General features: G+C 34.9%; 8 protein-coding genes across 17 annotated transcripts in view; 5 read left to right on the top strand and 3 right to left on the bottom strand.

Annotated features, from left to right (window-relative positions):
* Positions 1 to 14,522: 14,522 nt before the first annotated feature.
* On the top strand, positions 14,523 to 19,481 carry LOC111984328 (scarecrow-like protein 1). 7 transcript variants are annotated; one of them, XM_065778088.1, is made up of 4 exons: positions 14,523 to 14,676; positions 15,007 to 15,210; positions 17,313 to 17,341; positions 17,462 to 19,481. In XM_065778088.1, the coding sequence occupies exon 4, from the start codon at positions 17,531 to 17,533 to the stop codon at positions 19,271 to 19,273; it is 1,743 nt and encodes a 580-aa protein (XP_065634160.1). In that variant the 5' UTR covers positions 14,523 to 14,676; positions 15,007 to 15,210; positions 17,313 to 17,341; positions 17,462 to 17,530; the 3' UTR covers positions 19,274 to 19,481. The 7 variants fall into 7 exon arrangements, with proteins under 7 accessions (XP_065634160.1, XP_065634157.1, XP_065634158.1 ...); XM_065778085.1 differs by having other exon boundaries at positions 17,474 to 19,481; XM_065778086.1 differs by having other exon boundaries at positions 15,012 to 15,210; positions 17,474 to 19,481.
* Positions 19,482 to 23,807: 4,326 nt separating this feature from the next.
* On the bottom strand, positions 23,808 to 31,822 carry LOC111984327 (small RNA degrading nuclease 5). Of its 3 annotated transcripts, none has more exons than XM_024015953.2 (8): positions 31,730 to 31,821; positions 30,112 to 30,171; positions 29,053 to 29,108; positions 28,446 to 28,506; positions 28,062 to 28,329; positions 27,326 to 27,507; positions 26,939 to 27,234; positions 23,808 to 24,304 (listed from the first exon to the last, which is right to left on the bottom strand). In XM_024015953.2, exons 1-8 carry the CDS (start codon positions 31,751 to 31,753, stop codon positions 24,181 to 24,183), a joined length of 1,071 nt encoding a protein of 356 aa, XP_023871721.2. In that variant the 5' UTR covers positions 31,754 to 31,821; the 3' UTR covers positions 23,808 to 24,180. The 3 variants fall into 3 exon arrangements, with proteins under 3 accessions (XP_023871721.2, XP_065634162.1, XP_065634161.1); XM_065778090.1 differs by lacking the exon at positions 23,808 to 24,304 and adding an exon at positions 25,567 to 25,917 and having other exon boundaries at positions 31,730 to 31,822; XM_065778089.1 differs by lacking the exon at positions 23,808 to 24,304 and adding an exon at positions 25,567 to 25,973 and having other exon boundaries at positions 31,730 to 31,822.
* A 742-nt stretch (positions 31,823 to 32,564) lies between these two features.
* LOC136069494 (small RNA degrading nuclease 5-like) lies at positions 32,565 to 35,077 on the top strand (the record flags this gene model as incomplete). Its single annotated transcript, XM_065778116.1, has 5 exons — positions 32,565 to 32,639; positions 32,728 to 32,793; positions 33,488 to 33,621; positions 33,725 to 33,837; positions 34,926 to 35,077. Coding segments are annotated over 5 exons (540 nt in total), but the record flags the coding sequence as incomplete, so codon positions are not given.
* A 4,679-nt stretch (positions 35,078 to 39,756) lies between these two features.
* Positions 39,757 to 41,203, top strand: LOC112024266 (uncharacterized). The gene is made up of 4 exons (XM_024056906.2): positions 39,757 to 40,025; positions 40,113 to 40,242; positions 40,497 to 40,697; positions 40,873 to 41,203. Exons 1-4 carry the CDS (start codon positions 39,892 to 39,894, stop codon positions 41,110 to 41,112), a joined length of 705 nt encoding a protein of 234 aa, XP_023912674.2. The 5' UTR covers positions 39,757 to 39,891; the 3' UTR covers positions 41,113 to 41,203.
* An 875-nt stretch (positions 41,204 to 42,078) lies between these two features.
* On the top strand, positions 42,079 to 45,115 carry LOC111984321 (uncharacterized). The gene is made up of 5 exons (XM_024015942.2): positions 42,079 to 42,315; positions 42,477 to 42,606; positions 42,855 to 43,055; positions 43,257 to 43,424; positions 44,344 to 45,115. The coding sequence occupies exons 1-5, from the start codon at positions 42,182 to 42,184 to the stop codon at positions 44,794 to 44,796; spliced, it is 1,086 nt and encodes a 361-aa protein (XP_023871710.1). The 5' UTR covers positions 42,079 to 42,181; the 3' UTR covers positions 44,797 to 45,115.
* Positions 45,116 to 45,556: 441 nt separating this feature from the next.
* On the bottom strand, positions 45,557 to 50,114 carry LOC111984336 (mitogen-activated protein kinase kinase kinase 3). Its single transcript, XM_024015965.2, has 9 exons — positions 49,509 to 50,114; positions 48,018 to 48,287; positions 47,788 to 47,875; positions 47,560 to 47,622; positions 46,931 to 47,091; positions 46,687 to 46,762; positions 46,530 to 46,589; positions 46,312 to 46,419; positions 45,557 to 46,236 (listed from the first exon to the last, which is right to left on the bottom strand). The coding sequence occupies exons 1-9, from the start codon at positions 50,051 to 50,053 to the stop codon at positions 46,057 to 46,059; spliced, it is 1,551 nt and encodes a 516-aa protein (XP_023871733.2). The 5' UTR covers positions 50,054 to 50,114; the 3' UTR covers positions 45,557 to 46,056.
* A 10,825-nt stretch (positions 50,115 to 60,939) lies between these two features.
* Positions 60,940 to 62,933, top strand: LOC112004397 (thioredoxin M-type, chloroplastic). Its single transcript, XM_024036644.2, has 2 exons — positions 60,940 to 61,270; positions 62,317 to 62,933. Exons 1-2 carry the CDS (start codon positions 61,030 to 61,032, stop codon positions 62,634 to 62,636), a joined length of 561 nt encoding a protein of 186 aa, XP_023892412.1. The 5' UTR covers positions 60,940 to 61,029; the 3' UTR covers positions 62,637 to 62,933.
* Positions 62,934 to 63,777: 844 nt separating this feature from the next.
* The window catches only part of LOC112004384 (transcriptional corepressor SEUSS), a 9,109-nt gene continuing 2,322 nt past the window's right edge, over positions 63,778 to 70,564 (bottom strand). For both annotated transcript variants that reach the window (XM_024036624.2, XM_024036625.2), the window contains 6 exons: positions 70,442 to 70,564; positions 70,281 to 70,349; positions 68,696 to 68,793; positions 67,831 to 67,924; positions 66,438 to 66,507; positions 63,778 to 64,997 (listed from right to left, as the gene is read on the bottom strand). The exon at positions 70,442 to 70,564 is cut by the window's right edge and continues 92 nt beyond it. In XM_024036624.2, the coding sequence (XP_023892392.2) occupies positions 64,045 to 64,997; positions 66,438 to 66,507; positions 67,831 to 67,924; positions 68,696 to 68,793; positions 70,281 to 70,349; positions 70,442 to 70,564 (1,407 nt within the window). In that variant the 3' untranslated portion in view covers positions 63,778 to 64,044. The remainder of the gene's footprint in view (positions 64,998 to 66,437; positions 66,508 to 67,830; positions 67,925 to 68,695; positions 68,794 to 70,280; positions 70,350 to 70,441) is intronic.

A 70,564-nucleotide genomic window follows, 5' to 3' on the forward strand; every position in this document is an offset into this window, starting at 1 on the left:
CGACCCCCCACCCCACCTCTTATATTGTCAATGACCAAGAAAGCCCAAAAATTAAGTAATAGTTCTTTTTATGAACATACTATTTGTCAATTTTTTGAAGTGGTGCGTAAAATTATTTCTCATTGATCCATCGCTTATTTTTTCCACCACTCATTGTCCACCATTTCAGAATTTTGACAATAACTGTGACACAAAAATTTTCGTCCCTACAGTTTCTCATTAAAGAAAGTTCCCCCACCCCCACCTCCCCGGCTTCTTTTCTTCTTTTGTTAGGTGAAATTCAATACTTGCATACTACGAAGTATCGAAAGTTCTCTGTGGTCGCCTTAGTTATGTGAAGACAACCAAGGTTGACCCACAAACCTGATCTCTTTCCCTTTTCCCCTTTTTCTTCAGAGATAATAAGTTGATTGCCCAACAGATCTTAATGGCAAAGATTGTTTACAAGTATTGTAAACTCGAATAATTAATTTATAAATTCACAGCTTGTTAGCACAAAAAGGGGTCGAGAAGATTGACCATTTCACAGGTGTAGACCAGCTACCATTTCGATTAGTCTAGCCCAACATTAACTTCGTTTTTATGAGTACATAATCCATTTAATTTTATCCAAAATGGTTCATTTCACTGCCTATTTTTATCTAAATGGAATCCAATGCCAGAAGACATGGGTTGTCTTGTCTAGTATTATGGAGAACAACTATCTATGAACTAACAAGCTTAATTGGTTAAGTTGTATGAATCTTGGATTTTCTAAATATCATGAAGACAACTTAGCATAAGCTGCTATCTATAAACTAACAAGCTTAATTGATTTGAGAGATGTTAAACTAAGTGGGTTTTATGCGTGTTTGGAAATTATAAATTATACCTGTCAAAAATAGTATATATGTATACTCAAGGAAAAAAAAAACAAGGATTTCATCTCAAAGTGGCCAGAATATGAACAAAAAAAAAAAAATTACCTTTAAGAATGAGAGTTATATAAAAAATCAAGATCAATTTTTGTATTGGAAGCAATAGATTGATCCAAAAATTATAATTTTTAAAAAATTAATTCTACAAAAGATTAATTTTGCACTGTGGACATGTGATAGCAAATAATTAGCCTTCAATCATCCAACACGTGATCCTCTCTCCTATTTATACAAAACTTCTATTTGTCTCCCCTTTTTTTTTCTTTTGTTTTCTAAATCTCAAAGTTTAAGTATGTTGTGGTTTAAAAACAAAATTATTAATAAGATTGCTAAAATTAAATGTAATTTTAAAATTAATTCTAGAAGAGGGAAAGAAACTAGATGGGTTGGGGTGAGAGCCCTGACTCCAGCCAATGACATGGATAGCATTGAGAACCTTGAGATACTAGCGGTCCATAGACAAAGTGGCAACACTTCTTTAGCCTTCAATATACTAGTACCACTTGAGATTAAGTATTTATTAACTAAACTATCTATAAGCAAGGTGGAGATTGACCAGTCCACTTGCTTTCCCTTCGAGCTCATAGGTACTAGAGACTCAAAATAGATTTTTGCATCCCCTCCACTGAAAAAAAAAAAAAAAACCAACCCAACCCAACCCAACCCACCAACTCTTAAAAACCAACCCAACTTGGTGGGTTGGGTCGGGTTGGTTTTGGCAGATTAGCTACACACCCCTTCCCCCTAGTAAGTGGTTATGTTCCTGTGTATACAATATACTTTGTTTTTGTTGTTTTCAGTTTGGTCTCTTTTTCTTTTTTTTTTGGGTTAAAAAAATATTTTCAAAATGAGACCAATATTTTTCATATGAAAAATAGTTTGCTTTTTTAAATTTGGGTCCTTCAAATACACATTCCTCCCTGATCAATTTTTTAAATTTTGTTATTTTTACATGCATACTCATATTACAATCAAACTTTAAAATTGACATCCACACATACATATTTTAACAAAATTATATTTAAAATATGACAAAATTTATGTATAGTACCATAAGTATTATTCCTTAAGTTCTCCTATTAAAAATTTTGCTATATGGCCACTTAATTAAAAATAAACTTTCATATCATAAGATAAAAATCACATGGTAAAATCTTAAGAAGTGAACTTAAAAGAACATCACCTAAATATTGTATTCAAGTCTTACCCTTTAAAATATGCCTACTTAGCCTGTTCATAAAATCCAATTTCACATGAGACCAGCAATCATTTGCAAACAATGCATCGCAAGTTTGGCCTCAAAGTTAGCACGGACAATTGCAAATTAAATGTGGAAAGGGGCTTTTATGCATTGGACATGACTTCTTCTTTTTTCTTTTTTCTTTTTTTAACACATAAAGTTTTGTTCCCAAAAAAAAAAATTTGAAATTCTTTAAAATATTTGCTACTGTATAAAGAAGCGTGGGCCATATTCCACCTAGCGGATGTGGATTATATGGCTCAGTTTGACTTCCGCCTAATAAATACTTGATACGAGAGTCTCAATGTACGTTTGCACGACACAGACTTATTTAGCGAGCATTAGGCATGAATTATTTTTATTAATTTATTTTACTATTTAATTTATTTTATACTATTTATAAGTCTTAATATATTTTTTTTATTATTTATAAGTTTTACTATACTATTTCATCTAACTTTTTCTATTATATTTTTAGCAAAAAAAAATTTAATTTCAACAAAATAAGCGAATCCTAAACAGACACTTAATCTGCTCCAATCCACAAATTCGAAGTATCACCATGAGGCTTACAAATTGATATTGTAATGGATGTGATCAGTAACACGAGGCTTACAAAAATGCTAGAGATATTATAAAATTTACATCATGAGAATTACAAAGGTATATCACCAATCACAAAAATTCATTCAAAAATACATTTAATAGTTTGTTGAAATCCACCTATTATATTCATTGTCACATCAAATTATAAAAGTTGTGTAGTAAAATTTATAGTATTTTTAACATTTTACTATTTGAATTACTTGTGATTAGTAATACGTCTATTTCTAAGACCTATTATTTAAATTTTTCTTATCTTTATCTCTAACTTTACTTAATTCTTTGGGCCCTCTTAATAGTAAAAAAAAATGTAAACTAATTTTTTTTAATATCTTCCAAAAATATTTTTAAAAAATAATAATAATAAATTTTGCCCCCCAAATTTGGGGCCTTTTTGTAGTAGGGAGCTTAGGCAATGGCCTAAGTGGCCTAAGCTTAGGGTCAACCCTACTTCAAAATGTTTAATTAAGTTACAATTATGGTTTTTCATATATAATTTGTATAATATAGTCTAACTTAATAAATACCTAATATGGAACTTAACCATGTTTGCACAATACTCTTGGCTATCACTACGTTGTATTGCAATACTCTTGAGACATTACTAGGTTGGCTTTGATACCATTTATCAGTTTTTTGTGTAATTCTTATGCACGTGTCACCTACTCATTGGTGGGGCCATATATGTCATGAGCCATGCCAGGTCATAGGTCACAGGTGCGAGGGTGCACGTCTGTAGGAGGGTGGTGAAGTCCCATATTGACCTGTAACAGCACTTTAAGAAGTTTAGAAATCTTTCCCAACAGGCATTCCTTTCCCAAGTCTTACAAAATTAGCCTTTTTTTTATATAGAAACGGGAGGTCTTATTTAATTAATTAAACAAAAGGTTCATACAACAACATCATTACCCGACCTTCAGGCACATAGTCTATTACTCTCGAGGCCAGCCAAATCCCTTACTAAACAGTGGTATACAAAACTTGGACAGGTAGTATAAACAAACAAAAGATGTTATTGATGGGTTCCCCGTTTCGCTAGTGCGCATCCGTTCGCATCACAGTATATATGACGCGTTTGCACCTCCCATGCTTGCTCCATGAGGCTCCTGCAATCACATATTAAAGACATCACATCAGAGGGGGGTAAGTAGAATTTATATTAGATAACCAAGATAACACTGTAACCGAATCGATCTCAAGTTGAATAAACTTGAATCCCAACTCCCATACTAAGAAGAGACCCTGTCTAACGACTGCCAATTCAACCACATTATTTGTTGCTATACCCAAATTTAGAGAGAATCTTGATATCTAGAATCCAGAACTATCATGCAGTAGCCCACCTGCACCAACCATCCCTAGGTTACCTATGGAACTACCATCCGTATTAAGCGTAATGTAGGGTTCAGTTGGCACAGCCCATTTAATAAGATGCGGGGTCCTAACTTGAATTAGTCTATCAGAGCAGGCTAAGAAAAAGTATTATATTGCCACTTGCACCATTGTGTATACTAGGCTACGCTGGGATGAGATTGGTTCTTGAAAATTCGTTCATTTCAAGCTAACCATAGATTCCAACATAGGAATGGAAAATATATTTTCCAAGGGAGATGTTGATGCAAAATTACACTCTTTGCAGTCACATTGCTCCTCAGCCAAGCTTGTAGGGGCATGTGGAAAAGGAGAGAGGCAAGACCCTTGGGGATTGGCCCCAAACCTCTTTAGCCTAGGGGCAATCACATAAGATATGAATTTTTGTTTCCAAAGAGTTGCACCTGGGGTAGAGGTTGATAATGTGTGGGCGAGAAAAGGCTAAATACTGCCTCGTGGGAAGCCGCTTACGCATAGCTTTCCAAAAGAAAAATTGGATCTTCTTGGGGCATTGTAATTTCCAGATCCAATTCCACAACTGTTTATCCAGAGATACATGTTTTTGTTGGTATAAAAATTTTGAAGCGGAACTAACCGAGCAAGTCCCATTATTATGGGGCCAAACAAAGATATTAGATAGCCTAGCAACTCGTGCCACAGGGATACCTCGAATAAGTTGCTCAAGTTGTGGTGGGAGAGGAACATGGAGAAAGTGGAAGGTCCAATTATGATTAGCTCGTAATGAGCTAACTCGGTTGTTTTTGTCATTTTGCATGAGTGGTCCTTCAATGCGACTACGGAGGGTACCTCCAGGGAGCTAGTGATCATCCTAAACCCTGATAGTCTGTCCATCCCCTACTATACATTTCTTACCATATCGTAACCATTGAATTCCGTCAAACAGGGATTTCCAAATATGTGACTCTCGAAGGGTTTTGGCACTCTCAAACAGGCTCGTACGCAAGAAATATTTGGCTTTTAAGACTTGGGGCCAGAGCGTATTGGGGTTATGATACAGGCACAAGGCTTGGTTCATAAGGATTGCCCTATTTCTGTGTCGGATTGATTGGATCCCCAACCCTTCTACGTCCTTTGGTAAGGTTATTGTATCCCAGCTAATGGTATGACAACACTGATTCTAGTTTGTATCTCCCCATAAGAACTAGCAACCTAATTTGTTTATTTGTCCACTAAATTTCTAAGGAATCAACGTCGTTTGCATAGCATAGATAGGAATGGAAGCTGTCAATGATTTAACTAGAGTGGCTCGGCCAGCCATAGTAAGATATTTGGCTTGCCATCCTTCTATTTTCTTTTGAATTTTGTCAACTAAATACTAATAGGCATTGGGTGTTCGATGGGTGGTGAAAATAAGGGTCCATAAGTAAGGGCCTGCATGTTCCATGGTTGGGATGCTAAAAATTCCTATCACCTGATCTTTTGTTCGCCGAGGGGTGTTAGGAGAAAACTATATTTGGGATTTATGAGTACTCATGATTTGGCCCGAACAATGATAGAATTGTTGTATAATTCTACTTAGGTTCTAGTAGGCCATGACCTTGGCTTTAGTGAACAGAAAGATATCATCTGCGAAAAATAAATGTGAGATTCAAACCTGTCCCCTGAACCCTATAGGGTGGATAAGTTTGTCCCAAATGGCTTCTTCTGACATAAGGGAGAGGCGCTTCAAGCACATAATAAATAGATATGGGGATAATGGATCATCCTGACACGCTGCCCTACTTGGAATCACTTCTAGAAGCGGGGCCCCATTCCATTGTATCTGATAACAGGTGGAAGATATCATGTTCATGATAAGCATGATAAGGTTTGGCGAGACTTGAAAAAATTCTAACGAATCCTTAATAAAAGGCCATTCTAAGAGATCGTAGGCTTTATCAAGGTCTAATTTTAATGCTACGTAACCTTGTCCACCTCTTTTGTGTGTTAGCGTCTTAATAATCTCCTAGACCAGGGTAATATTATCACTCGTCCGATGCCCCGGCACAAATGCTGCTTAACAGGGATTTATAACATTTGTGATGTGAGGTTTGAGACACTGCAAGATAATACGAGATACCACTTTATAAAGAGTGTTACATAAACCAATCAGTCAAAATTGAGTAATCAGGTCTGGGTGGGCTACTTTTGGGACAAGGACAAGATTGGTTATTCCTCGATTAAGAGGAATAGATGACTTTTCAAAAATCTATTGAATGACCTAAACCACACTTGGCCCAAGAATATGCCAATTCTTTTGGAAAAAGAGAGTGTGGTAACCGTCCGTCCTGGGGGCCTTCAGGGGGGTGGGGGGGGAGGACAGCCCTAGAAATCTCTGCTGATGGGGGGATACTTGATAGCGACTGATAATGATCTAAAAGGGGCTATTAGAGCTAACAAGCTATCCTAAACTAGCCTTTGTCCTCAGATGAGCCAAGGTGGCCATAAACAAGTTTTTTAATGCATCAATAATGTGAGTGGTTAAAGTTTACCCAGAGAGTATTAACCCTGTCCCATCTTTTAGAGTCACAATCTGAGAATGGCTATATTGCTATAAAGTTTTCAGATGAAAGTATTTCATATTGGCATCTCCATGATTAAGCCACATGATCCGAGATTTGAGTTGCCAATAGAGATATTCTTGGTGGAGGGTGGTGTTATACTCTTGGATGTGCTATTGCTCCAATGAGTATAGAAAAGCTAAGGGTTTTCTAGTTAACGCATTCTAGATACCTCAAAGTCTAGCTAAGAGACAAGTCATTTGGTGGAATAAATTGCCAAAATGGTGTTTATTCTAGTTAATGATTTTATTTGTTAAAAAAACTAGGCGGTGTTGGAACCTAGAGAGGGAGGATGAGAATGATGGCACATTCTTCAATGCCTTCCAACTGTCCTCCACTAATTAGTCTTTTTATTATCTTTTATTGTTTACATTACGTTACAAGTACACATGCTAATTATAACTTTTAAAAATGTTACGCATTAAATGACTTTTTATTAAATTTTCAAGAAACTTGTAACTCAACCGACACTTCCTAGTATTTTCAATGAAGATGTCTAGGATTCAAAGTTCAAAGACACTCTCTCTCTCTCCCAACTCTTGAATTACCACCAAAAAAAAAACCTTTTATTAGATTTTTCTTGAAAAATCCAACATTCAATTATATTGTCTTATTATACTTTGTTTGCAAAATATTAAGATAATCATAAATAAATAAATAAAACTATCTTATCTATAAATGTTTAAATTTTTTCAATCTTTTTTTCTTATTATTGAACCAACAATCTTGCCTCTCTCTCACCTTTCTCTTGATCGAGTGAGATTAGCAGGACCTGGGAGAATTTTGTCACTTTTCTCTACAGTACCTATTCAATCAAGCTCTCTCATATATTTCTCTAACGCAAGAGATTCAATACCCAATTCCCATATTGAAGAGCTAGAGAGCAACCCTTTTACCCTAGAGCCAAATCCCATTTGTTCTCTTTATATTTCTCCTCTCCAATTGTCAAATTCTTTGAGAGGAGACTAAAACCAATGCACACATAGTATCCTTGAGTGATCATTGTTTGTTGTTGGGTGCTGAGAACCACTGGAACAATCCAAAATATTCAAGAGGCCTTGGAGTGGCCAAGGAGTGATAGCTCAATTCGTAGAACTAGTGTCTATCAAGGAAAAAAGATGCGTGGAATTAGTTGCTAGCAAGAGCAAAGAGCTCAAATACATTGCCATTTACTAACTCGGAGGGTTTTTAAGTAAGGTGTATTGCAACCATTCTTTTTAGTGAAATTGGTCCTGATGCTATAGGCCACATAGAAGTTTTGTGCCCAGTTTTGGATTTTTTTTTTTTCATAAACAATTTGCAGTGTTTGGGTGATAGTGTTGTCGATTGGGATGTTCTATTACAATTGTCTATCCATGCATGTGTTAATTGATTAATTAGATTAACAATTCAACTTAATTTTGTAATTAGCTTAAATTGACGTAAGCTGTAAAATCGAGGTCTAAAGTGTGAACTCTCACTGTTTTTTTATTATAATTATTTGATTGTTTATTACTTATTTATTGAAAGTTTATTAAAATATAATTATACTTTTTTTTATAAAAAAATTAAGAATTTAAAATCTGTACATGATCTAATAAGTTAAAAAAGCTTAAAACATCACCTTGATGCCAAACTCACTTAGTTGTGCTCATCATGTAACCATCCAACATGACAAAAAGAAGTTGGCCAATGTATCTTTCAATCTTTCTTTCTACGCATAAAATGCCATCGTGTCTGTTAAATAGATATTTTTCCCCCTATTTTTCATCGCCAAATTCTCTTTTTACATAGTAATCATTTATGAATATGCACTCCGACACACTCAATTTGGATAAGATAAGGGAAGGATGATTAGGACTTAACATTAGAATATTGGAGTTTGTGTCATGATATCGATCTCCTGGTCCTGGAAAAATTTTCCTAAGCGTAATAATTCTTCTACTTCCCTAACTTTGATTTTTGACACCTGAGATTCATTTCCCACTTAGATTTGCAAAATGGGTTTAAGCAGTCTTCGTTTTCTACTGTTCTTGGTAAAACCATCACCCTTCTCATGGTTTTTCCAGATTTCTTGGTTATGAATTCTGCAGTCCCACAATCCCATATATTTTTAGATAAATCTCTTGAAAGTGACCATTAAAAGAATTAGAGGGGAAATTACATGAAAGGCCTAGATTTTACTTTATATTTTAGATTAAGTTTCGGGTCAATAATTTTGTCAATTAATATCTCAAACGTATGGAATCCTTCCATTTTGAAGTCTTTGTAGTTTGTCCCTATCCGCTTTCATTTCCATAATAGTAACGAATCAGAGAAAAATGAGAAACAATTAATTAAACATTAGGAAAAAAAAAAAAAAAAAAAAAAAAAAAAAAGATGTGAAACCAACAACTTTATTAAGAACTATCAAAAGAAAGTACATCATGTGAAAGAGCTTGTTCTAAGAAACAAGGACTCTCTTCCAACCAAACAGAAAAATCAACTATGCCCTTGGCATGTTTAGCTAAAAGATGAGCTAATCTATTGCCTTGACGACGAACATGAGAAAAGAAAACACTTCGGAACTCCCCACAAAACTCCAATAAACCTTGCACCACTGAAGCCACTGAAGATGGAGGAGAGGACAACCCCAGCAGTGAGCGAATAAGCACCAACGAATCACTCTCTAGAATGAACTCTTGAATCCCAACATCCCTAGCAAACTGCATCCCAGCCTCCAAAGCCTTTACTTCGGTCTCAATTTCCCCAAAAGGAGCCATGAGTTTGATGCTCAACTTTGTAACTACCTGCCCATACGCATCACGGACTATCACCCCGATCCCAGCAGCTCCAAAATTTGAAAAAGTGGCACCATCAACACTAACCTTATATGAGCTACCCAACGGAGGAGACCAAGTTTGTCCCTAGACAACTAAACTCGAGGAAGTGGAAGGGAGGTCTGAACCTGCATAAAATTCATCCAAATATTGCATGGCCCATTGCAACAGAATGGTACCAGATTTCCAAACACCACCAAGATGAACTTCATTCCTATTATGCCACAGCGCCATGCACACATCCCCACCTTAGTAGCAAGCTCAAATTTGGGCTGATCATCCATTAACAAACTCCACAAGAGCTCTTTAAATGAATTACATTGCTCAATCTCCACCGGGAAAACCCATTTAGAATTCTGCCACAAGTCACAAGCTCTTGGGCACGTCCAAAACAAATGTCCAGCCGTCTCTTCCCCTTGATTACAGCCCTCACACCAACTCTCATGCAGTATATTTCTCCTCATCAAATTCCTTTTTGTAGGCAAGATGTCACAGCGGGCCCTCCACACAATATGTCTAATCTTAGGCGGAACAAAGAGCTGCCAAATACGCTTCCAAAAAACATGATTAAGGCTGTCATCTGAGCATGTACCACCATACTTAGACTTGTATAGCTGGAGAGCACCATAATAAGCGCTGCAAACACTAAACATACCATTGGAAGTAAAAGCCCAAATCTGTCTATCAGTTGGCATCCGAGAGCTAAGAGGGATCCTACTAATTAGATCAGCTTCATGAGGCAGAAATAAAACCTTGAGCACGTCATTCTTCCATGTGGCCTCCTCCTTGTTTATTAATTCACACACCCCAAGTATCAGCACTCAAAAATAATTTCGAGGAGGACACTTTATAAGTAGTAGGGGAAGGCAACCACTTATCACCCCATACATGGACTTGCTCCCCATTCCCTATTCGCCACCGCATTCCATACCTCACCAACCTCTACGCCGCCATAATACTTCTCCAAGTGAAAGAGGGATTGTGACCAATGGTAGCATCAATAAAATCACAATTAGGAAAATACTTCACTTTGATAACTCGATACACCAAAGAGTCTTGTTTCATCTGAAGCCGCCAACCCTGTTTAGCCAAAAGGGCAAAATTAAACTCTTTTAATTGCCTAAACCCCATACCACCTTCCTCCTTAGACTTACATAATTTTTCCGAGCTCAACCAAGCCATCTTCTCTTCATCCCACTTCTATTCCCACCAGAAATTCCTAATCATTGTTGTAAGTTCATCACACAATGAGTCAGGAATTTTAAAACAGCACAAGGTATACATAGGAATAGCCTATGCCACTGCCCTGATTAAAACTTTCTTACCCGCTTTGGACTACATCTTCTCCTTCGAACCCGCCAACTTCTTACCCAATTTTTCTTTTATCTCACTAAAAGTATTACGCTTGCGCCTACCAACCAATGATGGTAAACCTAAATACTTCTCATGTTGTCTGATCACCTAAGCTCCAAACCTATTTTTTATCTCCTCCCTCATATTACCGGGGTATTACTACTAAAAAATAAGGAAGTCTTCGCCCAATTCAAATGCTATCCTGAAGCTTTCTCATAAACTTGTAAAATTCTTTGTAAAGCCAAACACTCCAGAATGGAAGCCTTGCAGAAAATCAAATTGTCATCAACAAAAAACATATGTGATAATTTAGGACCCCCTCTACACACCGCAATACCACCCAACTCACCACAAGCAACAGCGGATTTAATCAATGTGGAAAGACCTTCAGCACATAAAAGAAATAAATAGGGCGATAAAGGATCCCCTTGCCGGAGCCCTCTACTAGGTACTATGTGACCCCTAGGCTTCCCATTAATTCTGACAAAGTAAGTGACTGAAGTAACACACTTCATTACAAGCTCCCTCCATTTAACTACAAAACCCAATTTATCCATAATTTTCTCCAGACATACCCACTCCACTCTATCGTAGGCTTTGCTCATATCTAACTTCAGAGTCATTTCACCTGTTTTCCCCATTCTCTTTTGACTAATGTGGTGCATCGTTTCAAAAGCAACTAGAATATTATCAGTGATAAACCTCCCATGCACAAACACACTCTGAGTATCACTAATAATCTGCGGTAAGATCTTCTTCAACCTGTTTGCAATACTTTTGGATGCAATTTTATATACCACATTACATAAACTTATAGGCCTGTAATCAGTAATTCTCATAGGCTCTTTACATTTAGGAATAAGCACAATATGGGTATCATGAAAATTAGGAGGAGAGATTCCTACATTTAGGAAATCAATGACAGTTTTTGTCACCACATCACCTATGGTGGACCAAAAGTGCTAAAAAAATAATGGTGGCATCCCATCCGGGCCTTGCGCTTTAAGCGGGTACATCTGTTTCAAAGCCTGTCAAACTTCATTAGCCGTGAAATCTAATGTCAAAGCCGTGTTCATGTGTGAAGTTACTCTCGGGTTCACAGCCTGAAGAAGCTCATCAAAATCCGAAAGGTTACTAGAAGTGAAGAGAGCTTGAAAATAATCCACCACAATTTCTTCCACCTTGGAATCATCCTCTTGCCAAACCTCCCTAGAATCCAGCAAGCCTGAAATAAAATTTTTACTATGGCAAGCAGAGGCCTTAGCATGGAAAAACCTTGTGTTCCTATCACCTGACTGCATCCAATTTATTCTAGAGCGTTGCCTCCACATGGCATCTTCCTTCTCCAACCAAATATTCAGATCAATCCTAGTGCTTCTCAAATCCCGTATAATTGCTGGAGAAGATGGTTGAAGTTCCAACCATTCAAGACGCTTTTGCAAATCAGCAATAGTCCTCCCCACATGACTGAACTCAGCTCTATTCCACCTATCCAATCTAGTACGACAAGCTTCAAGACACTTGCCCAGCACATCCGAGGAAGCCACCCTTAAACCCTCACACCAAGCTTCTTGGACAATCTCCTCACACCTTGGCTCTTAACATTAGGAAATTGATTTAACATTGTTTATAAATTTGTAAGTTCCAATTAACTCAACTAGTAAAAATTTTTATGGTTAAATAAAATATTTGGGGTTTAATCCCCGCTTACACAAAAAACCGACTAATGTTTTGGTTTAATAATAAAGAGTTATCATCACAAGCAAACGTCATAAGTTAAAATTCTCTCTCAAAAAAGAAAAACCTTGTTTATAAATTTAATTTGGTATCCGCATTTCAATTTAACCTTGTTTATAAAATAATTTGGTAGTTAATAAGCAAAATGGATAGATAGAGAAAGTTTCACTTAGAGCAAGACATATTTTTAGGAAATTGACATTGGTTACCTACGTAAATTATAAAAAATAAAAAATAAAAAATAATTATTAAGGGCACGTTTGGTAAATTGTAACGATAATTACATAGGAATAGGAATAAATATTACAAGGAATACAAAATGTTGTAATGTGATATTTATTACTATTCATTTATTTGATGACAACATAATAATAACTTTGAAGACAATGAAATGAAAACATTTTAAATCAAACTTAAGATATATTTTAGGAAATATCTTACTTATATAATTATATTTCCTAAAAAAAAAAATTTAATTTGAAAGAAAGATTAGTTATTTTTTATGATTTTTTATTTTCATAATTGTTATATACATATGGAAAGTTTGTTTATTTAGAAATATATTAATTATAGAAATTAATATACCTTCTAAGGAATAGCTATTACATCTTTTTTTTATTAGCTATTACATCACTTTTAGAGATGAATAATTATTCCTCATTTTAAAGAATAGTTGTTCATAAAAAATTGTTATTCTTTATAATAAAAATATAACCAAACTATTGAATGGCTAAACCTAAGGAATAAGTTTATTACAGTCTACCAAACATACTCTAATAGTTTTTCGTTCTTCTCTGTCTTGCTACTACCCAAAATAATGAAAATAAATAAATGAGACAGACAAGGACTTCAAAATTGGAATGGTTTCTTAAGTTTGGGACTTACATAATTAAAAACCTTAAGACCTATTATGAAACATGATATAAATTTTTGACCTTTTATGTAATTTCCTCACGAATCACTGAAAATTCAAATTCAAGCCAATAATTAATGAGAAATTTTGATCCCACTAGACAGTTACTAAACCAAACCCATGTATTTTCTTCTCTTGGTAATTATAGACATCTTGACTTTCACATTCATTTTTTACTGTTCCTTTAGATCTCTCCCTTTGTGCTACAGCCACGAAAATTCTCAGTTTTCACTCATACACGCTTTTGAACATTAGATTCTACACGCTAAAGAAAAGTGGTATCTCTAGAAAGATCGGTTTTCTTAAGGTAAAAAGTCTAGCGATACCAGCTTTGTCATGCACTTCGACGCAACTTTCTCGTATTAAACCGAAATTAAATTGATTTTGTCTGTAGTTTTCACTCATACACGCTTTTGAACATTAGATTCTACACGCTAAAGAAAAGTGGTATCTCTAGAAAGATCGGTTTTCTTAAGGTAAAAAGTCTAGCGATACCAGCTTTGTCATGCACTTCGACGCAACTTTCTCGTATTAAACCGAAATTAAATTGATTTTGTCTGTATAATATCATGTATAACTGATGTAATACAATAAAAAAAAATGGAAAAACGAGTACAAGTGGTGACAATATTTGTATTCTGAAATAACTGTCTTTAAAGCTATTAGAAAAGATGACCTGCAAAACCTTTGACTTTGTCACGAGTGCTAGGATTCTTCAGTCCCCATTCATTTAGGCAATTATGTTCACCCAAATGTCACAAAGCACCACCTTAACTTTTGAAACATTACCGTACAATTGTCACTGATGTTACCAACAGTCCAATAACTTCATTCCCATGTCCCAAAACTACAGAAAAAAATGCAAATCACACCATTCACAAATCACCAACGAGTAGATCAACTTTTTTGATGAATTGGTCAACAAATTGGGCGGCTAGGATTGACTGATGAAAATGATAAAGCCCTCTATTACTGTTGCTTCTAGTAGCACACCATATGTGTATGACATGTTAACATTGTACTGTCAGACAACCTCAGTCAGACAGGTTGGTATAAACATGCAGACACACATACACACACAAAGGAAAAAGTAAAAGAACTGAGCAGAGATTAATAAAAAAACAAAAAGCAAAAAACAAGAACCTGTGTTGAAGCTAACATGGACCTTTGAAGGAAATCTAAGGTGAGTTTCTTAGTTTTTACTACTTTTACTTGTCATGCTTTCCCAAATTCCAGAAGATTGGATGTTCATACCATATAGCTTTATAAGTTTTGGGTCTTGTCTTGTTTATCTCTTCAGCTTCTAAATAGGGTAGTTCACATCCCTTCCAACAAATATATAATTTTTTTTTATAATAATTCTTTTGTGTCGTCTGGGGCTGTGTTGCTTTTTTTTATTTATTTGTTTATAGTATTCGTCAAGTTTGTTTTTTTGTTCTTGCTGCTTTGTTTGATTTTGTTAAAGGTGAGTTGCTTCTAAGCCTACCTAACCTCAATTTCTACAATTGTTTAGTGTAGATATGCCAATAAATATATATTTTGCCTCTTTGGTTTGTCCTTAAAACCATAACACATAGTCAACCAAAGCTTTTCTCTACCTTCAAAGCCAATTCTGGGTTTCATCTACATATGGGTGTAAACTTAATTCGCAGAATTTGACTTCTGATAAGATCTATCTTGCTTCCTCTTGACTCTTGAGGCCTTCCTCTTTCATCAGGTATATGCTTTTAGTTTCTTCTTCTTCAATTTTCCTTTTTTTTTAATCTTTTGTTCTTGAATTTCTTCAACAGGGATTGAATTCCCTTGTATTTGCATGAATTCTTTCCAGATAGTTTATCTATGCTGCTAGCTGTGGCTCTCTTTCTGACAGCATACTTTTTTATGTTGTAATCTAGAAATTGATTGACAAAACATAGGCAATATGCTGCTTTTTGTTGTTAATTGAATATTCATAGAACTTGGAATATTTCCTCTCTCCCTCATCAGAAATGTCAGCTGATGATGGATTTAGTTTATACTTATGTTCTGTTTTTGGTAAATAAATGAAATCTTATACTTGTGATCTTTGGTGGTTTGTATGTTGGAAAAAGTGATTTCTGAGAGGATCTTTTATCTTATAATAGTATTGCATCTAGGTACTCTCTGCTTCTAAATATAATATTCTTGAAATTGATCTACATATAATAAAAGGGAACCAAATCCTTGGCTGCAGTTTGTAGTCCCTCAATTGTCTTTTATACGACATCTTTTTTTTTTTCTTTTTTTCTTTTTTTAAATGTGTACTTTGTTACCTGAATCTGAATTTAACTATGGTAGATTGAAACTCAACAAGAATTACATTCTCATGCATATTTACAATGTTTGATTGACTGAATTTTTTTACAATCTTGTGACATAAATCCAAAAAATGCAAAAGAGAAAATGTTTTCCATACATATTGTTTGGATAGAGGGACTTCCAAAGGGTTGGAATGCAAGGAAACTGTGGATCCCAAAGGATGGAGGGAACCGTTCCATTCCTTCCTCAGTTTTGCGTTCAGCCTACTTTTGTGTGAGTGCTGCACTCCCCTCATTAATTGAGAGGAAATAACATTTTCACTCCAATTCAATAAAAGCATGAATAAAAAGTAAGTGATATAACATGTTTCTCTCCTTTCCATTCCTTCTTATTTTCTTTAACATCTAAACAAAGGAATGGGAGCATCTCTTCCCTTTCTGCTCCTTTTCCATTATAAACTCTCAAACACACTGGAGGAATGTTTCAATCTAGCCACACTAATTTAGAATTCTTAAGTTCCGTTATATGTTTTCTCGATTTGAAATGTCAGAAACACTTCATTGAAATTTAGTGGAGTTCCAAGCACCAACTAACTTTACATGAAATTCTTTTAGGCTGAAGTGAAGCATACAAGTATCTTAGTTCCTAATTCTTTAAAATCAGTTTCTTATGACCTCTGCTTTATGGCCTTTCCTGTAAAGAGACAAACTTCTGTAAAATATATCCATTTCTTGATTAAACTTCAAAACCAACATCGTAATGGGAAAACAATGAATAATAGTTTATGATATGTTGTTACCAATTTAGGAATTATTATTCCTTAAAGTCTTTACTTCTACACAAAATTTCAGCAAATAACAATTGAGAACTAAATAAATAAAGACCTCAAGAGTTCATTCCCCAACTCACTTTCTAAATTACATCATTTACTATCTAATTAAATTTACAAAAGCACAATGTGTGGGCTTCCTGATGATATTCCAAGTATTAAAACACTTTTCTTCTACTCATAAATGATGTCTTGTACAGCTAGGGACTGCATGTTGGAAATTTTTGAATTATCAGAACTTTTTTTTTTCTTTTGTGGGGGAGGAGGAGACAAACCTGGTTGGGTTTAAAAGGTTGTTCTCTTATACCAGATATTCTCCTTTTCTTTCATCAGGAACTAAAGAAGGGACCCTCATCTAAGACACACTTCTCTAGGTAGCCCTTTTCATTGATTGATCAATGATGTGAAAATTTCAATTTAGGTATTATTACTTGCACTTGAGTGTAACCAGTTATGCTTCAAAGGGCAATCTTAAGTTTACATTTCATGCAGCCAGCTGCTACATAGTGCCTTCAATTGCTAGTTCTTTACTATGGTGTTACCAAACTATCAAGCTCATAGACTCAATAGTCATGCTTCACATTGTTGATTGCACAATGTTCTCTTTCTCTCTCTCTCTTCCATGTTTCCATGTGTACACACTCATATTGACTGATTTGTACAGTTTCTGCTATCACTGCTAAACTATTCTTCTTTGCTCTGGCTGAATGCAGGCTTCCCAAAAGCATCAGAGTTTTAAACGGTGAGTAGCTAACCTTACCCAAATGCTTTATGTACTGTTTTTTTTACGAGAAAACAAAAAATTGCAAGTTTCAAAAGTTTAACAGTTTTATCAGAATTTCTCTCTCTAATTATGTGACAGTTCATGATACAGGGCTCGTTCTATGTAGAAGCAGCCTTCCTCTAAAACTCAGCAAGTTAGAAGAAAGCCATGTCTTTAGTTAGGTCTGCAGGGTTATCTGCGCCATCATATAGAAATTCCAAGCTCTATTCACTAAAGGGGAGTGATGACAGCCCCAGCTTGTCCACCCAAATATTAGGTTCTGATAAGCATAAGACTATATATGTGACTGATTCTTACTCCAGTGAAAGTTATGAGAAGTATTTCCTTGACTCCCCAACAGAAGAACTTATACAGCCATCTAGTTCTGGCATCTCTGGAAATTCAGTTCATCCAGATGGCATCTCCATGGGCACTCGAAACCCATTTGACATTTCTTTGATGTCCATGAGGCATCGTGATGCCTATCAATCCAATTTTGAATCGGATTACTTGGAATGCCAAAGCCCAGATCCAGTAGACTATGATGAAGATAAGATGAGACTGAAGCTTCAAGAATTGGAAAGAGCACTGCTTGAAGATAATGATGATGATGATGATGATGATGACGACGATGACATTTTTGGTACAGATCACAGCATGGAAATTGATGGTGAATGGGCTGACCGAGTTCACAACACATTGCTCCATGACTCTCCTAAGGAATCTTCATCTACAGATTCAAACCTCAGTAGCATCAGCAGCAACAAGGAAGTATCACAAGTATCTCCTCGTACTCCTAGACAAATGCTACTTGATTGTGCTGGTGCACTTGCAGACGGAAACGTCATGGAAGCATCAGCTATGATAAGTAACCTCCGAAACATGGTCTCAATCCAGGGGGATCCTCCTCAGAGGATTGCAGCCTACATGGTGGAAGGTCTTGCAGCTCGCATGGCTTCCTCTGGTAAATGTCTTTATAAAGCTCTAAAATGCAAAGAGCCCCCCTCTTCTGACCGGCTTGCAGCCATGCAGATCCTCTTCGAGGTGTGCCCTTGTTTTAAATTTGGATATATGGCAGCCAATGGTGCAATGATAGAGGCATTTAAAGATGAGAAAAGAATCCATATAGTAGATTTCGATATCAACCAAGGGAGTCAATATATAACACTGATACAAACAATTGCCAATAACCTAGGGAAGCCACCCCATGTGAGATTAACTGGGGTTGATGACCCTGAATCAGTTCAACGTTCCGTTGGAGGCCTAAAAATTATTGGACAAAGACTGGAGAAACTAGCAGAAGCACTTAAGGTACCATTTGAATTCCAAGCTGTGGCATCAAAAACTTCAATAATAACTCCATCAATGCTCAATTGTCGACCAGGAGAAGCACTTTTGGTGAACTTTGCCTTTCAACTTCACCACATGCCAGATGAGAGCGTGTCAACAGTAAACCAGCGAGACCAGCTCCTTCGGATGGTTAAGAGCCTAAATCCAAAACTTGTTACTGTTGTTGAACAAGATGTGAACACAAACACGGCTCCATTTTTGCCTAGATTCGTTGAAGCATACAATTACTATTCAGCTGTTTTTGAGTCTCTTGATGCAACTCTCCCAAGGAAGAGTCAAGATAGAATGAATGTTGAAAGGCAGTGCCTGGCACGGGACATTGTAAACATCGTTGCATGTGAAGGAGAGGAGAGGATAGAGCGGTATGAGGTAGCAGGCAAATGGAGGGCAAGGATGACAATGGCTGGTTTCACTTCATGTCCCATGGGACCAAAAGTGATTGATACAATCCAAAATCTAATTAGGGAGTATTGTGACAGGTACAAGGTGAAGAAGGAAATGGGTGCACTTCATTTTGGGTGGGAAGAGAAAAACTTGATTGTTGCTTCAGCATGGAGGTGATATGTATACATCATTTGAGTTACTAATAGCATGTTTGTTGCTTGTAGTATTTGTAATATTGTGTGAGATCAAGATTCAAGCTGATGTATTATCTTAGTTAGAAATAAGTATTTTGTTAATGTTATCAAGAAGTGAATTGTCCGAGGATGATTATGGGATTGCTGTTTATCTAACATTCATAAAGGAATTTCATCTTACGGCTTTGTAACTTTGTTTATCATCATTTTATTATTATCATTACTGTTTATTCCTTTTGAACCAAACTAAATGCTGACAAGCCTAATTATGGATCCGTGTTTGAACCATCTAGATAAGTCAAGACTATGATATTTAGGTAAATTTCCATATGGCTACATTTTGAAAGACCCTGAATCCATAGCAATGAATTGAAAAGAAAGATAAAGAAAAACAACATTTCAACTAACCACTCAAGTCCATAGAATTAATGGAATTCCTTGATGGACAAGACGGGAAAGACCTAAAGTAAACATAGTGCTTAATCACCATTAATATTTTCAAAAGTATGCTTGAACTTTGACTAGTCTAAGTATCCTCCCCATTTCTCAATTTCTTAATCGAGTTCAATTTAATGGCTGTGATTACAATTATTGTTTGTATCAGCGATGACAACTAGCCTTACAAATCAATGATTGCTGATTATTTTTTAGGGGAAAAAAAATCTTATTATGCTGCCAATTAAGATGAGCCTTATCCACTAGCCAAACATTCATCAGCAAGTACAATAGCACAATTTCTTTTATTCACGAAACTTCTAACCATAGTTAGTAATATAATAATATATGAGACAGAATATCGATAACTGTTGCGAAATTTGGTTGACGCAGCTACTTGTTTGAAGAAACCCTCCACTTCAATTGGTTTTTTTTTTTTTTTCACGAAAAGCAAAAATAAGATAATTAATCCAATTTTTTACCAACTATTGAGGTTCAAAATGTTACAAGATCCAAAGCAAATGGGCCCTCAAAACCAAGGAAGGCCCAATCCATGAGCCAAGGTTTGGCCCATTAAGAATAGGCAAGAGGGAGCCCAAGCCCATGATAGGGTAAGCCTTGGGCCTTAGAGAGGAAAGAAGAAAGCAAAGGAAGTTTGGCCCAACCCTATGTGAAAGGGGATCACTAGGGGAGACCAAGAGGAGAAAATGACTGGATCAAGATACCTTGGGACTACCAAAGCCAGGGGGATCCTCGGGAAGAGCTAAAGGAGGCCAACCAAGATGTGGATAGCACAAAGAGGCATGTCATTAGACACTGAGAACAAAGGGGTCATGTCCCATCAGCCACCCATAGCCGAGAAGAAGACTATGCAACAAATGTGGCTAGGGACCAATACCTAATAGGAAGAACCAAAACCTCGAGTAAGCAAGAAAGGGTGGACCATAAAAGAAGGTGGCTGGGGATCTTTCAACATAACAGGGAGATATCTACCTATTTGACTAAAAAGGACAAAGGGTGACGCAGCCAAAAAGGGCTCTGAAAAGTCTCTTTAGAAGTTTTGGAAGAAGGATTAGAAGTCTGCCCCATCAGGACCCCTCAAAAGAAGAAGGTCAGCTGGGAACTTTTGGAAGGGAAACCTCAAAAGAAGAATGCAATGAGAAAATAAGACAAGAACCAACCACCAATATTGCGGACACAATATTAGTTCTGGTACCCAAGGCAGCAAAAGGAGAGAATCAGTGGCATGCCAAAAACCCTAGAAATGTACTATAGAATGAGAATTAAGTCATTAACAAAAGGCATTCAGCAACTATTAATCAAAGCATAAAAAGAGCATTAGAGAGATTCACTAAGCTTTAGAAAAATAGAGAGAAAAGAAAGGCATTGTGAATGATCCTGCAGTAATTGCTTGAGGATACACTTGGATTTAAGAGGATTCAAACATCACAAGTACTGGAAGCCTAGAAAGAGCTATCCAAGTTTGTAACTTTTGAACTTACTTGAACCTCATGGCACATACCAGTAAGAAATAGGGTCCAATGTACCCAAAAACTTAACATAATGAACTATTGCTCTATTTTGTGAGTTCCCTGATGTTCCTACTCGCATTTTCATTTTTCTTGATAATTCCTTTATTGTTCCTCAGTCGCTTATTTTACAACATGTGTGTGTGTGTGTGTGTGTGTGTGTTGTAGGGCCTATGTTTTGTGCACAAATTAGTTCGTAATCAGCCCAATACAACTACAGTGAACCAAGCCCAGCCCACCAACCATCAAACATTTTTTCTTTGGAGACTTAGGATCCTTATCATCATTTGGGCCTAGTTACCGTCCAAAACAGGAACCCACACCAACATTACAAATGGTTGTCCTGAATTCAAGTTGATTTTATTTTTCTTCTTTTGCATAGAAAGACAATCAAACAATTCCTAATGATGGGACTTGCGGATTGGATCATCAAAATAATATACAAAAAGAAACCCCAAATATTCGATATTTTATAGAAAAAAGAAATTTAAAAAAAAAAAGACGCAAAATAAATAAATAAATGTAGGTACAGATATATTAGAAATTTGAATAAATATATGTTAAGTTATTTCTTATATTATATTACAATTTAATAGTACATTTATGTTATCTTAATATAATTTTATAAGAGATTATAAAATAAAATAAAATAAAACAACTAATTGAGCATTAATGTATTTAGTATACTTATTTGTTAAATTTTTAGTTATGTTTTCAGGAAAAATATATAACCAGTTACTGAAGGAAACATTTATTCCTCCATTCACTTATTTAGCAAGGAAAAAAAAGTATTTATTGTCTTATATCATTATAATTTAAAATTATTTTATTTTAAATCTAATTAACATTCGTACATATTATGATATTACCTAATCATTCAAATTAGAGAAATGTCTTCATAAATTAAAATTTAAGGTTTTAATAAAATTATGAAATGTTGATTTTAATATAAATAGAAAAATATGGAACTAAAAATATTAATTTTGATAATTTGATTGTCATTATAATAACACACCTAAACAAAATAAACAATTATAATGTCAATAAAGTTTTAAAACAATTTTTTGAAAATTTAATTGTCATACAAGTATAATACGACATGCGTTTAATACGTGTTTTATACTATAGAAAACATGTTTTTTTTTTTTTTTTCTTCTCAAAAAATAAAAAACAAGTTTTTTTTTTTAAGATAAAATAAAGAAAAATATGTACGGACGTGTAAGCCGAGAATTGGACTTGGACATCAAGTTGGCTGTTTTGAAAGTAAGCCCAGAATTGATGAAAATAAGAATTGGGGGCAACTCTGCCACGAGGAACATTCAGAGCCTACAAAGCTTGACTATTTTGCTTTGCTCTCACACTAGTGTGAATGGAGGGCTAGTTGTGAAACCTCCGGCTAAATCCTAAAGTTGTGGAAGAAATTAATGCTTTAAGTGGAATTTGAATCTTTGTGGGGCAATTTCTAGAAAACTCAATGCCATACCTCCTGATGAAGATGTTGGTAGTCCAAGTATTCTCAAATGGACAAAAAGGTTTATTCCTATTCAAATTTGCTCATGTGAAAACTAGAGATGCGTTTAATACCGATCACCCGCCGGAACCGACCAACCCGACCGGAACCGACCCGTCATGGTCGGACTGACACCTCCGACGGGTCGGTGACGGGTCCAAACCTTCAGAACCCGACCCCGGCGGGTCGAGTGGCGGGTTCCATCCTCAAAAACCCGATCTACCCGACCCGCCCGACAAAACCCCGAAAAGAAGGCCGAAATCCAGCGATGTTTGGGCTTCTCAGCTCCGATCCGGCCACGTTTGGCCTTCCTTTACTCTGATAAGCTCAAATCCTCACTCCGGTGAGCTTAAATCCGGCGAATCTAGCCCAGATCTACTCAAACTCCGGTAATCGGGTTCCATCCTCAAAAACCCGATCTACCCGACCCGCCCGACAAAACCCCGAAAAGAAGGCCGAAATCCAGCGATGTTTGGGCTTCTCAGCTCCGATCCGGCCACGTTTGGCCTTCCTTTACTCTGATAAGCTCAAATCCTCACTCCGGTGAGCTTAAATCCGGCGAATCTAGCCCAGATCTACTCAAACTCCGGTAAGCTCGACTCTAACTCGGCCAAATCCCTCTAGATATCTGCCAAATCTCGGCCATATTTCCATAGATACGAAGAAATATCGGCCAAATCTCGTTAGATCCGGCCAGATCTGACGAGATCCGGCCAGATTTCGGCCAAAACCGGCGAAATCGGAAAACCCGAAACCGACCGAGCAAACCCGAAACCCGATACGACCCGAACCGCTTGATCTGAAACTGCATCCGGGTCGGTTGCGGGTTGGAATCTTCTCCACCCGAGACGGTCGGGTCGGGTCCGGATCGGGCACAAACCCGACCCGGCCCGACCCGTGGACACCCCTAGGGCCAACGATGCTTCAACAAAGATTGTTGTTTCAAAGGGTGGTTAATGGAGGTAGATATTATCGACTCAAAACTTTCCACAAGAAGTGGAAGTCGATATGGGTAAAATGACAAATAAGAGTGACAATTTGAATTGGTGGATCGCGATAATGTCATGTCAAGATAAGGATATTCGATTACATAGGTGTTATCGTGTCAAGATAAGAATATTCAATTACATAGGTCAACACGAATACTTTGTCAAAGAATCTAGAATGAAAAGTCAGTAAAATACCTGCTCTTTGAAGGCAAAAATGAGATTGGACACACTTTTTTATCACTTTGCACTGTTGACACCGACAGAACATCAAATACTGGTCCTGTCACGACTAAATTTTACAATTTTTTCCAACAATTGTATGCATGCCCTATTTCTATCAAAATTTTGAAAGCCTCACTCCTAGGGTAAATGCTAGCTAAAATACAAGATCATGAGAACAAATTTAAGACGTGCATATATTTTATGTTCAATTCTTCACACCTACAAAACACAAAGCCACCTCAGCTTGGGCCTGGAGCTCTTCCAATACCTTTACCAGCTTCTCACGGCATAGACTGGTTTCACTCTTCTCTGCAAGCATTTTCCTCAATCTTCATCCATGGGAGAGAAAAGATGAACAAACGTCAGACAGAGAGTAATTGCAATTAGTAGAAGGAAAATTGAAATATATTTACCATGAAATACTATGCAACTATTCAAAATCTATATGATTTCATCAATATCTACCCCTGTATTATCTGTGCACTTCGAATGAGCACGCTCCCTCTCTCATTGAAAGTGAAAAAACTTTTCTTATCATTATGCTACTACTATGGGCTATATACATGTATGCCCTCCTTAAGTTTTTTGGTGGTTTCAATTTAGTCAATGTGTAACTGATTTTTGCCATCAAATATATATAATACAATTCCTGATGGCAGTAAAATTCAGGTCACAGAATTTTCCTAGATGACAATGCTTTTATAATGTGCACACACCATAGATGAAGCATTTATGGGAGGCGTGCATTACAATGCACATGGCATGGAAGCTCTCAATTTCAATATGCCATATTACTGCCATATCAACTGCATTGTCACAGTATTGTCGTATTAGCCTCCCATTATGCCAAGCCAATTGGTTAGTGACACACCATTAAAAAAAAGACCTAAAAAGAATTTCATAACCTCCATTACACTCCCATCAGGAATTCGATTTCTTTTTTTACACATGCACCCGGTGAGTCTTGAACCCAAGACCTTACCCTCCACCTTGGTCTTACAAGGGGAGGCACCATTTAAGCTAGAGCTCATTGGCCTGTCAGGATTGGAGCCATTGGATAGTACATTGCAATGGCTTTTTTTCCCCCTCATTAAAAAAGTACTAAAGAACAACTCAGCAACACAAGTACCAAAATTGAAACCATAACAAACTAGAAGGACCATGCTTAACCCTATTATTACTGAAGTAATAGATACTACGAGCTCAATGGAGGTGTAAGACCAGCCAATCTATGGGGTAGTGGCCACTTGAAGACAAATAGAAACGTCTTTCCTCAATATTTGAGATCTAATGACATCCTTCTTATACGGACCTAATTTTATGCCTAAAATTAAGTCAGTGCATGTTAAGGCCAATTTGATTTTCATAGTAAAAACAAATGCATTTTGATTTACCAAGGGTGTATGAATTTATCGGATTTCCCTGTAACAGTATATTTATAAGGGGAACTTATATTTAAACCTATCTTGGCTAGGCCCTAAAACAGTCACCCCTTGTAGTTCCAGTTTATGACTCGCCCCCATCCCCTCCCCCCCAAAAAAACAAAAACACCCTCTGAAGTTGAGGAAATAGGGGTAAATAGCTCACAGCATTAATGTAACTTAGGACACAAAAGTCACTCAACACGTTAAAAATTACATCATGCCAATCCAAGTCAAGTTTTACAAAATCAACTTTACATGATCTCCTTCCAAACTCTTTAAATTTAAATGAAGATAAAGTCTATTAAAAAAAGAAAGGGTGGAAGGGGGAACTTCATCTCTCAAATTGCTTGCCACTAAAACAGTAAATGAACTTTGGTGGTGAGGAAATCAATGAAATTCACAGACACTCTCCATTATATTCAATAACCCACCAAAGTTTGGCAGGTCAGAGAGAGAGAGAGGTGATTGGCAAAAGCTGCAACCCAGATCCAATTCCACCACACTAGCAGAACCTATCACTAGATTCATCACCTAAAATACTCAATCATTGTCCAGGTCATGGATTGTCGATAATCTGACAGATCAAAATAAGATTTAAAAATAAAAAAGAGATGCTGAAACTCATAGGTGGAGAAACACTGAAATAGAGCTCACAATAAGGTTAAAGAACACAACCATCTTTTATTCTGATTTCTCAACCACTTTTAGAAACAAAACGAAAGGTGGACAGAATTTAAGTTTGGCAAAGTTTGGTTTCTGGATGTGATGAATGGCATGCTCTGATTTCGAAAGTATTGAAATTTGTGCAGTATTGTGGTTGTGGGCTGAGTTGTTTAGAATGGTAGATTGGGAGGTGGCATTGGCAAACTTTCGCAAAGCTTGGCTTTTAGGGGATAGTTGCAGGAATCAGGATTCAGAATTTTTTTTGTTTTAATACATGTTTATTTACTAATAAAGGAGGTTGAGGAAGATGACATGAAGTTATAGCATAGAACTTGTCATGAGTGCCATAATTTGATAACATGTCTAATGATATTTTTGTAGTTAGATTTCATTATTGGCATAAACTATATTTCATTTTCTCAACTTCAGGACCTGCAAATGTAATTTTAACAATAAATAATGAAAAAACATCCAGCTGAGAATGAGCAAATTGTGCCACTACCACTAACAAATGTGTTCATTACTTAAGAAAAGAAGCAAAACAATACAAAAGTGATAGCATTTTGTTGTGTTTAAGTTGATAATCATTCTTCTAAGTTGGTAGCAGTGGCACCAAATTAAACATGATAGTTGTGTGTGTGTGAGTGTGTGTTTTTTTAAAGCAAGAGAAGAATACAAGGCTGACTTCCTCTAGTTAATGTATGGATTCCAAACATATCAAAAACCATCTGAATGTGGGTATAAGGAAATATTGGTCCAGATATGTTGTCAATTACTTGGCTATTGGCATTTAAATAAAAAGTTATATTTTTTTTGGAGTGCAAAAAAAGGAAACATGGCATAGTAAATGCATAAAACAGATCCAACAAGCATTACCTATGGACGATTGCCGTGTCACCATGGCCAGTGCAAATTATAAGCATAGTATTGGTGGGTAACGTGGCATAGAGGCTGCGGATTCTAGCATCCAAGCGGGTTAGGATTTCCTTTAGTTCAGGCTTGATGCTGCATTTGACACCTTTTCTGTTAGCAGACTTCTTATGACATGTAAGCAATGACATCATCTCTGCAAGTCTTCCATTTAATTTCTCTGCATCCTCTGCTTGTTTTCTAAAATAGGAATTAAGTTCTGAGAACTGAGTCCAGACAAAGTGCACCCGATCATTCTTCACCTGGAAGTAACAAGTAATGTAACAAGCTTGTTATGTAGATGGTTAACACATAAGGAGAAGGGGACATTTATAACCCATTATAAAGATCTACCTCCTTTCTGGCCTTTGCTAGAGCTTCTTCATCAGAAGACACAGGAAATGCATGGGATAACTCAGAGGTGTATCGCTTCACTATGGAAATATCATCAATAAAAGAAGAGGACTTGCCAGACTGACTCAAAATTGTAAGAAGCTTTTCCCGCATGTAAGATGGAGGTGAACCAAATTCAGGTCCTAATTCCAAAAGAAAAGAAAATAAGAGCAAGTACATGTGTAAACTATAACCTCTAAAGGGGTTACAAAAGAAAATTAAATATATTTTAACAGATAAATATTTTCCCTATGTTTCATAATAAGTTACTCAGAACACAGATTGTTACAGACAATATATGAGTATTATATAGCCACAATGACAATGACATCTACATTTATATCTCCACTAGTCTCCTCCATGACACTGGAAACTTCTACATAGTGGCTCCATTCCCTGCCTCAATTAATAGGGAACCTCATGTAGTTGAAATATGGCTATTCACAAGGACTATGTTTGATGTAATGAGCCCAATTTTGTTTTAAAGTAGCAAAAATCTTGCAAAGATGATAATTAATATCTTCCACCTGCTTTTCTTAATGAATGTGTGTGTGTGTGTGTGTGTGTGTAAAAGCTATTTTTTTCTTAAAGATCTTCCAAGTTGGAACTATCAAATAATCAAACTATTAATTCTCCAAATCTCCACTATTGCCCAAATTTCCATTTGCTAATGGTTCAATGGAAAAGAAGTACTTGCCATATCGAATCTTTAAAAGTGCTAGTTCCATAGTAGCTTTTGCATCTTCAATACTATCATGACCATTGCCCGACTGCTGTATCTCCTGAGAAAGAAATTTCCTGGCAAGAACTCTTAGAGCAGTTTTGTAAGATGCACCACGGGGGTGCTTGTACAATACTGCAGTATCTATCACCAAACCATGAGAGATCTTTAATGCTAACAAGTCATTTTCCAAGGAATGCCCAACAAGGATGGTCTCTTTGTAAACCAGCTTTAGAAAATCTTCCTGAACATGGAAGCAACTGTAAATAAATAAAAAAAGTAGTCTTAACATGCAATCGATCAGTGAAGCAACAGCATACAATCATGTTAATCAAGTAAGCATACACCCAAGTAACAAACCTGAATTTCCTTAAGAGTTGTAGTCACCCCATTTAGCAATTCACATGTGATTCCACTAAACCTGAATATCCACAATGAATTATTATCAATGGAAAATAGTCTAGTCAAATCACTTTTGACACACTGATAATATATATGCCTTTTTTTAAAATAGGAAATAAAAATTTTCTTGAATAAAATGAACATCGTGTTCGTGATGATGAACACTCAAGACATGAAAACTGATAACATACATGCAGAGAGAGAGAGGACATCCAATTGGCAGAGTCACAGCGTGTAGGACTCAACTTTTATTATATAGTATATGATATATAAAATAAGAAAACAGTCCTACTTAAAAAAATAAATAAATAAATAAATAAAAAGACAGTATTGATGATACATACTGGGAACATCAATATGTATCATGGGAAGTTGCTAAAACTCCAACAAAGTTGCTTAACATTACAGCTTGCTTTAATGATGAAAACACAAGATATCCAAAAAACCAAATATTTCTGTTGATTTCATTTCTTAAAAATCAGCTCAAAAATATCCAAATAAATGTCTACCAAAAGCTCAAACAAAAGTGTATAAATGTCTACTAGAAGCTCAAACGAAAGCGTACCTGGTGTTGTAGTCAATGATAGTGTTTGATGGTTTAACCAATTTATCTAGCACAACCTGGAAAAATTCAGTCATGGCTAATTAGACATCCAAGAAAAATAACGTTGATTCCCATCCAAATGTTTGACACCAAGTGATACTGCTTTTTAATTATAAAATTAAAAAGAAAACAAAAATTAGGTATTTAGTATTTACACTAAAATTTAATGAAGAATGGACAGTCAAACTTTTGGACGAGCTGTATCTCAATGTATTTGAAATTTGAATACAATACTTTGACACACTGTGAACCCCATGTTGCGATATAAGTCATTGATGATGTCAGTGATGATGATATATTTTTATTAGTAATAATATACTGGTATTGAAAGGGTTACAAGATACAAGCATGCTTTATGTTAAAGACAAGAATAAAATAATATAGAGAAGCGGAAGCAAGAAAAAGAGAAGAACACAAGGGATTACATGGTTTGGCCAATGGCCAACATCCACGGGATAAAACCGTGGCGGCTATATCTTTATTGTATTCTCAAGTGTTGATTACAATGAACTTTAGTAGGGTATATATAAGCCCTCCATGGGCTTACAATATATTGGGCCTCTTGGGCCATTTTACATTAACATAAATAACATAAACCCAATATCTTCAAAACTATATATCAATAACAAAATGCAGCTGCTATTTAGGGAGGATCATCAAGATACAAAGTACCTCAAAAAACCCAGCTTTTTCCATTTTTACAAACTTCAGTACAAAACAATGAAACATAAATATATTAGTATGGTGAGACTGAGAGAAGCCTAGTGTAAATTGAAAATGTGAAATATCAATGTCATACCACATTGGGCAATGGAACATGATAAGGATGCATTTCCTTCACACAAACTTACGCAAGCATATCACACAAGACAAATGAACATTTAGGCAACTAAATGCAATTTTTTAGTGTAACAAAAATGAGACTGAAATCAACAGAAAGATAGTCTACATTCAAAACACGTTTATGATAATCCAATTCCTTTTGCAAAATAGGGATAAAAACAAAATTAGATAGCATACCTCTCCTCTGATATCCACCAAGGTCACTCTTGTAAGCTCAAAACCCTCACTTGTGATACACTAAAAAAAAAAAAAAAAAAAAAAAAATCAGGAAAATGTAAGTGCACAAATGACCTATCTGCTACGGAAGAAAAGGCTGAACTGTGACTATCAAGTGCCAACAAGTCAAACGAAGAGAAGACACATTTAAAATAGCACAGTGACTCTTAACTAGAAAGTAGAAAAAAACAAATTATATTCAATTTTTAAGCAGGGCAGTAAAGAAAATGCTTTCAAAAGACAACATTCAGCATATAAACAACCTAAATTTGAATTTTGAAGTTCAAACATATGTTACTCTCTAGTAGGAAATTCCACAAAAGCAGACCAAATTGTGTTTTGCATGTCTTATGCAGTATAAATTTATAGAATGAATAAACCAGAAAAAAGTAAAGACATTAATGCACTGAGCCTATAAAATAAAAAAATAAAAAATCAATTAGGCATTCTGAGAAATTATGATGCTAGAAGGAAAGTTGCTCGAGTTTTACATAATATAAATAAATAAAAAAGACCCAAAAAAAAAAAAAGACAATTGCTCACATATATCATGCAAGAACCTAACTGCGAAAGGTAATTACAAATTCAAAGGTCACTAAATTAAAAGGGAGGAAAAAGCAAAGCAAGTTCAAGCACAAATAAATAATGATGGAAAGAAATTCATGCGTCAAGAGGTTACCTCAAGTTTTCCCCTTTTTTGTAAATTAGGTTTTCATGTAGATAATGTTGAGGTTACGTGGACTTCTTAATACAAATACAACAGGATTTTAATATTAAATAACAAAAAACCTGACTCAGCTTAATGACCTATAAAGTGAGCCACGTTTACTTACAGACAGATTGGAATTTGCCGTTAAAAGAAAAACCAAATGAGAAGATAGGAAGGAAACTAAATAGGTGCTACAGGGAAAAATGCCATAACATGAGTTTATCAAACGATCAAAGCGCTTTCTAATATATATCAATATAGGTCATTAAGGGTAAAAATTACCCTCAGGACACCTTAAAGAAAAAGAGTTTAACATCGATGAGCACAAATTAGAAATGTGAAGGTAGAAAGTAATCATCAATACCTCACTCAAAGCCAAAGAATCAGCAATGTAGCTGAAGGTTTTATAATATAAGACAGAGGACATCTTACTTCTCACTTCAAGTGGGACAAAATGGCAAAAAGAAATCGACAAAAGCATCAAATATACACATAATGGCCTCATGACGTCAACTTCTAAAATCTTGTTTTGCACTCAATAATGAATTGCCATCAAATTAAGCAATTATAGGTCATAATCCTCACTCAAAAAATTAACAATACTGACAAGATCACTTTTTCACCTGTTTGCTTTCATGCCAACAAGCAATGCTACTATTGACTCCCATAGGATACAATAAATGGAAACTCTACCAATCGAGGAGCCACTAACAAGTATTCTATGATATGAATAGAAGATTGTGCTAATTTTTCTGTCACTGAATTCTTTTAAGCTCAAATTTAACATTAGTTTACAATTATCTCAGTGCTAATTATTATATGATAAAGCATTTCCTCATTATTAACTCAAATTGACATCTATGGACTGACCATCTCACAATCAAGTGCCAACATATCATAGAAAGAACATCCTGAAGGAGCCGGAAGAGTAGAAAGAAAACCTGTGTTTAATCAAAGTAGAAGTTAAAGAACCATCTAACATATTTTGAAAAAAAAAAAAAAAAAAAATTTGACACATGACAAATGTTCATTTTCTTACTCTATCTAATTAAAAAACAAAATGAAATGTCTATTTGTCTAGGTTGTGGGTTTCGAGTTTGAGAATCTTAGAGTGCCTGCCAACTACCTTTCCGCCTTGTGCATTGGGATTGGGAAAGGGCTACTGACCCGTCATGGTGCAGCCTAGTGGTTGGAGGCTTGGGATGAACTGTAGACCCAAACGTACTAGGTTTGATCCCCACTAGGAGTTCCCTTGGATTACCTGATGTAGAGTTCTAGCGGGTGGGGTCGTGTATCTGTGGTTTATTCCCAAGGGTTGGAGGTTCCGTTTCATTAATAAATAAACTTGTACTCATTTTAATCACTCCCTCTATTTTTTAGTTATTGTTTCTACCAAAATAGTGGTTGTAATGTTTCACACGGCATGTTAATAGGAACAGACATAGTGTTTTCTAATTTGGGTTCTAGAGTTTCATACTTGATAGAGGGAGATCTTACCGCTTGACTGCAGTCCATATTTTTCTTGCTGAAAGGGACCCTTATGGTGAGAATATGTGGATTTGAGGAAACTACTTATAAAGCTATCTTCTCTTTAGAAGTAATATGTGGATTTGAGGAAACTACTTATTTTTCTTGCTATGTCTGACATGCCATGTCCAAGCTGGAAACATGACACTTTTGTCTGGTCCAAATATCATAAATCTAATTTGATGTGCCTTTACAGGGTAAGGCAGAAATTATTTTCAAGACGCCAGATGCTAACTCAACTTTAAATTTCCAAGTAGGTCTCTGCAAACAACCAAATTTATTGAAATCAATTTTTGCCAAGGAGCAAGAAAAATTTGATCAGTGTTTAATTTATGATACAGGATGTTCAAGGGCTTGTAACTTGGGTGCTTGCTGAAGGATTCTTGCCATCATGGGTTTTTATTAAGGTAAAGAAAAAAAATACAGCTAAGCCCAATTAGTTTGTTGATGATCCATAGCTAACCCAAATTTTTTGGAACTTTGACTTTGTTGTTGTTTTAAAGAAAAAAAATTTACATATCCATACAACACTATAATAGTAGCATATGCTCCTGTTGTTTACTACTAGTGAGCTCAAAACTATATGTGCTTTAACTAATTGCTTAGGTTAGAGATTGTCTTTATTCTCTAGCAAGATTTTCTCATATTTCTTGTGCTTGTGACCAAAATAATAGTGCACTTTTACTTCATATGAGGCCTATAGCTTGGCTTTTTTTTTGCTTGTGGTTGTCTCATTACCGTTGGTATTGGTGGAAAATATGAGAGAGTTCTACTAAAGAGCTAAATATCAAAAGAGGACACATGCTGAAGGTGGCTTTTCTTTTAAATAATAGATCATGTGGCACTTGCCTATGAAGCCCTCTTGAAAATTTTAATATCTTTTGCTTCATCACAAGCACATATTCTTGAAATTTGATTTTTCAGCTCTCTAAATATATGAATGCTTTGCATCTCATAGATTTTTTTTTTCCAACTTCTTTTGGTCGTGGTTTTTAAAATAACATACAAGTCAATAACTACAACCCTATTAATTGAGGTTGGCATCCTAACTAACATAGGGTAAAGCTGTAGTTACTGATACAACAATCTTATGAACTGCAGAACAAGCCTCTTATTCCAAAAGTGGTTATGCTTTATGTTCCGGGCCTGGATGCAGCTTTGTACTTATCACAATCTAAAATACTTCGTAGTTTTAAAGAATGCTGTGGCAATCCGAGGGCAGTGTTGGCTCTTAGGTTAGTAATGAATGTCTTTTCTTTTGCCCTTTCAAAATATTATTGTGTATCTTTCTCTTCTGTACAGTCCTTATGGTTTATGTTTTATTTTTTTTTTGGCTAGTTGTGTATCAGATGGAATGCAGACAATAGATGCACTCCTAACTTGCAAGCGGAAAAGAAAGAGAGATGAAATCGATTCAGTATCAAAAAAACTTAATCTGGCTTCTGAACAAGGTCTTTAGTCATTATTCTGTCTTGAAATCATCATTTTGCATAATGAAATTAGGTGTTAAATAATTTTGTACCTGAGGAATTTCTATTCAAACTAGTATGAGATGGTATTTCAGTAATTTGTATGAGCTATAAAGAAGGCATGAAAAGGGTTGCATGGTTATTGGCAGTGGTGCAATTGCTTGCTTTAGTACTTTTTGGATAAGTAATTGTTTGCTTTACTACTTGCTCCAGTTGGCTAGTGGTTTGTTTGAAAATTGCACTTCGTAGCTGGACAGTTTCGTTATTGCTAAATTAATAATGCAAGAGCAGGAAACATGCAAGTAGATAATTGAGCCTGCCCGGGTGGGGGGGTGTCTCTTGCATTAAAACCTTAATACCATGTATGTTTGGAGGGATTAAAACCTTAACACTATTTTTATTTGGAGGGATCGGAGGGGGTTGGAAAGGGTTTGGAGAGTAACGAGTAGGGAGAATAAATCCCTCCATTTGGTAAAAGGAAAAAATGGAAGGAAAAGGGGAGGGAGCAGGAGGCAAACGCCCTTGGCCCACCAAAATCCTTCCAAAATGGGCAGATTGGAGGAGGGAGAGATGGCCTCCTGAGAAAAGTGTGTGAATTTTCAATTTCATCCTCACTTTAGACTGGTAAAATTATGTCTTTTATTTGCTCATTCTTTTCTCTTTTCTTTCCATCTTTCCAAACAACAAGAGTGGGAGGTGGACTCCCCTCACTTCCCTTCTTCCCCTTCTGCCGCTCTTCATCTTTACTACTTTGCAATCNCTCACCCTCATCTAGAAAGAATAGTTTCTACACCTGCCAGGTCAAGCAAACTGCAAGTAGTATAGCAGTTTCTGGTTCAACCACCGGTTCCATTGTGTCAAAAGTGGTTTACTATGAAGACTATCATAGAGAATAATGACAGCTGGTCCTGAGACCAGTCAACAGTAACAGCCCATCCAGTCAGACCAACTGGTCCAAACTAGATTTTAAATGAAGTGCGCAGATGTGTGTTCATTACTTTGTCCAAAGAGAAATGTATTAACTTCTTCTCAACACAATCATTTGATGAAATGGCATTGTCATTATGCAGAACGATGTGATACAAGTACAGATGTTCCATCCTGTCTTGAACTCATGAAAGATTTACCTTTCCCTGTTACATATTACACACTTACAGAGAAAGAACTAGAAGACAATGGATATTGTCTCAATCAGCCAGGTGAAATAAATATACAACTCTGATTTATCTTTAGCTATGCTTATTTTGCTAGTGACGAAGTTTCATAATTTACAGCAAAAAAAAATAGTTTCAGCTTGATTTGCAACATATATCAGTTTTTTGAATAAAACCCATTAGTAAATAAATCATTTCAATTCAAAAAAAAAAAAAACAATCATAAAATAAAAGAACATAATCCTAAAGAAAGATTCAGCTAACAACTTAATAAACATGTACATTATCAATTAGAATTTGGTGTGGGCAATCTATCAGGATTTCTATATTACTATAATGACAAAAAAAATAAAAAATAAAATAAAATAACGTAGTGAAAAAGAAGTACCGCACTCGAATTAAGAAAGAAAGAAAAGGTGAAAAAGTAAGGGAGAGAATTGCAGTACTTGAGGTCCATAGATATCGAGGAAATCGGAGCGCTGGTTATTGGCGGTGGGATTATCTTCTTCGGAAGCTGAAGAAGCTTTGCACTTTTGGTTTTGAGAGAGCATAGTTGGGACTTTGTGTCTCTCTCTCCGAGTCAATAGAATTACACTTTTAGATACACAGAGGGAAACAGAGAGCTTCGAAGCTACGGCAACATAAACCCTTTTATAGGATGATGAATTGCATGGGCCAGCCCAATGCCGATTATATGATAATTTCGGGGTTAGGGTTTTTTGGGTCAAGCTTCTGCTTTGGGATTCTAACATTAATTTTCCGGGCTTAAGTTTTATTGGTGGAAATGTGAATATGGGTGAAATCCCAATAACAAATTTACATACATACATATATATATATATATACACACACACACAAACAAACCTTTGCACCTTTGTGTGTAATAATTTATATCAACACTTTTTATTTTTCCTTCTAAAAAAAAACACTTTTTATTTTTAATTTTCTCTTTTAGGAGTCTAGAGGATGAATAAAAGATTCACCATTAATTAATAAATATATAAAAAAATAAAAATTCATGTCTATTAAGTGTTAACAAATATAAATATATTTTAAAAAGATAATTACTATCTCTTAATAAATTTCAAGTTTATTATCTATCGAAGTATATTAAGTTTATAGCAATTTTCATTATTCTAAAGCTAGAGGTTACAATTAATTTCCATATATAAATAAAACTATGTTGTTTATATCCTATTTGGCATCTAATTTCAAACACACACAAAAAGAGAAAAAGCTATGAGAACAAATAACAAAAATCAATTTCAAGAACAATTAAAAAAAAATGATAAATTGATAACTATTGTGTGGGGTAAAAACTGATTAACTCTCTCGGATTGGGCCTTTATCTGAAACAATTAATTTGTAGAAGTGGACTTTAAAGCTAACAATTAGGTAATGGAAAGAGACTCAACAAGGAAAGACTTGAAGATTAAGATAAAGGACAAATGAACAATGGTTTACTGTTTATTAACTCCCCTTGGGCTAGCCAAGGAACACTCAACACTATGGCGTGATAGCAATACAAATACTCAAGTGTTTACAATAATCTCTCTTTCTTAGGTTTAATATTTTTCAAATCCCCTTGACATGTGGGGTATTTTCCTATTTATAGTTTCATTGCTACCATCTTAGCCGTCCATTTGTAGGATGAAAGATCCTCTTGATGAGATATTTGTCACATCTTCCCATTCCCCTCCTTTTGAGGCTGAGTTGAGTAGATAACAAGCTGTTGGAACACAGTTCAGAAGGTCATTTAGTCATAAAATGCAACATGGTTGGTTGGTGCAATGAATTTAATGTGGAGGAGATAGTGGCTTTGTTAGGAAACTTCCTCCAACTTTCATTCGGGCAAATTAAATATTCCTTCTATTAGACACTATCCTAAGCATGACTTGACAATCTTCAGTCATTTATCTAAGCTTTCGAGCTCTCCCTTCTCCTCGGCTCAGACTTCGGATTTGTACCTTCTTTAGATCGCTTGGTTTAGGCCCGGACCCTTTTTACTAATGTTCATATGGGCCATCTATGGGTCCAATCTAGGCCCACGATTCCTAGAGTTCACCCTAGCTCCCACAACTATGATAATGAGAGAAAAATCTAACTTTAAGAAAACACAAAATCCAAATAATTTGATACAAAAATAACGCATTCAATTTCGATGCTTTATCCATTCTTTTAGCTATATCAATACTTTTTTTTATGAAGTTAGTTATATCAATACCAAAACGTATAGATATAGTTAATCTACATTTTCTTCATTTTTTAAAAATATAAATTATTCTTATGACATAATTTAGTAAATAAACTAAAAAAAAATATGAAAAGAAATAATATAATTTTCAATCTTTTAAGTTCCAAAATATGGGGAAAGGAATGAGAATGAGAGCCATTACCCTAATCAATATTTCTAGTCTTTGAATGAGTTGGCAACATTTCGTTAGGTACTTAAAACCTTCAATGTCATAATTCTATTTAAGTTTGAGAAGTGTTACATTCACAATATTTTCACAACAAATTATAAGTGGTAAGTTATTATTGGTTCTAATTTGAATTCACAACTTAATTTACTTTTTTGTCCATCTATAATAACTAATAACAACCTATTACTTAAAATTTGTTATAAAAATATTGTGGACATAATGTTTTTTTTTTTTTTTTGGTGAAAACATGTTTAGGTGTTTATTAAGTAGAAAGCCTTTTTATTTTTGTGGTAAGAGGGGGCATATGCATATGCTTAAGCTAGTTGGTCGTTTTTAATTATGAGGTCTTTTGTTAACCAACTTCATTCTCAAGGAGAATTAAACGAAAATTTTAAAAGTTTAAACTTTAAATTATATTAAATGGGGCTGCCACGACCCCTTTGGCCTTTGTTCCTTAGTTACTCCATTCTATAACTGCTTTATAGCAATTTATTATATGTGCAAGGGCAATTATATGTCTAGGTAGCTTCTTTCTTCTTCTTTTTTTGTGTGTGTAGGGGGGTTGGGGGGCGATGGAACATTGGAATATGTCTAGGTAGCTTTTTTGAGAAGGATGTCTAGGTAGCTTGCTAAATGATAATTCTTAATAAATGTTTGTGATTAAGCCTTTTTGGATATACACTATTGTCATCTTTTTTAAGATCTTCTCCTTTCTCCTTATGTGTGTGTTAAAATATTTAGTATTCTTAAAAAAAAATTAAAAAAAAAAAAGAAAAAAAAAAAGAAAGAGTAACATTTGTGGTTAAGACCAAATTGGGTATTTTGTATATCAATAGTTTTGAAGCACATGCTAGCCAGTAAAAAGATTACAATTATGGATTTAAATAGAATTTATTTATAGTTATTTAATTATTGGACTGCCTAGAAATTATACGATTAATTGTTTCAAAATATTCAGATATCAATATTTTAGCCCTATTTTCGTTACTTTTCTCATAAATGCTATTTTTTATATTTTACTGTCAAAGATCACATACATAAAATAAAAATGTAGTATTTGTTATATTAAGTAGATAATATAATTTTTTATGCTATATTTTATGTCAAAATCTAAATACAGGATTTTTTTTATATATATAAATTAACTATAATAATAACGTAGATCATTTAGACTTTATACAAAAAAGAGCTTCAAATATCACAAGCGTAGTTTATGAAGATGAGTATATATTGTGTACAAAAAGAGGTCTAAAAAAACGAATGTATCCATATCTACACTTTTGATCTATGAAAGGGAAGACAAATTGAGTAATAATTGAGTAATAATTATGTCTCTATCTGGCTTCCATGATCTTCAAAATTTCTTTTTCTTTTTCTTTTTTCTGATCTCTAGTGAAGTTTTCAAACACATATACATATTAATTTACTTGTCACAGTAGCTTGTATTCATTCACTTTCATTTGGCACATCAAAGATGGAAACAATATTAAATCTATTGTGCGTTTCTCCACAAACATCATAGCTTGCAAATTTGAGATGAATAATGAACTCTTGGTCGGAAGAAAGCCTTGCAATGTTTTCTAAATTTTGTATTTCATCCTACCATTAGAGCAATAATGTGAGAATTTCATATATTTTCAAACGTATTCAAAACAAGAGATTTAAGAACTATTAAACTATATCTTCATAAGTTTAACAAACAAATAAATAGAATTTTATAAGTGTGCTTGTATTATACCTCAGTGGTTGCTAGCATCAAAGTTTTCAATGTGCAATTTAAGAAATTTTCTGCATTGTTTCCAAACATGATATAGCTAGCAATGATCCAGTTTCATCACATAAATCAACCTCAATTCGACACCTAAAATGAAAAACGTAATAAATAAGCATTCCAATAGTAAGAGTTATTTATGGAATATTTATCGACCAAAAGAAAGGTTATATCTTTGATTAGGTTCAGCGACACCTTTTGTTTCTCTCTGGCTTCTTCTTTTCCTTCTTTCTTTTCTTTCTCTATCAATTTGGTCATGGCTGATATTTTTTGTTTTTTTATCTCTGACCTGGATCTTATGTTTGTGTTCATCCATAAAGAGAAGTCTAACTATTGTGTTTGTATCCTTCAATAGAGTAAATGGCTGACCAAAAAGGTTAACAAAGGCAGAAGATCAAACAAAATGGAAGCAAAAGACAAAACAAACCCTTTCAGTCTGCTTACATATTAAGGGTAAAAGAGTCAAGAAGGTGTCGGTCAAAAAAAAAAAAAAAGGGTGTTGAAACAATAAACAAATAGGTAATAGAAATTGGTAATTGCTAGCACTAGCCCAAAGTCGAGGATAAACTGATTTTGTATTTTGCCCCTATTACTAGTACTAGTATTTATAAAAACAATCCCTTATCAAACAAAGCAAAACTATACCCATCGGCTAATCCCATATCCATCGTCTGAGGAATAGCGAGTCATGTCGCGGACGCTGGTGCAGCCGGTAGGGCAAAAGAGGCTTACCAACGTTGCAGTGGTCCGCCTCAAAAAGCACGGCACTCGCTTCGAGATCGCTTGCTACAAAAACAAGGTCCTCTCTTGGCGCTCTGGCGTGTACGTCTCTCTCTCTCTTTTCCCTCTCCCATTTTCAGTTTTGCAATCACATACTGTTTATTATTATAATTGTAATTTCTGGAACAGAGAGAAAGACTTGGATGAAGTGTTGCAATCACACACCGTTTATTCTAATGTCTCCAAAGGAATTCTTTCCAAGTCCAAAGAATTGCTTCAAGCTTTTGGAACTGATGACCAGACTCAAATTTGCTTGGAGGTCTGTTTTATCTTTTTATCTTTATTTGTTTGTTGTACATAGACTCAAAAAAAATTTTTTTTTTAATGTTCTAGGTTAGCCTCATTTTGTATTGAGATATATGTGCGTCTGGAACTGCTTATTTTGTTTTTACTGACTCACGTGGGACCTCAAATAGTAAAAAAAATGAGCAAAAGTTTGTGGAACTCACAAAGTAGAAAAAATAAGTAGTAACCCAAACGGGACTCGCTTATTGTGCTTGTTTGATTGGGCAGATTTTGGATAAAGGAGAGCTTCAAGTGGCTGGGAAGGAGAGGGAATCTCAGTTGTCCAATCAGTTTCGCGATATTGCCACCATTGTTATGCAGAAGACATTCAATACTGAAACTCAGCGTCCTTACACCATTGGCATGATTGAGCGGCTTATGCGCGATATTCATTTTGCTGTTGATCCTCATAGCAACTCTAAGAAGCAGGTATTATTTTGATCACTACATTGTTTTTTTGAAATGGGAAAATCTTGTTACACACTGAAAGCATGATTTTCAGTGAGTGTGTAATAACGAGTGGGTGATGATCATGGAATTTGTTATTTGTTACAGTGATTTTACTACTCTGAGGTGTTTTGAGCTAATGATGTATCTTATTCAGGCATTGGAAGTTATACATGAGCTTCAGAAGCACTTTCCAATAAAACGGTCACCAATGAGATTACGAATTGGTGTTCCGGAAAAGGATTTTGCCTCACTTCTGGAGAAGCTGAATGTCTGGAATGCTAGCATCACCTCAAAAGATGAGTCTGGAAGTCATCCATCTGTTGTAAGTTCGGGTCCTATGTTATCAATGTACAAATGTCTTTTACTGTTAACTATAATGGACATATATGGATAATTGTTCCCCATTGTTCAATGTGGTGTCTTTGGAGAGAAAAAAAATAGCAGGTGTTTTGAAGATAATGAGAGAGCCATGCCAGACTTCAAGTTATTTTTCTGTAGAACCTTATTGGATTGGTTGTTAGCTTTGCAAAACCAATCATTTTCATCTTTTCTTGATTTATGTAATTTTTGTACTTGATTTTTTGACCCCTGTACACTTCCTGTGTACTAGGGTGTCTCTTTTTTGATATCAATAAATCTTATTACCTATCAAAAAAAAAAAAAAAAAAAATCCATAATATGTAAATGATTAGATGATTATAGAAAAGGGAGAGGGAGAGACCTGGAGGTGGCGGAGCTTGATGTGTTCCCAGACCTTCTTGACGGCGTGGGTGCGAGAGGACTCGGTGGCGCCGTCGAGGAATTTTCCGAGTTGAGGAGAGAACTGAACCACCTTCTGACTGCCGATGTTGGAACGAGCTTTGGTAGCAGTGAGAGAGACAGATCGCCTGTGTGAGTGAGCGAGAGAGAGAGGGAGGCTGAGGTGAGGTGTGCGACTGAGAGAGGCTGAGGTGAGGCTGACTGAACTGAGAGCGGGTGAGTGAGAGAAGACAAGAGAGGGTGAGTGAGAGTGGAGAGTGGAGAGTGACTGTGAGAGAGGCGTTTAATTTGAAAATATCCTATTAAAACTCGACTTTCAGAGAGTCGAGGTCCAGGTGGCGCCACGTCAATGCCAGATGGCGTCTACGTGGAACTCGAGTTTTATGTGGATGCCACGTGGTATCACGCAAAAATCGAGCCTCAAAAAGTCGAGGTCTGAGCGCAAAATTCGAGTCTCAAAGACTCGAGGTGTTACTAATTTATATTGTTTCCAAACCGGGCCAACTAACTATATAGTTGGCTAATTATGGGTAATTACCCATTTCGTCCCAAATTTGAGGATAAACTGGTTTTGTATTTTGCCCCTATTACTAGTATTTATAAAAACAACCCCCTATCAAACAAAGCAAAAATATACCCATCGACTAAAAATCGCAACAATCAATAATCCCACTCCATATCCATCGTCTGAGGAATAGCGAGTCATGTCGCGGACGCTGGTGCAGCCGGTAGGGCAAAAGAGGCTTACCAACGTTGCAGTGGTCCGCCTCAAAAAGCACGGCACTCGCTTCGAGATCGCTTGCTACAAAAACAAGGTCCTCTCTTGGCGCTCTGGCGTGTACGTTTCTCTCTCTCTCTTTCTCCCTCTCCCATTTTCTTTTTTAACTGTTCAATTTTTTTTTTTTTTTTGTAATTTAAACCTAATAATAGAACCTGAAAATTTTCAGTTTTGCAATCACATACTGTTTATTATTATTATTATTGTAATTTTTGGAACAGAGAGAAAGACTTGGATGAAGTGTTGCAATCACACACCGTTTATTCTAATGTCTCCAAAGGAATTCTTTCCAAGTCCAAAGAATTGCTTCAAGCTTTTGGAACTGATGACCAGACTCAAATTTGCTTGGAGGTCTGTTTTATCTTTATTTGTTTGTTGTACATAGACTCAAATTTTTTTTTTTTTTTAATGTTCTAGGTTAGCCTCATTTTGTATTGAGATATATGTGCGCCTGGAACTGCTTATTTTGTTTTTACTGACTCACGTGGGACCGCAAATAGTAGAAAAAATGAGCAAAAGTTTGTGGAACTCACAAATAGCAGAAAAAATAAGTAGTAACCCAAACGGGACTCGCTTATTGTGGTTGTTTGATTGGGCAGATTTTGGATAAAGGAGAGCTTCAAGTGGCTGGGAAGGAGAGGGAATCTCAGTTGTCCAATCAGTTTCGCGATATTGCCACCATTGTTATGCAGAAGACATTCAATACCGAAACTCAGCGTCCTTACACCATTGGCATGATTGAGCGGCTTATGCGCGATATTCATTTTGCTGTTGATCCTCATAGCAATTCTAAGAAGCAGGTATTAATAAATAATAATAATAATAATATGCTTTATTTTGATCACTGCATTGTTTTATGAAATGGGAAAATCTTGTTACACACTGAAAGCACCATTTTCAGTGAGTGTGTAATAACGAGTGTGTGATGATCATGGAATTTGTTATTTGTTACAGTGATTTTTACTCTGAGGTGTTTTGAGCTAATGATGTATCTTATTCAGGCATTGGAAGTTATACATGAGCTTCAGAAGCACTTTCCAATAAAACGGTCACCAATGAGATTACGAATTGGTGTTCCGGAAAAGGATTTTGCCTCACTTCTGGAGAAGCTGAATGTCTGGAATGCTAGCATCACCTCAAAAGATGAGTCTGGAAGTCATCCATCTGTTGTAAGTTCGGGTCCTATGTTATCAATGTACAAATGTCTTTTACTGTTAACTATAATGGACATATATGGATAATTGTTCCCCATTGTTCAATGTGGTGTCTTTGGAGAGAAAAAAAATAGCAGGTGTTTTGAAGATAATGAGAGAGCCATGCCAGACTTCAAGTTATTTTTCTGTAGAACCTTATTGGATTGGTTGTTAGCTTTGCAAAACCAATCATTTTCATCTTTTCTTGATTTATGTAATTTTTGTACTTGATTTTTTGACCCCTGTACACTTCCTGTGTACTAGGGTGTCTCTTTTTTGATATCAATAAATCTTATTACCTATAAAAAAAAAAAAAAAAAAAAAATTTCTTATCCCAGATCAGTTTGCTTAGGTTAGCGTTAGTTCACTATTACTCTCAGGCTTGTGCTCCTAGTGTTCGATAGTTAGAGTTTTGTAGTTTTATGCACTATCACTCAATTTAGCTAATAAATTCTATTGGTGTTATTCCTCAGACCTAGAATCAAATACTACCTTAATAGGCCCAAGTGGTCTCCAATTAACCCACATAAAGCAGCATGTTACTTTGGGGGGGTTTTTAACTCCCCAAAAAAATTACAATTCAAGATGCATCTGAAGTCCTTTATACTCTGATGTAGAAAACGAAAAAAGCAGTTTATAATTGTTAAATTTTAATTTTCCTGTAAAAAGCATTTTGCATTGTAAGATGAAAATTTTGTTTCCTTTTCCTAAAGTACAATATAATATCAGTTGGTACACTTCCAGCATGCTAGTTAGCTTAGTGGTGTCTCATACACATATATGATCATTAATCTCTTTTTAGCAGTTTATGTTGTTTATTTGTTGGTAAGCTGATTTCTGAAACGAGGTATCTCTGTTTACTTATGTATTCTATGTTTGTTTAAATGTTGTGCAGATTTGTGAAGTGGATCCTGGTTTATATCGGGACTGTAGTGAATTTGTAAGCAGTTTGCAAGGAAGGTTTGAAGTCCTTGCATACTCTGTGCATGTGGAGGAGGACACCCATGTGGATCATTATGATGATTATGATGATGCACCATCAGGCCCATCACACCTACCCAAGGAATCTGCTGACTCTGTGTCCCAACTGGGCGAAAATTTACAAAAGCAGACTACTATCTCTGGCGGAAATGGGAATGCCAAGGTGGAGGGAAAGCAAAACAAGTGCAGCACATGCAATGCATCTTTCAGGGATGCCAACGGATTTAGGGATCACTTTAAGAGTGATTGGCACAAGCATAACGTAAAGCGCAAGACTAGGCAACTCCCTCCCCTTACTGAAGAAGAGTGCGTGGCTGACATAGAAGTGGAGGACCTAAAGTCAGATTTAAAGGATTATTCATTTTAGGATGGGCCTTATGCTTTGAGAGCTTGTGCAGGTTGACCAAAGTTCACAAATAGATTACATGATCCTATGTAGTACTTTTAGGCCAATTTTGATATGGACAGACTGCATTCAATTTACTAGTAAACTGTGTTTGTGCTGTTGTGTAGAATTCCCTTAAATCGAAAGATGATTGCATAATCAAAGCTCGCAAGGATTTGAATCTACTCTCTCTCTCTCTCTCTCTCTGGCATTTTCTGTATGTGAAGTGTGTTGAGTCAGTGTATGACAGCAGATTTTTGTACGCACATGATTATTTTTGTTGTGAATCTGTTTTTTATTCTTCTCGTGTTTCTTAATCTCAGTGATTCAATCAACCATTATTTTATTTCTATGGGCTAAGGATGTGCCATACATTTAAAGATGACAATAGGACAATAAGGAGTAGTCAAGGGTATCCAACTATGTTCATACCACCTGGTGAACCTGGTTTTTTTGCCACCTCAATCTCTCTCCACTTTTCTTCTTGCCATACCCGTTACAGTTTATACATGAGTTTAAATTATATGGCTGATAATTACTTCTTGACATCCTGCTAACCTCCATCATATTTTAGAAACCACAATATGCCCCCACTACTAAATGAGCCTAATGGAGTATGAGAGCAGAGTCCCCTATATTACAAACAGTCAAGCTTGGTCTTGACTCTTGGAAACTAGTTTAATAACTGGATTTATATCCGATCAATATGGTAGGATAGACATTTGTGTTTCTTATACAGAAATTCTTGATGAAAAATATTGCATGTAGCTCTGTTATTATTATTTATCATAGTGATATTAACAGATCATTTCTTTCGTTGTTACATACAGAGCAGTTGTGCCCTCATCTTTATAGAAAACATAAGAAAAGATATTTACAGCTTTTTTACATATTTAAAAGAACTATGGTGCCTAAGGTAGCTTAAACTCCTGACCTCTATTGGTATGTCCATCTCTGCTACTGAAAATTTCTTTTGATACAAAGTTTTATGCAGTTGGCCAACAGATTCTATAAAATTTTAGCAAAACTTGGTCTTGAACATTTAACCATGAAGGAAGTTGCAGAAATAGAGTTTCTGCAAGTGCCAAACCCTCAGAAGTCAGAACAGCCAACTTCCATCATTTGCATAGCATATAGAATAGAGTTGCTTCTGGACGGTTATTTCTACATAAATTCTATACAAAACCAAACTTTTGCACCTCATCTTTCAAGTTCACTCATGACTTTAGAAATTATCAACTTTCATAATTTTCTCGTCCCTTGATGTTGGAAAAAGGGGTGATGTAGTAGTTGTGCAGCTGTAGGACGTGCCAAGGGGTCCCTCTGCAAGCAAAGTTTAAGGAAACTATGTGCATTCTCTGAAAGGTGACAAGGGATTTCAGGAAAACTTTTGCTGTTTGCGATTTTAAATATTGCGGCTACCTAGTGAAAGATAAAATAATATGAGATTGGTCCTAAAGCCAAAGAGATGAAAATTATAAATCTACAGTGACATACCCCTTCATACTGGCTCCAAGGTGGCTTTGAAGTGGCCATTTCAAGAACAGTACAACCTAGGCTCCAGATATCAACTGCAGGACCATAACCACCCATATTCATTATCACCTGGAGAAATTATTTACGAAAGACAATCATTGCCAAACTATAAACATAATAGGTAAGAAGAAGGAAGTGAGAATGATATGGAAGGAGAGAAATTTGGAAGAAACTACTACCTCAGGCGCCATCCAATAAGGGCTTCCTCTAAAAGAAAGCATTGAAGAGCAGGATGTTGTCTGATGTAAAGAAATAAATAGGAGATCAGAGATGATTTGTTTAGGAACGAACACAGTAACTGTGGAATTATTCAAAAGAAATATAGAAGAAAGATACATGTTTAGCCATGCCAAAGTCGATGAGTCTAGCTTCACCATTACGATCTATTAATATGTTTGCGCCTTTGATGTCTCTGCCAAAGGAAATACAAGTTTCATTTCCTGAAACTACATACCATATACCAGAATAACCATAACAGCTAAAACTACTGAAACATCCAATAACATGTGCACTCTATTTCTTCCATGTAAGTATATGCCACAAGAACCATAACAACTAAAACTTTTGAAACATCCATAACCTGTGCACTGTATTTCTTCCATGTAAATAAGCTAGCCCAGAAAGAATTTGCCTGGTGTAACTTTGGATAACAGGTTCCTCAAATGGACCATATTCCCGCAGTAATTTATCAATTGAGGCCCCAGAAACGTACTCCAAATAAACTGAAAGTTTTTCTCTACCCTGCATCAAGAATTCAGAGTTATTATAAGGAATGTAAATTGCTATACCAGTTACACGTTCCTTTCCCAGTAGTTTGGCGGATTTAACTCCAGAAGTCATAAATTAACTGTTTCTCCATCTTTATCCATTATATTTTCTAGCAAAACATAGAGGATTATATGCACATGAACAAATGCTTTTTTTAGGGTACAATGTAAAACACTGTACTATCTCAAATCTGGAAATGGATCCAAAGAAGACAGTATATACACTTCCTAAGGATCGGACATATGGTATAAACATAATTTGTCATCAAACTCACTTCAGTTGAATCAATCAAGAGATTTTTATACTGCTGTGTGGTAGTTAATCCCGCTGACTTGCTAAGCAACTTTTTTGAAATTTCAAACCCAAAAGATAGATTCAAAGCTGAGAATAACATGGATTTCAGAGTAGAAAAATGACTTCAAATTATTGAAGTTTGCGTACCAGTTTGCTTCCATAAAATTGGACAATGTTTGGATGTGACAGCTGACTAAGCAATGCTATCTCCTGTTCACACATGTAGAATGTGTTACAAATCTAATACCTATGTCATGATGCTTCAAATTCAGTGTTTTAGATACAAATATCAAAATCGGTTCAATAAAGAACAAAAAGCAGCCATACAATACAGATGCAATCCTTCATTTTTGCAGAAAAATATGAGAGACACACCTGGTTCAGTTGCTTGAGACATTCTTTTGAGGCCTGATCATCAGAAATGACCCTTACTTCCTTTATTGCACACATTTGTCCATTTTCACTGTATTTAAAACATTAAATTACATCAATATCCAAGTAACTATAGCTTTTTTTTTCCACTCCTCCATATCTTTTGCATTTCACTAGTATTGAAGCCCAACAAGAAAGCAGTGAAGTCGAAAAGAGGGAGAAAATTATGCTACCTATTGAATCCTTCATAAACATGCCCAAATGTCCCTCTTCCTAGAAGCCTTCCTTTTCTCCACTTCGACTGAAGTTTCTCTGAAGGTGGAGAACCTGGAGGAAGGGGAAGAGCATGACATGGATGCCTTCTACTTTCAAGCTTTACAGATGGAGACTCCAAACTTGTATCACATAAGAGCAGATCCGGAGGAAATGTGCAAGCTGTTAAAGTTTTGGATTCCAGGCATGAAATTCTTGACCATGATTTGCACTGGGATTCTTCAAATAGTCTGTGATCACCATGTAGCATTTCTTTTGTTAAAAAGTGGAAGATTACACAATTGCTGTCAAAATCATGGATGAATTCTTGATGTTTAACTTCCACAGAAATTTTCTACTTCAATCAAAAACTCATTACATCATATATAACTCCATAAAATATCTTAGAATCAGACTCAAACCTCAAAAAGCCAAAGCATAGAGAGTAGATAGAAATCAATTCCAACAATTGCTAAGCTAACCTCCAAGAATAGACTAAAGAGAATGTGTGGCTCTTGATCACCTTCTGATTAATGAATTTTTAGCCCAAATAGCCATCGTGGTGGCTACTTCCACCAAAACCAAATCACCATAACGACCACCAAAAATGCCCTTACCACTTCTATTTTCAACATCTCATTGCGGTTGGTAAACTTGGTTGGAAAATGGTGTTTTAATTATGAGTATTCTGCTTGTTTTGTTTTGTGAGTATTTTGCTTGTTTTCTTCTGGACAATTGTGTTCAAAATTTGTTACTCTATTCTGATTTTGTTTTGTGCCATTGCTTTGCAGTTATGACCGGTTTTAGTTTGGTGACAAGGAACACGACAAATCAGAGGAAGTTGGTTTTGCTTTTGATGTTTTGGTAAGATTTTATAATGGTTTTCCAATTATTATGTTTTATGGAAAAGTATTATATTCGAAAGAAATCCTTAAGAGCAACATATGTTAATGATTTTTATTCAAATACAGAAAATCTTTGTTGTTTTGATCTACAAGAGTGACACAACTTGCAGTAAAGGGCAGAAAGAAGACTTTTTGCTCCAAAATAACTTGCAAAAAATCCATATTTACAAACTAGCAAAGAAAACAGTTATGTACATGCTTCTAACCTTCTTTATAAAACAAACTCCTACTTTTTGTCTTTAAACTTTTTTTTTTAACTGTAAATTTTAAACTGCTTTTTTTTATTTAAAAAAAAGACATAAAATAAAAATGACTTGATTTGAAGCATAGTATTGAAGTTCCAATGGTTGGGAATAGAAACACCTATTTACCTTTGTGCATCACGCAATTACTTGGCCTAAAATGATCTGGGAAAGATATAACAGAGAACATAGAAATCAAAATGCAAATGGAGGCCAAGTTCTAGTAGTTCTATATCATAAAAAAAAGAACCTGAATTTAACTGACCAACAGAACTACAGAAGTTCAGAAACTAAAAAGCCAGAATAGGGGAAGGAAGAAACAAACCTAAACGAACCAAATTCCCCATGATCACCATTGTTTTCATTACACTTATCACAAGAAGAACACCAAGATGAACTCTCACTGGAACCTGAAAGTGACAGTGTCTCAGAATAAAACCTATTAGCGCTTATAGGCTGAGGAAGAGGATATGCTTTCTTCTCCACAGTAAGGCTTCCTAAATCCGAATCAAAACCATGAAACACAGAGAACCCATTTGCAGAAATGGAAGAATCTATGAATTCTTGACTTGTTATCTTAGAATTCCGAGCTAAAAAGATTGCTTCATCCAAGCTCTTTTGCTTCTCTCTGTTCAGATTCCTCTTGTTGTTGTACTTGGTAGAAGTTGAAGCTTGGCTCTTCCTGGCTTCTTCAACTTGTTTCCTGTGACCTTGTTGTGCATTTCTTTTTGAGTTTCTTGCCCACCAAGATGGCATTTTGAGGGAAAGAGTCAGAAGCAGAGCAGAGCAGAAGTTGCTGTTTTGGACTAAATAAGGTTTCCAATAACCTTGTAATGTATATACGTCTTTGTCATGAATTCTCTCATGCATTAATTTGCATGTACAGCGTGTATTACCACATCAGTTAATTTCTTAAAGGTTACGGCAACAAGAAAATGATCCTCAGAGTGATTGATACCTTAGCAATCTAGACATGCAGCTGAATTGCATGAAGTGATTTATGCCTAGGGATATATGGTACTAATAACCTAATGTGGGAGAAAAAATGGTAACCCAAACGTACAAGAATCAAGCATTTGCGTATGATATAATTTAATTATATTGAATCAATACAAAAGGTAGGCATACAGAGATATTGAGGGCCCCGTTTGATAATATTGTTCTAGTAATGTTATTTGTATTTTTTAGAAATACATGTAGGTGAAAAAATATGTAAAAATATGTGTAATGTTGTTTAAACACTAAAAACTGTTGTTCAAAATACACTACCAAACACCCCCTGAAAGTGGAAGCTTGGGTGCTCAAAACTCACCATATGTAGGTGTTTTAGCTGAGTACTTACAACTAAACATAGACATGAGGTGAAAGAGAAAATCAGTAGACATAACTTTTGTACCATAATTATTGTTGCAATCATGATATATGCGACTCGTAGAGAGAAAGTAGCAAATTTATATGAAAAATTTAGCAATCATAATGACATACATATTGATATCAAGTTTTATAAAAGTTATGACAAATGGTGTTGTTCTAGAATAATTGAACATGAAACTTGAAGTTGTTTCATTTACTTACATGTACATGTTAGTAAACTTGAGCTTCCTACCTTCGACTTGCAATATCTCTAGGTATATGTCTACTTTTTGTATTAAATAAAAGGTTGGTGAATTATAGCGCATTTGGATTAACTTTTTTATGTTAATTTATTAATTTATATATAATTTTTCAAAACCTCTTTTTCTTTTCTTTTTTAATTACGATATACTTTTGCCAACTAAATAAACACATAAAAGTTTCAAAAAACTAATCCAAAACAAGTCTAGCAAGATATTAACAACTAATTTTAATAACCCATATTCGATTATTTCAGTTTTTTGTTTGAAAATCAACCTGTGTTGATAGTACATATACCTCCTGATATGTCAACCTGTCACACGATTAATTACTAGAACAACAAAAAACTAAAAATTTGGGTTTGACTACAATTTTTTGCACTTACTAGTAGATTTTTTTTTTTTTTTTTTTCATTCAATAACAAGTGATTTTACCAATTGAGTTAATTTAGGATCCATAGTTTTTTGTCATGGATTGCTAGAACATAGCAAAAAGTAACTATAATAGTTAACTAGTTTTATAATCTAATCAACTCAATAAAATTAAGCCTTATATACAGTAACACATACACTAGTTATATACTCCCATATATCTTTAGTTTGTTTCACAATTCCAATCTAAACAGCTCCATTCTTCAATTATAAATTATCTTCATTAGTTGATGTCTTCATATTCATGAGATATTTGATGTGGAAATATGGTTCCATTCCTATAAGAGACATGGGCCTTATGTTGTTGGTTGGTCTCAATCAGTGAATCAATTTTCTGCATAAACACTCTCTTTTTCAGTCTTTTGGCAATTGGCAAATGGGGGCCCTTCCATTTATTTCCATAAATTAAATGAGACTCAAAACACATCCAATTTTATACAGTAACACATACACTAGTTATATACTCCCATATATCTTTAGTTTGTTTCACAATTCCAATCTAAACAGCTCCATTCTTCAATTATAAATTATCTTCATTAGTTGATGTCTTCATATTCATGAGATATTTGATGTGGAAATATGGTTCCATTCCTATAAGAGACATGGGCCTTATGTTGTTGGTTGGTCTCAATCAGTGAATCAATTTTCTGCATAAACACTCTCTTTTTCAGTCTTTTGGCAATTGGCAAATGGGGGCCCTTCCATTTATTTCCATAAATTAAATGAGACTCAAAACACATCCAATTTTCATTGCATAGGAATTATGATATATATCCTAAGCTTACTTGTTAGATGGCCCCCTTAATTATCTATTCATCTTAAAAAATTTTATTTAACCCTCAATTACATCCAAACATGATAAAATAAGAACCAGAGAGATAATTGTCAGCTTTACAGGAGGGATAGAAAGGGGAAAAAACGTTCAATATAGTGAATGGTAAGAATAAGATTGAATACGAAACTCCACTCTCTTCTTAATGCAGGAAATACCAAGATAAGATTGTTTAGCAATAAAACTTAGGAGCTCATCCTCGATTGAGTGAAGTAAGTTGGAAATTTCAAATGGGGTTGAATGAACATGACTAAGTGAAAATCACTCGATTGGCCTACAAAATTGAGCAAAATTCTATTAGTACATTAGCTAGTGGTAAAGCTGACTTCGTAGGACTAGTGTTTCAAGCAAGGGTAATTAGCCGTGCATCCTAACACTCAAAAAATCTCACTACCACAAACTCTCTCTCTCTCTCTCTCTCTCTCTCACTCACAAAACTCAGAAATCTCAAACCCAATTTCATAGCTCTAGGTCTTGATCATGGAAATTTGAAAGCTCTAGATCCCATCGATCATGGAAATCACATAGCTCTTCGTCTCTATGAATATGGGACTACCACATACTAAATGTTCAATAAATGGTGGGACTGTCCTAGTGTAGTATGGTGGAGAAATAATGTAAACTGATTTGCAATGAACATGGGTCTATCACGTACACTACACACTGAGCTGTGAATGTGCAAATTGATCATCCAAGTAGTGTGGGGGCGCTTCTAATAAAAGCAAACAAGGTTGAGTTCAGACGCCATGGAGGCCATGGGAAATGAGGATATGAAACAAGCATATCACCAAATACCATTACTAGTTAGGTGCTGGATTTGCCTATAGCCATGCATTTTTCAGGATTGTGATAACTTATCCATGCGTTATTAATTGGCTTCATCATTATCATGCAACTTGTTTAAAAGTTGTCTCGGCAAGTTTTGGATTAAATGGTACCCTTTATCACTGAAAACTGAGAAGACATCGCTCATCATTATATTGCGTGTGGTTGCATCAGCATGGGACCCCGACAGATATATAGCTGGTTAGCTGCATGTTGAAGAAGGATTGGGTCGTTTTAATGGGGCAGCGGTGCTTCTTTTTTTCCCCTGCTGCATTCCAAAGAAAGATGTTATGTAAATCCATGTGTTTCTTGTTCTTTATTTTCATCCGCCATTTTTCTTACATAAATTTTGATAATTATACATAAAATATTGTCAACATAACATTAATCTTTTAATATAGTGGTACAAGAGATTTTATACCAAACCCTTATAAAATTTAAAATTGGTGTATGTGATGTTATACTACCTTTCTATGAGATTTTACTATGTCACCAATAAATTTTGGCCCACACGTTTATACCATGACTCTCCAAATTAACATAATATTATTATATTATATTATGCTTTTAAAACATATTTCTACTCATTAATTTATACAAATCTCAATGGGAGTGTAAATCATCCACAAACCTCAAGGGCCAAACATAATGACATTTCATTGATTCATTCATAATCTGCACAATAATCTTTTTAAAAAATAGAATATCCATTAGAGAAGTCAAATTGTGAAATGGATTTTATGTTGCACTTATAGTTTGCAAACACCAAGGGGGGTGTTATTTATTGAAATGTTTAGAAATGAGTACTATTTCATGAAACCTCAAAAGAGGCTCCATGGAGGCCATGGGAAATGAGGATATGAAACAAGCATATCACCAAATACCATTACTAGTTAGGTGCTGGATTTGCCTATAGCCATGCATTTTTCAGGATTGTGATAACTTATCCATGCGTTATTAATTGGCTTCATCATTATCATGCAACTTGTTTAAAAGTTGTCTCTGCAAGTTTTGGATTAAATGGTACCCTTTATCACTGAAAACTGAGAAGACATCGCTCATCATTATATTGCGTGTGGTTGCATCAGCATGGGACCCCGACAGATATATAGCTGGTTAGCTGCATGTTGAAGAAGGATTGGGTCGTTTTAATGGGGCAGCGGTGCTTCTTTTTTTCCCCTGCTGCATTCCAAAGAAAGATGTTATTTAAATCCATGTGTTTCTTGTTCTTTATTTTCATCCGCCATTTTTCTTACATAAATTTTGATAATTATACATAAAATATTGTTGACATAACATTAATCTTTTAATATAGTGGTATAAGAGATTTTATACCAAACCCTTATAAAATTTAAAATTGGTGTATGTGATGTTATACTATCTTTCTATGAGATTTTACTATGTCACCAATAAATTTTGGCCCACACGTTTATACCATGACTCTCCAAATTAACATAATATTATTATATTATGCTTTTAAAACATATTTCTACTCATTAATTTATACAAATCTCAATGGGAGTGTAAATCATCCACAAACCTCAAGGGCCAAACATAATGACATTTCATTGATTCATTCATAATCTGCACAATAATCTTTTTAAAAAATAGAATATCCATTAGAGAAGTCAAATTGTGAAATGGATTTTATGTTGCACTTATAGTTTGCAAACACCAAGGGGGGTGTTATTTATTGAAATGTTTAGAAATGAGTACTATTTCATGAAACCTCAAAAGAGGCCGCTATAATTTACCAAAAAACTAAAATAAGTGTGTGTTTGGCATTAATTTTTTTTTTTTGTTCACTTTTGAGCTTTTATATATAATTTTTTAAAACTTTGTATTTTCTAATTTAATAAAAAAACTAAATAAACTGATACCAAACAATGCACATACACAATAAACATGTAACTAGGGGAGTATTCTAGTAATCCATGACATCATATTCCGTCTTTGGTACATTTTTTTCCAACAGTTGTAATCATAACTGCTAATGCGTTTGGCATCTTGTATTTTCTACCAGTTTATTTGTTTAAAGCTACTTTTGTTTTATCTTTTAATAATTAATTAACATAAAAGACATATGATGTCAAATATCTTCAAAGCATTCCATCAATAATTTATATAAAACTAAAATTTTTCAACGTTGTCCCGTCAAAATGGGTTTTTGAGTAAAGAAATTATTATGTACTCCCGCATTACCATAAATATATACTCACTCCTCTTACATAAATGGTGAATCTTACTAATTAAATTCATGATGAGATTACCATTCATGTGAAAGGAAGGAGTACGTATTTATAGTACTCTGAAAGTACCTAATAATTTTTCTTTTGAGTATAAGAATAATTTATTGGTACAAAGTGGTGATTTAATAAAGGAGATTCAAATTTTGGACAACTCTATTGGAAATGTCATTTTTAAGAGACTACCTTAATTTAAAAGTTTTAACTTTTTAATTTGAGTCCAATTATTTTATATTAATTACACACTTTTGTGATTCTAACTAACATACAACTTAATTTTTTCTCAAAAAAAAATACAACTTAATTAGCCTTGGTTTTGGATTGTTGATCTTTCCAGTGTTTAAATGCGTTTGGTTAAGTGGAAAGTGAGAAAATATATTAAAAAAATTGAAAAAATAATATGGAAAGAAAATCAAAGATGAAGTAGAAAAGTCAAAAGATAAAAGAGATAGATTTATTATTTTCTATGCCAAGTTACCGACCTAACCTTTTTAAAGTCTAAAAAAATAAGGGCAGTATTTATTACACATTATATGAATCCACGTATTTGTATAATAGTTTTTTTCAAAAAAAATTATAGCGAGAGGACAAAATTTAGTTATAGTACCTCATGTGCTAGCTGTTTCTTAGATTCCCCTCTTAAGATTCAATTGTGGTTATTTAACTAAAAAATACACTTCCATCTTATGAGAAAAAATTCATATAGCAAAATCTTAAAATGAGAATCTGAAAAATAACACCTAAATACTGTATCTAAGTCTTACTCATATATATATACCCGTCAGACTTTTCAATCCCTCCCACTAGATACTTATGCAAAATATCTATTTTTATTTTTTCCATATTCTTTACATTTTATTTTCTCTTACTGTTTGGTCCTGCCAAACAAAGCTTAATTGAGGTAAATAGGGGATATAAGCTGTGCCGCCATGGATTGATTAAAGGAGGGGGATATGAAACGTACACACCGACACGTACTGTTTTTGTCAATCATATTCATATATCAACAATGAAGCAACTTGTTTGGATTGTGCCGTTGAAATTAACTCGTCTCTTACTAGCTACTACATTAAATGTTACGCGTCATTTATTGAAATGACATTTTGCGTGTTGCTTCAGGAGTCTGACAGATATCTATTGCATTTGCATACCCAAGATGGATTTTGGTTCATTTCATCTTTGTGTGCACGTTATGCATTTTGGATTTGGACCTACTTGCAAACTCTAAATGGTTCTCAACAATCCCCACAGATATTTTTAGAATATGATATTTCTAACCAGTAAAAAAAAAAGTATATTAATAGATACGTTGGGTTCATCTTGTTGAGGAATTTATTTATATGATTATTTAATGTGTAGAGCAAAAGGATCACCCTTAATATATCTACATGCATGATTTTTTTTTTTTTTTTTGCTGAATAAATGCTTTATTAAACCCCACACAAAAGAATACAACAAAAGAGAGGGCCTAAATCCATCTCTTTCTAAAGCCTAAGTAACCAGAGGAGCAAGGAAAAAATAGGAACTGGTTCACTACATACGTGTGAATTAGTAAGAACCTCGGACATCCACGTTAAAAAAAGAAAAAAAAGAAGGTTAGAGACCTTGGCTAATTTTAAAACGTTTTGGAATGTGTTGGCACTGAATTGTTTATAAGTAATGGAGCATTGAAATAAGTGAGTTATTATGCATTTAAAACTTAAGGCCCCATTTGGTTAGGTAGATTTTAGAGAAGATGGAAGAAAAAAAAATGAAGAGAAAAGGGGGAGGGAAAGAAATTTATTGGGGTATTTGGTTGGGTGGATTTGTGGAAGGAAAACCGGTGGGGCTCAAGTATTTACTCTCCGAATCTACCAAAATGTTTTCTCCCCCAATTTGAGAGAAAATTGAAGAGAAAATACTGTACCAGCCAAAGACCAAATTTGCCCCTCCTTGTCCATTATGTTTGTGTTTTGAGTTATGTTCATGTTATGTTTTTTTTTTGTTTTTTTAGCGTCTTTTCTTCCCTATTTTCTATCTTTCTACTTTTCTACCATTTCAACCAAATGGAAAGACATGTACTACTCAATTTTTTTTCTTTCTTTTTTCTTGAGATAAAAGATGGAAAGTTTTATTAATGATAAAAAAAAATTAAAATTAAAAAGGTAGGATACAAGCTGGAAAAAGAGTGAGTATAAACTATAAACTTAACAAATACAAAACTAGTGTAACAGCTAGTACAACGGTAACTACACAGAATATATAAATCAACTGGTCAAAACAGATGCTAATACGGACTGATTCCTTTGACATGGGCAAAGAAATGTGTAGTACTGATCAATTTCTTTCTTGCATGAGTAAAAGTCCACGGACTCCTCCACTTGATCATGAAATGACCTCCTAGAATGAAGCCCACAATGGTGAGGAGTGCAGTTATACTTATGGGTCTCACAAAATCATTGGGTTTCGACCTTAAAGCAACTTGGGCTTCATTATCCATTTTCTTTTTTATGCTTTTAGCTTCTCAAAAAAAAAAAAAAAAAGGCTTCCTAAAAGCTAAAAATGGGAATAATTTGATGGATGTTATTCATACCGATTTGCTGGAGATATGATAAAGCAAAAGGGTTATCTAAAGGAAGCAACTTTGGCAAGTGGCTTGGTAATATCTTAATTGTCAAATTACCATTTTGTTTATGGAATTTTATAGAAAGCAAAAAGAATCCTATCTAATTCTGAGAACATCAATTATTTTCATTTTGGGTTTGAAATTTTAATTTTTTCAATATAATGGAAAAATCTAATGCGGTAGACCTTTTTTTTCCTTTCTTTTTAATATATTAGTACATGTCTTTATAAGGTTGACATGATATCTTAAGTTTACATTTTAACTGTGGTCATACTATTTCATATCATGTTTATAATTTTATATTATTTGTAAAATGTAGACATTGATGTAAAAATATGAACATTATCTAAAACATTTCGCATTTGAGAGTGCGAAACAATAGTTAGCCTTAAGTTTTATGCTATTCTCATAAAATCATAATATATAAAAATACAAAATCAGATTCAAGTTGCACTACTCAATATTTTTTTATTAGATATGAATTTTGATAATCCATCGTTAGATTACATTTTCTTCTTATACTATGTTTGCAAAATTTCAAGATTACCTATGATCAATAATTATCTCATCTATTAAATGTTTGAATTTCAAGTTTTTTGTATTTTAAAATTATGCATAAAGAATGAGTTTATTAATTGAATAGTAATAACATCTTAATGGTGAGTAGATAACCGGTAACTTGACTGAATTCATCTAATCCAAACCAAAGCAGTCCATCACGGATTTGCCAAAATACTAGGTTGAATTGGGTTTTGTATCCCAAAGCGACAGCATTTGGATCAGTGCGAGAGGAACTTTATGAGACTGATTTCCCACCCCACCCCCCCTTGCCACCCCTCACTAGACTTGCACCTTCCTCCCCTTGTTGGCTTTGCCCACCTCATCCCTTTGCCACTTCACTAACCATGCTCCATGATACCATGCAATCCGATCGCAGACCTAAAGAGGAATCTAGGTCAATAATCTGAACCCGTTTCGGTTGGTGGCGGTTTGAATCTTCTACACCCAAGTGATGGTACTTCTCAGGCAAACTTCTCTCATCTAGAATTACCTATGGTCTTAAGCATAGTTAAAGGCAATTCATAATTGGAAATGCTAGGCTTCGCCAAAATTCCAATTAAGATATGGGGCATCACTAGCTATCTTAATTTCTACCGCAAATTGGCATTAGTTATTCCATTATTTTCACTAGTCAAATAAATTTGTACGATTCAAGTCTTATTCCATAATTTGGTTTTCAACAATAATGTTTGCAAACACAATTTTATTATAATAAATTTCATAGTGGTTGCAGTGATCAAATCAATATATATATATATATATAAGCAGATATTTATGTTGGAGAATATAAGGTTTTGCCATGTGGCGCATTCCTTGAAATTCTCTTTATTTAGTTTTCTACTTCAACAAAGTTTGTATTTATATTAAAGTATTAGTTCATTGAATTAACCCATAAAGTAAATGCATATATTAATTATCTATTTTTGTGCATTAATTATTTATATTAAATAAATTTATATGATTATTTTTATAAACTCTATATAGAAAATAATTTTAGTTGAAATAATAATAATAAATTTTGAATATGACATTCTTACTCATGTTTAGTTGTTTTGACAGCAATTGTCACAAAAGCCATAAAAAAAAATTAAATATTTGTGAATTCATTAAAATTAATCTTTATTCCTTAAATTTTCCAACTCCTTTGTGTGTGTGTGCGCGCGCACGTGTGTATGTGTTTGTGTGGAACGAACATTGTATTTTTATGTAATGAGAAAGATTACTAATATAATAAATATGTTTATTTTGTTATATTAATTATTTTAAGCATAATGAAATTTTAATATCATTTTTCTAAGATTTATACGAGAAACAATTGGTTTTTTTTTTAAAAAAAATGTGAGAAACAATTGATTTGAAATATAGTATTTTTACTCAAATTTAGTTGTTTTTGCAACAATTGAAACTATGTCTAACAAAAAGGGGAGAAATTTTTTAGTAACACACAATCATGAATGCAAACAAAAAAAAAAAAACCAAAAAACAACTAAAAGATATATACATTTTTTAGTAGGCATGAAACATATATATTACTCTTAGCGTATTTCTATTTTGTCTATATATAAAATAACTAAATATTACAATTTTTTACAATGAAATTTATAGAAATATTTTTTTATACATCGATAATTGGGAGTGGAGATCTGTTTCTATTAAGTTACAAGATTTTTGGCAAAACTTATTAAAATATTGGAAACAACTAATAATAAGTTGCACCACACATCATGCAGAAACTCAACTAGTATTAGCGATGGAGAAAGAGTAGTTAATTCATGATGTGCCCATCACTCAAATTCATCGCTTTAACAATTGTGAAATTTGTTGAAAAAAAAAAATCTTTGCATAGCATTACTGAATTGAAAAACCATCCCTAAAAAGCAAGAAGCCAAAGCTACCAAAAGGATGAGAAGTATATGGTCCACCAATAACAGGTCAATAAATCCTGGAAAATGGGTGATTTGGACTTTTCTATAAATATAGAGAGTATCATATATTTGAGTGGCACAAGTTGAGAGTGCAGTACATAGATGTCATCCACACGAATTTGAGCACTCTTAGCACCTTAGAATCTTGTAATAATATCCACTTACAATTTTTTAAAGAAATCCAAAAAATGTAAAATTCAAAAGAATAAAATAAAAAGAATCAATAGAAAAACTTGTGTAGTCACTTGCCCAATAGACCCAAAAAAAAAAAAAAAAAAGAATACAATCTCTTTTCATNGATGTGCCCATCACTCAAATTCATCGTTTTAACAATTGTGAAATTTGTTGAAAAAAAAAAATCTTTGCATAGCATTACTGAATTGAAAAACCATCCCTAAAAAGCAAGAAGCCAAAGCTACCAAAAGGATGAGAAGTATATGGTCCACCAATAACAGGTCAATAAATCCTGGAAAATGGGTGATTTGGACTTTTCTATAAATATAGAGAGTATCATATATTTGAGTGGCACAAGTTGAGAGTGCAGTACATAGATGTCATCCACACGAATTTGAGCACTCTTAGCACCTTAGAATCTTGTAATAATATCCACTTACAATTTTTTAAAGAAATCCAAAAAATGTAAAATTCAAAAGAATAAAATAAAAAGAATCAATAGAAAAACTTGTGTAGTCACTTGCCCAATAGACCCAAAAAAAAAAAAAAAAAAGAATACAATCTCTTTTCATTTTTCATCACTCTTAAAATACCAAAAAAAAAAACATACACAACTGTTAAGAAAAAAAGAATATGGCTTTGGAAAACTGTTTTCAACTGAGCACAGTGTGCACCACTAGAACTGCTGCTCTACAATGTTACCATCCATTTTCTTCGAAGGAAAGGCTTAATTTTCTGACATGTAATGCATTGAAGAAGTCATTACTCACATCAGCGACATGCTCTTCATCATCTTCATCGTACCCTCATTCAATCAGTGTCAAACCCAGAAAACCAAGCATTGTCTGCAAAGCTCGTGAAGCTGTGGATGAAGGTTAGCTACTCAGTACTCACTCTATAACATAATTTATTTATTGATAGTAGATTACAAGGTGGCTTGTAAAAATTATATCCCCTTTCGTTTATGGTCTTTAAGTATTTATAAATCTAAGCAAAAAAGGGTAGTAGAGCTAACTTGATCATTTTATATTCTCATCTTATTCTATCAAACAACTGAAGGGTTTGTTGAAGGCTTAAAGCAACTTCAAAAGAGAAGACTTTAAGTCCTGGCTTTTTTTTGTTTTGTTTTATATCAATTTCTGCTTACTAGTTAAAATGAGGAAACATATGAATGAAACTCATAAGCCTAAGTGCCAAGATCTTAAAGATGCTGTTGTTGTTGCTTTGGTCTTGTTATTTTTATCTTTTCTAGCTTGGCTAAACTTCTCATAATTACTTCTTGGGATTTTCTGTTCAAACTTAAAAGTTCTTCAAGAAAAAAATCAGTTGGATAGCGCTGCTATTGCCTTCCATATCCCGTAGCTGGTGAATTGAAAGACAACAGAAAGGAGTTTGAGTTCAGTAAATTTGATTTTTTTCTCAAAAAGCTGCTCACTTAATTTATTCAAATGCTTGAAATCTGAAGTTCTAGTGGTGTCAGGTTTAAACTAGAATAACCTTGCGATTTTGCTGTTAAGACTTGGTGAAAAACTTTAGTATACTTCCTTAGGTATTGTAGCTTAGGTTTTCCAATTGCCTTTAACCATATGTCTGTATTGATCAATAAAACAAAACGAGTGTTATCTTTTTTCAAAAACAGTTAAAAATATAACCAGGTGGTTCATTGGTCAATGCAACTGCTTGGTTGAATTTATTTGGAGAACCTAAGATATAACACCTAAAGAACTGTACCAAAATTATACCCTAAAACTTAAAAGTTCTAAGGAAGAAAGGCTAAGTTGGATATGATACTATTGCCTTCTATGTATCATAATTGATGAATTCTGAGAAAGACTACAGAAAGTAGTTTGAGTTGCAGTAAATATGATTCTCTTAAAAAGTTTCTCACTGCTAATTTATGGAAATGCTTGAAATCTGCAGTTCAAGTGGTGACAGATTCAAACTGGAATAACCTTGTGATTGCAAGTGAAAACCCAGTTCTGGTGGAGTTTTGGGCACCATGGTGCGGACCTTGTAGGATGATTGCTCCTGTGATTGAGGAACTAGCAAAAGAATATGCAGGAAAGATCTTGTGCCTCAAGCTCAACACCGATGACTGCCCCAACATTGCCACTCAGTATGGAATAAGGAGCATTCCAACTGTGCTGTTTTTCAAGAATGGAGAGAAGAAAGAGAGTGTAATTGGTGCAGTGCCCAAGTCCACCTTATCTGCTACTGTCGAGAAATATGTTGAGGCTTGAAGCTTGAAGAGAGAAATGAGAAACATTACCTTTAGGCATAAGGACACTAATATTGTGTCAATGAATTTATTGTTGATTCAAAAGGCACTATTCCAGTATTCAAGAGCATTTTCGTATGTAAATGTTAACACCATACTCATTATCTCCTTCATTTGGTACATGTTATGTTAAATAACCTTTTCTGCATTCAAGAATGCCTCCAGTTTCTCATTCTCTTCCAGAAACTCCAATTATGTATCCATGCATTTTCTCAAAGCATAAGTGAGGGTAGATATCAAGAGGGCCTATTCATTTTTATGTTTGCTTAGCTCAATGTGTTGAAGAATGCCTTTTTAATTTCTCTGTCCCTGAATCTTTTTTCCAACCTCGAATTTTCTCACCGAGTTATTCAGTAACATAACAATTGAATTGTTTTTTTAATTATTGGTTCTTCAACCCTTTATTAATCCCTCCACAACTGGATAATCTTTCTTTTAGACCATAGAGGCTTACTTAGTTGGCCTAATTATGTCTGATAATTCTGGAGCAAAGTTTCCAGACTACCATACCCACATGGCCACATCGGTAGGCAAAGAAATTTCGTCCCAAAAGCTCTAATTGGACAGCCAATGCAAATAGGACAACCATTTTTATCTACAGATAGCTTCAAATCAGGGACGTAAATAAAGGTTTATAGGTTATGGTTGCTTGAGAGTTGAGAGAGTCAACGATGAGAATAAAGAATGAGTTCTACTACGGACACAACCGATTCTCACAAGCTAAGTTGTCAACCGCTCAACCCATCATAGGTCAAAATATATAAAAATTATAATAGGATCCACCACTGCTCAACACAAAGGTGCTGCGAAAATGTAAAATTGCTCAAAACAAAGGTTTTGCGAGAATGTAAAATTTTGTTGTGCCCTGTACTTTCTCATAAAGAAAAGATGCTACAACAATAGGTATAGCTGATTCAGTTTTCCTAATGCATCACCTTCTTCATTCATTTTTTGCTTTAATTTCTGATTGTATGGTTCGTTGTTAGTGTGCTTGCTAGATTATCTACTTGGTCATGCGCAAAACCTTCATCATCCACCCCAAAAGAAAAGGTGGGGGAAGGAGAAAAATAAAAAGGGGTATTATATGTAAAGAAAATATGAAATTTTGAAACAAAAAATATATATATAAACGTACATTATAAATCACAGCGAATTAGCCCCTTTTGCCACACAGCCGGCCAACACCAGCCACCAAATTTTCCTTTCTATATATAAATAACAGATTAGTACAGAGTGGGAGCAAAGCCCTGTAATAATATTTCACCGTATACAACCATCTTCGCAGGGCCTCCGGCAATTCTGCCATTTCTCATGCTGCATAAGCAGCTATAGTTAAGAACTGGAACCATAGGCGTGATCAACTAAGCCTTTCATGGGGATGGTTTCCAATCAAACTGAAGATTATTAAAGCCGTTAACTGCTCCCAGCCCACTAAGCAGCTGGTTTCCCAAATCCTGTTGTTGATGATTCATACTTCGGTCTTGAGCCATTGATGTCATTCCTACCCTTCCATTCATTATGGAGTTATTTCCCATTGCCGCTCTGATTCCATTAACCATGGCAGATTGACCAAGTCCACCCATACTGCCAAATCCACCACCCCCCATACCTGAATTACTGTTGACTGTCCCATTCCCCACAAAGCAGTTGCCACCATTGAGACCTGTGTTATTGCTTGTTGGCAAAATCCCATTAACATTTTTCACTTCATTCCCCAGAGAACCAACACCAACCATTCCACCTGTGCCATTAAGTTGGTTGGACATCATCATGTCATGTAAGATTTTCTGGACTGAGCTCTGCGAATCAGTTGGGTCAGCCTCACCGGAAAGAATTGGCTGTTGCAAGGACATAGATGAATTTGAGGTACTCATGTGATTGGCAGTTGTCAAGGCGCTGTGAGACGTTTGTGGGGGATTGTTAGATGAGGAGGGTGTTGGTGATTGGAAAGGGGAAGGGTTGGGTTGTGCCTGCGGAATTGTACTGGAGGAACCGGGGGATGGAATCTGAACAGAACTTCCTCCATAAGGACTGCTTGCATTGTTCATAGAATTTTGTTGTCTGGAGTTCATGGAGTTTTGATGGAGAAGCCCAACAATGGTGCTTGTTGAGGTTGATGTGGATGCCATGTTGAGGGAATTATTTACGCTAGGTACACCATTGCTAACAGCAAGTGGCATAGCACCAGTTTGGACAGAGCCTTGTTCACTGCTTGAGTTCTGTGCCATTGTTTGCTGCTGTTGTTGCTGTTCCTCTGGCTGTTGAGAATGACCATGAAACCCAGATGACGTACTTGTCCTCCTAGGATACTTGGCCAAGCTTTCTGAGAAGAAACAGACAAAAATTGAGTTACCTGTGGCATTTGATACCCAGGATAGAGTTGTGATGCAGCTAAAATACAAAAATCACTAGCACAAATAAATCTGAGGGAATTGGAATAACAATGCACTTGCACATTTTTCCATATATTAACTACACAGATTTTGATAGCCATTTCACATGCATATACACGGGAGAAAAAAAAAAATCCATGTTCCACCAGAAGACTGTCAGCAAAATAGTTTAGGGTAGAAGGGAGCAGCTCTTCATTTTTCAGAATCAGGTCCTTAAATGTTGAAAACTGCTGCTGCTATCTTAATTAAATCAATTACTTGTGTGTGTGTGTGTGTGTGTGTGTTGAAAACTGCCACCAGAGGTTTGCTTCACATTCACATCGCATAAACCCTTGTTTCTCACATTTCAAATTAGACTACCTTGATGAGAAATCATAAACAAGTATTTGCACATCTAATATCTTCACACAAAAAAAGCCCCTCAAACTAAAAAGGTCTGAAAGCCTGATGCCTCTTGCAAATATCATTAGAAGCTTTAAAAGAAACTAGTTTGGGCAAATTATGCCAACAAGCATTGTGCTACTAAACAAAAAAATTTCTATCATGGCATGTCCATTTAATCAATCCCTCTAAGTGCCTCGTTTTGCAAGAATGTACCACAATACCTCAGACTTACATAGGGTATAACAGGTACCACAGTACTCATCATCAAAAATATCCTTTTCTTCTCTTGAAAGATCAGACAACTTTCTAACAACTCTTGACCAGGCACTTCTCTAGATTACTGACAATTACATCACCACCAGAAGGATATCTTGGAGGCCCAAATATTCAGCCTCTAGACAAAAGAGTGTTATTGTCTTTCCAAATTTTCAAATGATTTGGTGTTTATGAACCTACTCAACCCTTTTTTATTTTTGACAAGTATATATGTGACAAGCCTTGTAGCTCAATAGCATTGCCTAGTTTCCTTACAAGGAAAACCAAAGTTCAAAGTCCCCACCCAATTATTGTAACAATTAAATTATATATATATATATATACACATATATATATCACAATTGCTTTTATTATTCTTTTTTTTTGTTGGGTGGGTTGTGGGGGGGGGGGGGTTAGAAGGTTAAATATCAGGACTAGATTGAAAAAAACCTCTCACTATAGTCTTCTATTGCATAAAATGTAGAAAAATCAACTTCCCTTAATTTCTACAATAAATCAAATTCAAATATATTGAATGGCTATTCGCCTCATAAAATCACATTAACAAAGTTAGTATGATAGTATAGCAAATATAACCGTGAACACCATATTTTCCCATGCTCCATTTCTCAGATCTAACATTCCACTCCACCTTGGAAAAGAGACCACAAACGTGGCGTACGTATGTAAAGGTAAAAGTTTAACGGAAAGAAAATTCACATCAAACTTACCCATAGGTCCCGTTTTTGTATTTCGGCTATAATCAATCAAGTCTTTCATACTATTAACCACTTCCGATATCTGCACGCCCAAGAATGGGAGAAAAAACTAGGTGATCAATCACACTGCACACAAGTCTCATTAATATAGTTCATCGTAGATTATTACTTATAAAATTATATATAGTTCATATAGAGCAAAGCCAAGAGAAGCCTCTTTTATCTGGCATATAATTAGTTATAATCTTTAACAACACCTCATACGTACTGCAACAGCAGTGGAGATGGAAGCATTCCACATAGGGACCATAATCATAACATCAATTTACAATAAATAAAAAATAAAAATAAAAAACTTATAACAAAAACTCAATGCTGCAAGCAAATCTCTAAGCATTTGAAATATCTAATACACTTTAAGCACTGCATAGAAGCCAAAACCTTTTATACCAATTAAGAATTAACATATAATTCTACAGAAATTTCCAAATTGAGCCTTCAAATTATCTGCAGATGAGCATTTAAATTAGAGTATACTATTGTGGTTGAAAGAGAGATAAGAAACTTTAAAGGTTCAGTGCTGCGTATTGGGTTCATGAGTAAGGTGGAAAAGCCAATAGAATAGGAATAAAAAATTCCCAAGCACGTAAAGAATATTTTGAAAGTATGACTATGGCATTGCATTGGAACTGCTAGATTTAATGAGACTTAATTTAATGTACTTGCATAGGAAGAAAAAATGATAACTGTTATGCTCAATCAATGGAGAGAATCATCTAGTCCAACCCATGATGTAGTTGACCTAAGAACAGCATATTCAACCTAATATCAGAAATGGAATATATTCTTAACAGATATGGTAGAGGAGAAAGAAATGTGTCAAACAAAGAATCTTTGAACAAATTTCAATAAAAAAAACGTGTGGAACCATAGTACAGGGGATGTGTACAAGAGAAACAAATTTAAATCACAAATTTTTCTCTAGGAAGGCATTGGAAGAGAGTTTCACTATCCACTAGCAAGGTACGATTAGGATACTTTCCCCCCCACCAAAATGAATAAAGAAAAACAGAAAGGGTACTACAGTATTAAGGTAGAGAAGACTCGACAAATAAGTATCAGTAATGTGAACATTGTTCTACATCAAAGAAAATACCACTGACACTCCAAATACAACAGTACTCAAAAGCAAAATACAAACTCTGTTGCGGTGACCTCAAGAATTTATCCCCAAACTCCTAAACTGCCTTTTCCTTTCACCATTTTTTTTTTTTTTTGGTCATGGTAAGATGCTCTGCAGCTTTTAAATGCAGAAAATACCAACAACATTCAACTTTTTAATACATAGGGAATAACACAGAAGCCAGGATACTAAAAAGCCCATTAAACAAAAAAGGGGCATTACCTGAAGGCAGCGCACATATCTCTTGGTATATCCTAAGTCATTTACCAATGGAACTTCCAAAGCTTTTGCTAATTGTCGAGCCGATGCTACAAACCTAAAGAAAAATTACAGTAAAAAAGAATAAGGCCTCAGTGATCATACAGTTCACACATCATACAACGTGGATAAAAACCAAGGAAATACAATCAAAAATCAGAATGTCACATGATAAATACACCCGTAACCACCTGGCCAGTGGGGGGAGAATAGAGGAAAGAAAGAGGGGGGGGGGGGAACAAAAATGGAATACTTTCCCTGCAGATGATAATCCATAAATAATCAAAGAACCAACTAGTTGCAATAAAATATAATAGTGTTAGGCTGTCTCACAGCCTTGCCTAATTAATTTTTTGAGAATAGAAACCATATGTCATAAACAAAGCAAATTTGAGAATCCAACATCCTGTGTCCTTTGCAGGTTCTCAGAAAAACCTAAAATTTTAACCTCTATATACTGCCAAACTTAATAACTTGTGCAACCTAAACTTTATGAAAACTTGCAGTATGCATCAGCAGGAACAGTGTAAAAACAGATACTTTCCCTAGGAACACAAGTGTGTAAACAGAGCATAAGTGAAGAAAATAAATATATGACAAATGCAGAGAAAAATAACTAATCTATGAACATTTGCTGCATTGTAGATATTGAAACATTCTGAATGAGATAAGGAGGAACCAATGGAATGTTTTATCCTTCTTTTCTTTTTTTTCTTTTTTCTTTAAGGAACTAATTGAACCGCCAAATTTCAATCTGGACAAAAATAAAGCACAGGAAAAACGCTCAGAGATAGCACACAAACAAGGAAACATCCGATCAAGGACTTACATATTACAATTATTTTGCAACTCTGAAACGGATAAATTGGATGGTGCATTTTGAGTAGCAGCCTGGTATTTTTGGGCTGCAGCTCCAAGTTGACTAACCTGAGAAGCAAAAATTACAACTAGTTACACACAATATCCAATAGTGGCAAAAAAACTTAATGCCCCCACACATACATTTCAACAATCAACATTTTGACACCAATATTGGACAACAATATTTGATCAAGGCGTCTTTTGAACATTTCATGGAAAAGTAACTGGGTCACAGAACCCGTAAGATACATACTCTAATGGTACATCCAAAACAAACTGACCAAGCTATGATGGACATTGAATCCAAAAATCATATACATCCCATGGATATTATTTCAATCAATGGCAAACAGGTATCCAGTTTAGAAATCCAGGATATGCTTCAAAAGTATATGTAAAATAAAGATAATCATGAAAATTGAAAAAATGATGACAGTGCAACCTAGAACAAGAATATAAACAAGACAAAATTATTTCCAATTTCTTCTCCAACTAATAAACCCCTTAGACAAATAGGAAACTTGGTTTTGTCGATCTGCATTTGTTCTGGTAAAGCATCAATACATTAGGAGCCATTATGTTCTAGAAGAACCCTCATAGGATTCATGGTAATTCCAAATCCAGTCAATTTGGTTTCCAGATTTATTGACATGCTTAAATAGAGATTTTTTGAATATCTTTGTGTAGCACAACACTCCAAATGGAGTTACACCAAGCATTAGCAACATAACCATCATAATGAACTATGAATGATTTAATTTCTCAAATCCAAAACTGATTCCATTTATCACACATGATTAACTGAATGATTTAATTTCTCAAATCCAAAACTGATTCCATTTATCACACATGATTAACTCGCTCCAAATGATGCAGAAAGACAAACTAAATGCATTTCACTTGGTACATATAATGCCCTGGGATGGTTTCAGATCGATCAGGTAAAAGAGGGGTAACAAAAATCAAATAAAGAAAAATCATAAAAATTCACACATTCAAGCTAAATGGATCATATTTGCCTAAGTCATACCATAATAGACAAAAACAAGGGAAAGAAAAACACATGCAGACAATCAAGAAAAAAAAAGGTCATTCTCAAAGCACTGAAGATAATGATCTCAATTATCATATAAATCCAAGACATAGTTCCTCTGAATAATGCGCATGTTACTAGCTACCCAAAAAGGGATAACCAAATGGATAAACTTCTATTGTTAATCTGTATGTTAAAGAAACTAGATCTCCTCAAGGAAGTCTTGAAGAAAAGGATTAGTATTACAAGTGTATTAGCAACAAGGCATAGTTATAAACTACTTAACCTCCTTGTACAAATACTTTATTTACAGGAAGAGAAATCACCACCTTCAAATACTTCAAGAAATTTTTTTCTTTTTTAATAGTCCAATTGTCGCTGAACAAATTGTATATAAATACAATCAGGCGGTTAATTTGGTTGCCCCCAGCGTGGCACGAGGGACAACATATTTTGTAGGAATCAACAATAAAACAAAAGAGCTTCTCTTGTTATAAGGTGAAAATTTTTCATCATTTACCTGAGGTATCAACAATCTTCGAGGGATAAGCTCTTCATGCCGCCGAGCACAAAACTCCCAAGAGCATATCTGGTATAATAAATGAAGGACAAGACAGAATGTCAATGAATGACACCTTGTAAAGCATTGAAGTAAAGAAGCCAATTTATTTTCTGCATAACCTTTAGGTCTGGAGAGAAAACTATCCGAAGTTGACCATCACGAACAACACGAAGTTGCTCAAAAACGCTTTCCTGTATTGCTTTTGCATAGTCCAGGACAATCTGACCAGATGAATTCTGATA

This window comes from Quercus suber, unplaced genomic scaffold, assembly GCF_002906115.3.
Source record: "Quercus suber isolate HL8 unplaced genomic scaffold, Cork oak 2.0 scaffold_173, whole genome shotgun sequence".
NCBI classification, from domain to species: Eukaryota; Viridiplantae; Streptophyta; class Magnoliopsida; order Fagales; family Fagaceae; genus Quercus; species Quercus suber.

What these genes read in the sequence shown, in the direction of transcription:
- LOC112004397 (XM_024036644.2), top strand. Translation starts at nt 61,030, where the DNA reads ATGGCTTTGGAAAACTGTTTTCAACTGAGCACAGTGTGCACCACTAGA. An exon ending in TCGTGAAGCTGTGGATGAAG is followed by an intron (nt 61,271 to 62,316) that starts GTTAGCTACTCA and finishes TGAAATCTGCAG; the next exon opens with TTCAAGTGGTGACAGATTCA.
- LOC111984336 (XM_024015965.2), bottom strand. Translation starts at nt 50,053, where the DNA reads ATGCATGAGAGAATTCATGACAAAGACGTATATACATTACAAGGTTAT. An exon ending in GGGGAATTTGGTTCGTTTAG is followed by an intron (nt 48,288 to 49,508) that starts GTTTGTTTCTTC and finishes TGGTGATCACAG; the next exon opens with ACTATTTGAAGAATCCCAGT. An exon ending in GTCTCAAGCAACTGAACCAG is followed by an intron (nt 47,623 to 47,787) that starts GTGTGTCTCTCA and finishes ATGTGTGAACAG; the next exon opens with GAGATAGCATTGCTTAGTCA.
- LOC112024266 (XM_024056906.2), top strand. Translation starts at nt 39,892, where the DNA reads ATGTCGCGGACGCTGGTGCAGCCGGTAGGGCAAAAGAGGCTTACCAAC. An exon ending in AGACTCAAATTTGCTTGGAG is followed by an intron (nt 40,243 to 40,496) that starts GTCTGTTTTATC and finishes TTGATTGGGCAG; the next exon opens with ATTTTGGATAAAGGAGAGCT. An exon ending in ATAGCAACTCTAAGAAGCAG is followed by an intron (nt 40,698 to 40,872) that starts GTATTATTTTGA and finishes TATCTTATTCAG; the next exon opens with GCATTGGAAGTTATACATGA.
- LOC111984327 (XM_024015953.2), bottom strand. Translation starts at nt 31,753, where the DNA reads ATGTTGGCACTTGATTGTGAGATG. An exon ending in ACTTTTAAAGATTCGATATG is followed by an intron (nt 27,508 to 28,061) that starts GCAAGTACTTCT and finishes TTTTGGAATTAG; the next exon opens with GACCTGAATTTGGTTCACCT. An exon ending in TAGCAAAGGCCAGAAAGGAG is followed by an intron (nt 27,235 to 27,325) that starts GTAGATCTTTAT and finishes TGTTACTTCCAG; the next exon opens with GTGAAGAATGATCGGGTGCA.
- LOC111984328 (XM_065778088.1), top strand. Translation starts at nt 17,531, where the DNA reads ATGTCTTTAGTTAGGTCTGCAGGGTTATCTGCGCCATCATATAGAAAT.
- LOC111984321 (XM_024015942.2), top strand. Translation starts at nt 42,182, where the DNA reads ATGTCGCGGACGCTGGTGCAGCCGGTAGGGCAAAAGAGGCTTACCAAC. An exon ending in AGACTCAAATTTGCTTGGAG is followed by an intron (nt 42,607 to 42,854) that starts GTCTGTTTTATC and finishes TTGATTGGGCAG; the next exon opens with ATTTTGGATAAAGGAGAGCT. An exon ending in CTGGAAGTCATCCATCTGTT is followed by an intron (nt 43,425 to 44,343) that starts GTAAGTTCGGGT and finishes AATGTTGTGCAG; the next exon opens with ATTTGTGAAGTGGATCCTGG.